This window comes from Mus caroli, unplaced genomic scaffold, assembly GCF_978045245.1.
Source record: "Mus caroli unplaced genomic scaffold, Mus_caroli_1 scaffold_3, whole genome shotgun sequence".
NCBI classification, from domain to species: Eukaryota; Metazoa; Chordata; class Mammalia; order Rodentia; family Muridae; genus Mus; species Mus caroli.
The window spans coordinates 92,413,838-92,485,926 of NW_028227258.1; the positions used below are offsets into that span (position 1 = coordinate 92,413,838).

At 41.0% G+C, this 72,089-nt stretch overlaps 1 protein-coding gene across 1 annotated transcript; it reads right to left on the minus strand.

Moving 5' to 3' along the window:
* Nucleotides 1-11,615: 11,615 nt before the first annotated feature.
* Nucleotides 11,616-24,291, minus strand: Otol1 (otolin 1). Its single transcript, XM_021159056.2, has 4 exons — nt 23,904-24,291; nt 16,470-16,559; nt 13,098-13,169; nt 11,616-12,514 (listed from the first exon to the last, which is right to left on the minus strand). Exons 1-4 carry the CDS (start codon nt 24,289-24,291, stop codon nt 11,616-11,618), a joined length of 1,449 nt encoding a protein of 482 aa, XP_021014715.1.
* Nucleotides 24,292-72,089: the final 47,798 nt, after the last annotated feature.

Here is a 72,089-nt window from a genome sequence, read left to right on the forward strand (position 1 = left end):
TTTAATTCAGCACCTGGGAGGCAGTGACAGGTGGATTTCTACTAGTTCCAGGCCAACCTGGTCTTCTTCACACAGTGAGGTTTAAGCCAGTTAAGGACTGCATAGCAAAACATTTTCTGAAAGAAAGAAAGAAAGAAAGAAAGAAAGAAAGAAAGAAAGAAAGAAAGAAAGAAAGAAAGAAAGAAAGAAAGAAAGAAAGAAGAGAGGAAGGAAGGAAGGAAGGAAGGAAGGAAGGAAGGAAGGAAGGAAGGAAGGAAGGAAGGAAGGAAGGAAAGAGAGAGAGAGAGAGAGAGAGGAAGAAAGGAAGGAAGGAAGGAAGGAAGGAAGGAAGGAAGGAAGGAAGGAAGGAAGGAAGGAAAGAAAGAAAGAAAGAAAGAAAGAAAGAAAGAAAGAAAGAAAGAAAGAAAGAAAGGAAGGAAGGAAGGAAGGAAGGAAAAGAGGAAGTAATAGATGATATAGTAAAATTGAGCAAAACAACCAACCAACCAAATAGCATCAACAGGCATGTCACAGAGATAGATATGCAAAAGGAAAATCACCAAAGCCAATCAGATGCTCTGAGCTGAAAGACAACCAATTCAAACAGAAGGAATGGTTTCCTAGGTAAAACATCAAGGAAAGAAAACAGACAGGAAAGAGTTCACAGCTTCATGAACCTATTTACAATAAGCTTCAGTCCATATGAAATAAATCTGTGGCAACAAATGAGGATCAAACGGAGAGTGATCTGATCTGATGAAGACACAAGGAAGCTCTCTGAGTACTAAATGTTCCATGTAAACTGACAGGCATCAGGACCTGTCTTAGATCCCCAGCACCCACATTAAAAATATTTAAGTAATGAGAGAGAGAGAGAGAGAGAGAGAGAGAGAGAGAGAGAGAGAGAGAGAGAGAGAGGGGGGGGAAAGGAAAAAGGAAAGGAAAGGAAAGGAAAGGAAAGGAAAGGAAAGGAAAGGAAAGGAAAGGAAAGGAAAGGAAAGGAAAGGAAAGGAAAGGAAAGGAAAGGAAAGGAAAGGAAAGGAAAGAAAGAAAAGAAAAGAAAAGAAAAGAAAAGAAAAGAAAAGAAAAGAAAAGAAAAGAAAAGAAAAGAAAAGAAAAGAAAAGAAAAGAAAAGAAAAGAAAAGAAAGCCAGAGTGTGCTTGTAACTCAAGCACTAGAGAGGAAAAGACAGGCAGTGGCTTGGAGCTCAGTGGTCAGCCGGCTCAACCTGCTTGTTGAATTGCAAACAAATGAAACACATGCAGAAGAGAATCTGAGTTGAAACTCTGGCCTCCACATGCACACACGCTCACACACAGAGTACACATACAGACACCAAAAGAAAACATTTAAAAGCTCTATATGGAATACCTGTGCACTTTTCCTATCAGTACATCACATTCCAATATATTTTCTCTTTAGCTCCATTACCGTGGCTAGGCTGTGAGTATGCTAGGATGACCATGGGGGACTACATACCACACATTGGTGATCATGGGGCTTGAATTCATCTCTCTCAAGAGGATCTGGTGAGATGATTACCAACATCTTTCCAGGCTCAGATGAGAGCAATGATAATGGTTCCTCTCTTTGCCCTTGATTCACTCCGGGCTCATCTTCTGATTTCCCTCTAGAGTTCCCTAGTCTTCTCTCCCACATCAATCCATGGTCTCAGAAACAAGATTTAGGGTCCCACAAGGTAATACTCAATTGTAAAAATGTTGTTCTTGGGTTTTTTTATTTAATATTTTTTTCTCTTTCTGGTGCTGAACCTTTTAAAATAAATTGCTCACCTAGTACTCTTTGGGGTAGTTAATAAGAACATCAATCAACCAGCTTTCTGAATTAAGTGCTTTCTCAATTCCTCCAATAATAGCCATGGTGTTTAGGTCTTTGGCAACCCCAGAGACATCGACAGAAAGAGTGGAACAACCATTGCTTTCACTTAGCTGATTCTCCAATTCGACTGTGACTTCCTTGAAGACAAGAAATTATCTCATTCATCTTGGTGTCCCTGGCATCAGGCCTGGTGCCTGGTACATAGTAGGTGCTCGTTAATTTCTCTTGAATTAAAATAAATGAGTAAGTCCTTCGAAAAACCTTTTGCCAGAAGCAATTTTAACTTGCATTCAACATCCAAGGAGAGTGGGCATGCTGCTTTGGTGAGATCTGTGACATTGAATAATCTGGATGTTCCAACTTTCTTGGTGCTCATTTATCCTCAGGGGAGAAACGGGGAATCAGGAAAGGACTGTGTTTGCAGGGGAGGCAGACACATCTCCTAGTCATCATCCAGAAAGACCGATCAGATGAGGCAGCAACAGGACCAAGGCCACCTGCTCTGCTCCTGTCTTCCAACTGCTGATGTTGCCTTAATCACTGAGCCGAGGCAATTTCCTACTGCTAACCCTCGCTATGGTCCACTGGGAGGTCCCATTTGTCACTGTCATTACCTTTCAGATCAGCAAAACATCCATCTTGAGGTGGGCCCTCGTTCAGTGTTTTGTTCAGGTCTATAAGTAACACACTGTCAGTGTGGCAATCTAAGACAGTGGCCCTGGGGGGCTACATAAGAAGGTGAAGTCATGCACTTTGATATATTCACTCTATTTTAGAGATATTGAAGGGTGAATCACAGCCTCGTTTCGGAATAGTAACACTTCTGTATCCTCTATAAGTCACAGTGTACTATATTTACATGTTCAGTGGGGAAGCCTTGATTAAAACACAGCTCCTGTTCCCCCAACACCACCATCTCTGATCCAATACTGAGCTCAAGCCAGCCCTGGCCTTACCCCTGCATCTCCACAGAAACCCAACAGCTGAAAATATCATGTATGCCTGCTAGTAAAATTGAGTCTCATCCACATACAAAATACAATCTCTGTCATATTTGGATCAATACAGACAGCTTTCTTGTTTATCAAAAACACACCTATTTAGCATATGTTATGTGTCAAACACAGTCCTAAGGTTTGCAAAGGTAAACTCATTTAAAGTACTAAAACTATTTCACAGATGAAGATCCTGAGGCAAAGACAGACACCAAGAGATCTCACCCTTACTACATAATATCTAAGTAAATGAAATTTTAACCTAGAACTTCAGGTTCCTGACTCTGTGCTCTGATGGATCACAGTCAGATAAGGACAGTTCCTTGGAACTATCAGGCCAAAGTTCCCAGTGGTGTACTGATCTTAGTTTTCTCATGTATTTATTCTTTGGGCACCATCTGAGAACAAGGAGAAAGCCAAGAATGGCAGTGTAAGTGAGCAGTCCACCAAACACTTCCATCGACTACTCTCTCATGTTTGTATCTCGTTGCTTTCTGTTGGGTCTCCAGAAGCAGACATGAGAACAAATAAATCACGGTGAGAGAACAGTGCCAAGTGTTGAGTGTTGAGCATCTGAATGGCCTCCAAAGACCATAATGGCCAGACCTGTATGCTGAGATTGCTGAGCTGCTGGGTTTAGCCTTTTCTTGGAAGGACATAGCCTCAAGAGAGGCAGCATTACAGCTGTGGTAGGCACTACTCAAAGAACAAACAAGTGGAGCCTGTCTGTCAAGAACAATCCTGCTATAGGATATCTACTTTCTCCTTGAAGAGATGAGGAAGCACATTGCATATCTGCAAACTCGGGGTAAAATCTCAAGTCACATGAGCCTAAAAGTCCTACACAGTCTGGACCCTGGTTGCCTCTTAGACCTTACCCCACTTCCCATGACCTTGCCCAGGTTGCCACCATAGACTACCTGGCCTCTGTGCTAGACAGGCTTCTCCATCAGGAATACTGTCTTAATGTTCATCGTGTTTTCCCAAGCAGACTTGTTCTTCTGCCATCTCCACAGTTTGACCCAAACATTACTCTCTCACTGACGCCTCTTCTAAGCCCCTTTTTACCACCTTCCACTCTCAGACCCTCTCACTGCTTCATTTTTTTCCCCAAAAGCATTTGTCATCCTCTAAGGATGGATGCTATGTAACCAAAAGCTTAGCTGTTTCATTTCTTTTCTTGTGCTCTATGAAAATAGAGGGGTTTTTCTTCATCTGTGTTGCTTGGCGGTTCATCCTCCATACCGAATACAGAACCTAGGATGCCTTAACCCCGAACAAATCAATAAATATGCAAGGAGCAAAGAACTGAGAGTCCAAGATCCTCAGCATCTTCCTCAAGCTCAAGAGAAGTGAGATGCTATGGAGTACATTTCTTACCTCAGGGGAAGATCATGAAATGCTAATTTCCTATGTGATCTCTACTAGACTTGGTGTAAGTCTTTTTTTTTTTTTTTTAGATACCTTCTTTATTTACATTTCAAATATTATCCCCTTTCTTATCCCCTTTCCTAGTTTCCCCTCTGAAAGTCCCCTATCCTCTCACCCCTCCCTCTCCTCCCCAACCCACGCACTCCTGCTTCCTGGCCCTGGCATTCCCCTATACTTAGGCACAGAACCTTCGTCTCAGTGTAATTCTTATATATCAAACAACGATAAATAGGTTTTTATCCTGGCTAGTTCCCTTTCCATTCTGCTAACTTTTAAACAGCCAGACTTAATAATCATGTGCCACTCTGCCACCTAAGAGTGTGTGTGATTTCTGGATTCAATAAGCAAAGTCTATGGTTCCCCACACACCATGGCCTGTGTCTGTTCACATACTGCTTGACCACTCTACCCTTCAATCCACCTAAGTGACAAGTATCCCTCAAGATGCCTCACATCCACAAAGCCCTACACAAGGCACAAGTGAATACCCAAGGAACAGTAGTCAGACTTCATCATGCCCAGCATCCTTCATTCCCACTTTTATTGTACACAGTGCATTGCTCTCAGGTTTACCCTCTACAAATATCCTTTCAAGCTTTACAACATTTTTAACCTCTAGTCTACTTATCCCTCTTTAAAAGCTTTTTGTAAGCGGGTTTACACTACAGTGGGTATTATATTCCAGGACTCAGAATGACCTATTTGGTACAAGAGTGGGAGACAAGCACATGCAGAACCTTCTCCCAGAACAGCAGCTTCTTTTCTTTAGTTATAAATTTCTCACTGCAACTCGAGATCTGTCCAAGCCTTATGTCTCAGCAGAGGGAGAAAAACATGTGGCGTTCTGAAACGCAACAAAATATAAAACAGGTCCTTGGTAGTAAAGCCTTTGTCGTTTTATCTGCCTTGCAAAATGTGTGTTTAGGGCTTGTGAGATTTGAGTTTCTCCTCACAAGAGAAAAATGGACACTGAGAGGCAGTCTTTGAGCCCCACCTTGTGGTGAGATCTCCTACTGCCTTGCTGGTTTGGACTTTATCAACCTTCTTTAATCGGGTTTTAATATGTTGACACTATATATAGAACAGTAAACAGGAAAAGAAAACACATACACACACACACACACACACACAACACACACACACACACAAACAGAATTGAAAACTACTATAGATCAGCAAAAGGCAAGCAAGGTAGAAAATGCGCAAACAAAGCATTATGAGACAAAATGATCTCCCAAATTACCATTGAGTTCACTTCATGTAGGCTGTCTACTATAGGTCATGGGGTCTGCCCTTAAGTGTGGTCTGTGTACCCGCTGAGACTTCATTGGAGAAAACTAGTTTTTCCTTTGCCAGCAGTTGACACTTGAAGACAGGTTATAGGTTAGGAATAGAAACACGTGTCCCTGCCCACCCACTCAGTGTTGGGACCTAGCTCAACAAGAAAACAGGCTACCATTCACAGTCCCACAGGTTCCTATAGGGCCCCTTTAGCTAATACCTCAATTAGGTTTTACTTGGAGGTAAAAGACGTCTAGGTGCAGCTTTGTCTCTCCCATGATTTGGTGACTCTCTTTCATATATGTATGTATTTTAAGATTTCTTTCATCTATGTATTTATTTTAAAAAGCTTCTTCTATAGTAGGTTTTCATGTGACCCCCAAATGTCTTCTAGAGTTAGCTGCCCATTTTCAAATTCTCTCTCTTACAGCCCTTTTCAGACCCCCCTCCAGGTAGCCCCCACTTCCAACAACACCATGCCACTATATAGCCCCTTACTCTGTACATTGTGATTATATGGATAGTAGCATGCCTATAAAAGGCTTAAAAGCTAAAACCCACATATAAGAGAATGCAATGCATGCTATATTTGGTTTTTTAGATCTGGAATACTTAATATGATTTGTTTTAGTTTCATCCATTTACCTTTGAATTTCATAATTCGATTTTTTTAACAGATGAATAATATTTCATGGTGTATATGTACCACATTTTCTTTATCCACTCATTTACTGGTAGAAATCTAGGTTGTTTCCAATCTCTGGTTATTATGAATAAAGCAGCAATGAACATGGATGAGCAAGTGTCTCTGTAGAAGGGTGGAGTCTTTTGGGCATTAGTGCATCTTGAGGTAGATCAATTCCCAGCCTCCTGGGGAACCACCACACTGATTTCCATGTCTGCTGTATGATTATGCACTCTCACCAGACATACATGACTATTCCTTTTACCTTATATTCTTGCCAGCATGTGCTGTCTTTGTTTTATTGATCTTGGCCATTCTGACTGGTGTGAAATGAAATCTCAAAGTAGTTTTCATCTGCATTTCCCTGATGACTAAGGTTATTGGACATTTCCTTAAGTGTATCTCAGCCGTTTGAATTTCAGTTCTTGAGAATTCTGTGTTTCCTTCTGGGCCTCATTTTTTAATTGAGTTATTTGTTTTCTTGATGGACATTTTTTTTCATTCTTAATATATTTTATGTATTAGTCCTCTATCGACGGTGTAATTGATAAAGGTCTTTTCCCATTCTGTAGAATTTGCTTGGTTCAGAAGCTTCTCAGATTCATCGGGTCCCAGTTATTAATCGTTGTTCTTAGTGCCTGTGTTCTGATCAGAAAGTCTTTTACTGTACCATTTTCTCTTCTATCAGATTCAGTGTAACTGGCCTTATGTTGAGGTCGTGGGTCCATTTGTGCAGGGTAATGAGTATAAATCTTCTACCTGCAGCCATCCAGTTTAACCAGCACCATTTGTTGAAGATATAATCTTTTTTCCAGTATGTGTTTCTGAATTCTTTCTCAAAAATAAGGTGTTCATAGGTGTGTGGTTTTATGTCTGGGTCTTCAGTTTGATTCTATTGATCCATGTGCCTATTTTTATGCCAAGACCATGGTGTTTTTATTATTACAGCTCTGTAGTACAATTTAAGTTTGGAGATGATGATACCAATAGCATTTATTTTGTTATTCAGGATTGTTTTAGGTATCCTGGTGGGTGTGCATGTGTGTGTTTCCAGATGAAACTAAAAACTGTCCTTTCAATTTCTGTGTTGAATTGTGTTGGAATTTTTATGGCGTTTACATTGAAAATGCAGGGTTTTTTTTTTTCAGTCATTTCTCATGAACATGGGAGATCCTTCCCATCTTCTGATATCCTCAGTTTCTTTCTTTACTGTTTTAAATTTTTTATTATTCATTTTTTTCCATTTGCTTGGCTAGAGTTACCCTCAAAGATACTACTTTTGAGGCGGTTGTGAAAGTTGTTGTTTCCCTAAGTTTTTTTCTCAGTCATGTGTATATGTGAAGGCTACTAATTTTTGTGTTAGTTTTTAATCTTACTACTTGGCCGAAAGTGTTTATTGACTGTAGAAGTTTCTTCCAGGGTATTTAGGGGGTTTTATTTATTTATATTTATAAAATTATATCATTGCATAGGTCTAATGAAAATCCACAATGGAACTAGATTCTAAAATATCACTTTAAGAGATAGTGGAATGATAATATGAGTAAACATGGGTTTATATGATGGAATTTAAATATTTTGCAACTTGTATATAACAGAGATAATGTCTTTATCAGCCCCGATTACAATATTTGAATGTAATTCATAAATTCCCAGTTCATTTTTAAATTTTATTACAAATTCAACTAAGTGAAATTTTTCCAAGTTGATATATGTTTTTTAATTGCTATGAAATACAATGATACAAGGAAAGTGATTAACTTGACAAAATTATCAATAGAAATTAAGCTTTGCAAAATGACATCTATGGAGAAATATATAATTCTTGAATTAATATCTTTATCTTATTATTCATCCAATCTTAGCATGCCTGTATATTAATTCACTCATTTTACCTATCTTGTTTACATTAAATCATGTTAATAAAACCATAGCTTTCCATAGATTTTTCAATAAAACGGCACATACTCCAAAGTAGAGAAATAAGCCGTACTTTAAAGAACAATTTATTACCTTCATTTATATTTTAAATAATAGTGTGTAGTCTGCCGGGCCCATTTTCTTTAGATGTTAGGGGAATCCAGTTAGAAGGTTATTTTGATATAGTAGGCTATAAACTATGATAACTTGACAGGAGTTGTGGCAGAGAACATGAGAGAAAGTCATCCAACTGGATAAACCCTGAAGTATTAAGTGTACTTAAGTGAAAATAAAAACAAGCGATACAAGGTTTCTATTCTGGACGAATGGTAGCAGTAGTCACTATTTAAGTTGGAAGGGATGAGAATCCCAGAAACTTGATGTGACTGTGTTAATTTAAGTTTCATTCACAGCAATCTAAGTAGTTTGGTGTTCAGGATTGACATTCAGGTATGGCTATTGGTAGTCCTTAAGTTAGGAATAGGCAGATATTGAACCTAAATCCTTAGGATAGAAGGCGATCCATGTTTGTGTCTGTTTAATAAGATAGCACACATGGTGTATTGAAAGAAGGGACCATCTGTACCATTTTTCTACCCTCATAGTACGAGATATCACAAACATTCTTCCAAAGCAATCCCCATCAGCCAGAAACTGCTTTGGTTTTGATACCTTGTAAAATGTTCATAGTTACCATCAGTCCTATATTGTAACCCTGAGTATTTTAGACTTCCTATAAAATGTCCAACACACAGTTGTTAAGACACTGTCAGGTACCATAAAACTTACATGTTTACTGCTTCCTTTCTGGTTGTCTTCATATCTAGTAACCTGGTGTGCGTGTGTGTGTGTGTGTGTGTGTGTCTGTCTGTCTGTCTGTCTGTCTGTCTGTCTCTGTGTGTGTGTCTGTGTGTCTGATACTATTATTCTATGATCCTCTGCTAGTTGGTTCACAACTTTCTCAAACTCAGTGTTAGACGTGATATAAAGAAAAGGAAAAGAGGCTAGAGAGATGGTTAGTAGTACTCAGTGCCCTTCCAGAGGACCCAAGTTTGATTTCCACAATCAACATGTAACTCCTGTTCCAGGGAATCTAATGGATTCTTCTGTCTTCCTCGGGTACCAAACACATACATAGTACATAAACATAAGCTCAGGTGAAACACTCATACACACAAAATAAAATAACATAAATTTAAAAAAAAAACATGGGAATCAAAATACAAGAGAAAAAACTCTTTCCTGAATCATGTCACTATCTAATACCCGAATTAGGAAAGAAAGATTTCAAAGGAGGTGTAGCTTATTTGCCAGCTATCTCATTCTTCCTCTAAAAACTACAGGCACAGCCATAACTAAAGTCATATTCTGGTCTACACAAAAGAAAAATCAATGGATAAGAAACTAATGCAACATTTCCAAAATTAACATCCTGTCTTATTCAGGGTTTCTATTGCTGCAATGAAACACCATGACTGAGAAGCAAGTTGAAGAGGAAAGGTTTATTCAGCTTACACTTCCACATTGCTGTTCATAACCAAAGGAAGTCAGGACAGGAATTTAAACAGGGCAGGATCCTGAAGACAGGAGCTGACGCAGAGGCCTTGAAGGGGTGCTGCTTACTGGACTGCTTCCCCTGGTCTGTTCACCATGCCTTCTTATAAAACACAGGACCAGCAGCCCAGGGATGGCACCGCCCACAATGAGCCCTCCCTGCCTGATCACTAAATCAGAAAATGCCTTACAGCTGGATCTCATAGAGGCAGTTCCTCAACTAAGGCTCCTTTCTCTATGATAACTCCAGCTCATGTCAACTTGACACACAAAACCAGCCTGCACATATCCTAAAGAATATTGTTCATGGAATTAATTCAAAACTAACTGTAAACATGATCATGGAGTAAAATAAAATTAGGCCTATTTATTTTCTATGCAAATGTGAGGGAATACATTAATGGCCTTTATGGACCTTTACTGTATATAGATATATCATACCACTTCCAACATTTGTTTAACATGGAAAGCTGCTTTTCTCTAGTGATTCACAATAACATCTAGAAATGGCACTACTCTGAACTGTTGGGGAAACGCTCTGTTCATATACATATGGATGAGACTCTCAAAAGCTAATGCCTGCCCAAGTTGGCAGAACAAGACCAGAAAATTCCCCGGCACCCATTTCCTGACTTGGCATTCGAAGATGTGAAAATCTGTATAACTATACCTCTGTAAAAACCAAATTCCATTTGGATTCAATAAATTTCACTTTTTAAAAAGAGCGAAACTGCTGAACTATCCAATATTCACAGTTATTAAACATTCACTGTGCAAATGAATTTTACCCCACCTGCTCCCAAAACATTAACTGAATAACTGGAATTAATATTATAGAGATGATGATAATGATGCCAAAGAATGTATCAGAATTAAATGTTCTATCATGAAGAAAGGGCAGAAATTTTGATCAATTCTAATTTAATCTTGTTCTTGAGTGTCTTGGGGACATTCAGTTCTATGCACAGAAGTTGGATGAACTGTTAATTGAGTGACATCTTCATCAACTTTCCTTTTTACATTTAATCTTAGTCTACATGATATAAGCTTATGTGAAAATCCCTACTCATGGATAAATTTTGAGGATATTTTGCCAACTCTTTGTCATGCTGCCTGTGTATTTTTATGAATTAAAGTGAAAGGAGAATGCCTGTGTTATATTGAAAAGCAACCCTTCCAAGAGAATCAGGGACTTTGAGAAAGAGCTGTCATCATGATCTGTCAGTTGTTGGCCTCATAGTCACACAGAATGGAGTGACATGTCATTATGTGAGACAAAGTATTTAGAAGGATATTGTCTTAGTTGCTGTTCTGTTACTGTAAAGAGGCACCATGACCAACATAACCCTTAGCAAGTATTTAATTTGGGGATCATGGTTCCAGAGAATAGTAGAGTACATGACCACCATGGTGGGAAGCTCTATATCCAAATCAAGAAGGAAGGCCTGATATATAAGCTTTGAAACCTCAAAGCCCACCCCTAGAGACACACTTCCTCCAACAAAGCCACTCCTATTCCTACAAGGCCACACCTCCTAATCCTTTCAAACAGTTCAACTCCCTGCAACCAAATATTAAAATATATTTGAACCTCTGGGTGCCATTTTTATTCAAACCACCACACAATTACTTATTAATCATAAGTCTCATTCATAGCTTTGAATGTTGTCATTATTAATTCCTTAAATGGAATCAGTAATGCCATTAAATGCTCAATGAAAAATGTTAGCTACAAACTTAATATACGGATTCTCAAATACATATAAATATTTCAATGGAGATGGTTTGAAATAGGAATAGTTGACTCTATGTTGTATCTTTTTTAAAATGTTTCAGTATTGTATCTATAATCATGAAAAAAATCAAAGTTTTTAAGAGCATTACTCCAGGTTAATAGAATAAATCAGAAGTGCAGTGTCCAAAACCCAAATTTATGGTGACTTTCTAAAAGTTTCCTCTGGGTACAGAAGGAACCCACTAAAGATGCTGTCATCCTCAGGGCCGACATACAGCCCATTCCAGTCCTTTGACACTTCCAGCCACACTTGATCTCCTGCACTCAATTTCAGAATGAGGAGGAGGGAGGCCTGATCTACTTGCTGACCATAGAGCGTCTCTCTGGATTTGAACTGCTTCCTGTTGCGGGCCACAAGGCTGATTCGAGCAGGTCGACCCCTGACAGTGACATGATAGGAAAATATGTATGTCCCAGGAACACTACAGTTAAATTTCCCAGTGACGGGGCTATAATCCCCTTGGTCATTGGAGAGAATCTTGTCAAACTTGATGGGAATGTTGGGGGGAGGGAAGGGCTTGGATAACAGGGCACTGAAAGCCGACTGTGGGACTTGAGTGGCCTCGCCTTTGGAACCCTTGACACCCCGAGAGCCCTTCTTCCCTGTTGGCCCTCGAACACCTTTGCTTCCAAGCTCACCCTTTGGTCCCGCAGGTCCGGTGAAACCAGGAGAACCTATCTCTCCTTTTTCTCCTTTAGGGCCGGAATCGCCTCTGAGCCCTGGTAGACCATCTGAACCCCTTTTGCCTTCTGACCCAACATCTCCTCTGCTACCTTTCTCTCCCTCCATCCCTTTCTCGCCTTTCTGCCCCTTTTCCCCCCTTTCCCCCAAATCTCCTCGGTAGCCTTTCTCCCCAACACCACCCTTGTCGCCCTTGGCCCCAGGCTCTCCAATGAAGCCATGGGCCCCAGAGGCCCCAGGGTCCCCTTTCTCTCCTTTAGTGCCATTCCCACACAGTTCTCCCTTGGAGCCTTTTTGTCCTTTCGTTCCTGCTGGGCCGATGGTTCCTTTATCTCCCTTGGGACCAAGTGCACCTGAAATAAAAAAAGTAAAATAATGCTTAAGAATCATATAAGCTATGACATGTGCTTTTACCACAGACCTAAAATATTAAAACAATGCCAAGTAATGGGACTTTGTAAACCTGGTTCATGCCTCGGCAAAGTCTTTCTCTGGTAGTCATTAAACACAGTGAGCAATATTTCCATATCGTGTTCTCAGAATAACTAAGCCTTCCAAGAAACAATAATGCTTCTTTTTTTTTTTTTTTTTTACTTTTAAGACAACACAGAATTGTTTTATTCCACTCGCTTTTGCATTTGACCCAACCCACGCAACCACCTCAATCTCCGTCATCATGCTCAAAGTCTCACAGGCACAGAAACAGAAATGCAGAGATTCCCTTCTTCTGATGACAGCTCAAGAAAAGGAGCAGAACACAGGCATATTTGCCTAGCGTCTCAGTTCCTAGACTGACCTCACCCAGTGACCACACTGTGCTATGTAAATATTGAGAGTCTGAGTATCAAGCCTTGCAAGCTCCTGCTTTTACAAACGGAGAGAGACAGGGAGGGGCTTTCCGGGAGTAGGGTCCTCCCTCGGCCGATTGGACTTTACCTTGCTCTCCTGGTTTTCCTGGGTACCCCGGACTGCCACCTGCTCCTTGGTCCCCCCGGTCTCCCTTTAGTCCTAAAGTGGAACAAGGATTAATACTGACACAACTATGTCTTTGAGGGTAAAGTTAACACGGGGTTCAGAGCTGCACCTCATTCCGATGTTTCTTAGCAAAATAAACTGCTTAAAGGTAAAACAGTACGAGAAGACAGGGTTGAAGGACATTAAGAGTGTTGCTCTCTGGTTAATGGTAAGCCACTTATACGGGATTAAGAGCTTATCCCTTCAAGCAGAACTCCTCTTTCTCGTGGTATTCACAGGTTTCTTCAAACTCCTCATGAAATTCCTAATACCCTCCAAATACTGTGGATAAATGTGCTGCCGTTATCCCTATTGCAGATTTTGAATAGCAGTCAAAATGTCTTCTTTGTTGGCCACCCACCGTAAGTTTAAACAGAGAAAGAGCACAATAGAACCAAATATGGAAATTTAAACCATAGGCTACAAGGAAACTATCTGGATGGATTCTGACAGGTTCTGAGGTTGAATAGAAAGGATGGACTGAGCCTACTCCCCTCCTTCACCTCAGGAATAGACACTAACCACATTCATCCACCATTACTGGTGTTGTTGTTGTTGCTGCTGCTGCTGCTGCTGCTGGTGGTGGTGGTGGTGGTGGTGGTGGTGGTGGTGGTGGTGGTGGTGGTGGTGGTGGTTTTGACCCAGTTTCACTATATAGCCCTGGCTGGCCTGGAGTTCATTCAGAGAGTTCTGCCTACCTCTGCCTCCCAAGTACTTGGATTAAAGATGCTTGCCACCATGCCCAGCCTTACTGGCAGTCTTGAGTTTATTAAAAAAGATTGGTTAATTGCCTACATTGAAATTATTTAGTTAGATAGTGATTGATCAGCATGCAGCCTTTCAAGCAAGGTTTTGGATTTTTTTTTTTTTTAACTTTCAGTCTTAACCAGGAGTCCCCACTAAGTCTGGAAGTAAAAGAAAAGTGGAGTTGCCACAGTATAGAGTCTGGTTGAATGGAATTCTGCTTTGATCATTCATCAAAGCATCTTCTTAAGAAGCAAATCTTACAGTACCTCCCTAGATAGTCCTCCACTTCCAGAAGTCTAGCTTCCAACATGTGTGAAGTGTAAGGAGGTTTGTGGCTCATTCACAGGTGCCCTGCTAATATAATTCAGCCACAAAAGGATTAAATGTTTCCAAGAATGAAAATCACATAACTGACAAGTGTGAAGGAGCGCTCTCTTACCTTAGCATATTTTTTGAGTAATTACCTCACTGACTGTTCTAATAGGAATGAATCAGGCAGCTCCCAGGCCATGCGGAGGGTGATGTATATATGACATTAGGCCTCCTGACATGTGACACTGACGCTGAACCACTAAGCCGGATGGATAGGTGGTATTTCTACAGGGTACCAGTATTCACTAAGGAATTTCTAAATATCCTAGTGAATCTGTAACTTTATAGTACTTTAAAGTACCCAAGAACCAGGCATTTCTGGGACAGAAAGCTTTCTATGCTGATGCATTCATAGAATTAAGACTTGTTGGGCGGGAAGATATCAATGAAAGTGCTCATAACTACAAATCTTGATAAACAGGTTGTAAGAAGATAGACGTCAGCTCATTTCGGTCAGGTTCCAGGCACTGTAAAAGCATTACTATATTTTAATTATTTCTTCTGTTTTTTGATATTATAATATTTAATGTATTCAGCTTCCCGTCATTGACACCGCCTCTGATTTCAGAATAAGCCAAGGATAGTTTCAAGTTCTCCTTAACAGCCAGTTTTCTACCTGAGCTGAATATTTTACAGGATTGCTGAGTAGGCTGCTATTTAGTGTTAAATTAGTTGTATCATTTTTAAAAATATCCACAATGAACTTGTGTGTGTGTGTGTGTGTGTGTGTGTGTGTGTGTGTGTGTGTGTGTGTGTAGATGAATGAAAGAGCCCTTACTAGCATGTACAGTCTCACTACTCAGTACTAGAGGTGGGGGGGGGGGAGAGGGAAGAAAAAAATTGAAAGATCTCACACACACCAAGACAGGACCCTTCCCCCACAGACTATACTATGTGACTTCTAGTCTCTGGTCATATTGGTGACCAGTAACCTATGGAAAGGTTGTTTAAGAGTCTCTCTTGGCATCGTCTTATGATTTGTTGTCCAACTAACGCTGTTGGTTGATTTTGCTTTTTGTTCTTTGTTTTGGTTTAGGGACACATATTGAGGGGCAGGAAGAACATGAAGTTGGGGAGGTGGGGAGGCGGTGGGATCTGAGAGGAGTTGGGAGAGGGAAAAACATAATCAAAGCATATTGTCTGAATAACTTTTTAAAAGAATAACTAAAAAAAAAAAAAAGTTCCTGTCTGAAAGAATTACAGGGATGGAAATGGAGAGGAGCCTGAGGAAAAGAAGGTCCAGTGACAGGCCCAAAGTGGGATCCATCTCAAGGGGAGGTCCAAGGCCTGACACTGTTACTGAGGCTATGGAATGCTCCCAAAAGGGACCTACCATGACTGCACTCCGGAAGACCCAACAAACAGCTGAAAGAGATATCATCTGCAGATGTTTGCACCCAACCAATGGACAGAAGCAGCTGACCCCTGTTTTTGAACTAGGAAAAAGATGGAAGAAGCTGAGGAGAAGGGCAATACTGTAGGAGGACCAACAGTCTCAATTAATCTGGACCCCTGAGATCTCTCATACACTGGACCACCAAACAGGCAGCTGATATGAGGCCCCCAACACACATTCAGCAGAGGATTGCCTGGTCTGTGCTCATTCAGAGATGATGCACCTAACCCTCAAGAGACTGGAGGCCCCAGGGAGTTTAGAGGTCATGAGACATGGGGGGGTGGATATCCATGTGGAGACAGGGGGGTGGGAAGGAGGTATGGGACATGGAGCAGTAGAAGGCTGGATGGGGGGGAATAAAGTATGGAGTGTAAAATAAATAAATAAATAAATAAATTTATTTTAAGGATAATAATTAATAAAAAGACTATATCAAAAAAGAATAACTAAAAAAAGCCTCCCCCTCTATTTCCTATATATAGAGAATATATTATATTGTGTATATATACACAATATATGTATATGTATATATATATACATATAGAGAGAGAGAGAGAGAGAGTTACTCTGTGTATGCATGATATTCTCATATACTTAAAGTTTTTCAGTTAGCCACGTATAAAGTTAATATTTTATGTCAGATATGTACATGAGATGATTTATCAAGTGTTTACACTTTAAAAAGTCCACTTTCAATAATCTAGCTTTCTTTTCTAGCAAACTGCTTTTCTTAAAATGGTGCAGAGTCTTCCTCGGTTGGGTGAGAATGGGAAAGTTACCTTTCTCTCCTTTCTGGCCTTTGGGGCCTTGAGGTCCAGTGGTTCCTGGGTGTCCTGGGCTGCCAGTGTCACCAGTCTCTCCTTTAGGGCCTAGAAATGACGTTTTTGAATCATCACATTAGAAAAACTATATTTTGGGGTGAAGAGATGGCTCAGCCATTAAAGGCTAGGCTCACAACTAAAAATATAAGAAAAATTATATTTGAAATTCATTAGTTCAGGGGAAAGGGCAGTTATTTTATTGAAACCCAAAACTGTCAATGTCCTAATGATAAAATCTGGTGAGAATAAGCCATTTCAGAGCTCTAAGGGCAATATTTTTGCCTGATTTGCAATTTTGTACTACCTGAATAGATAAATTGAGCCCATTAGTCCTTGTCACTAGATTCATGGCAGTGACCAAATGATTCAGGGAAGCCGCAGTACATCAAATGGCAAAAACAAAATGATTATCTGACACTTAACCTCAATCAGACCACACTTTTAAATTGGAAGTAAAAACACAATACAAAATACTCTGAGATTCCCACTCATCCACAGACATTGATTAGCAACCATATGTAAGGTTTCCTATACACTAAAGTGTCTTGCCAAATGCTATTAATGTGGCGGATTTTTACACACACACACACATACAGAGAGAGAGAGAGTGAGAAGTGAATCTGTGCAAGGTAAACACTAAACAGATGAGCATAAAGAGACTGAAAATGTCCCCACTATAGTTAATACAAAGCAAAAAAGGAAGGCTGAATTGCAAGTTACAGTTAAAAATAAAATGAGTTATATTTATGAGGTCAGAAGAGAATTCTCTGAGAAAATAACATTAAGCAAAAACTCCATGAAGGAATTAAAGTTTCCTGAAGTACATTTTTAAAAGACAGTGTCTTTAAACAACAAAGAAAAAACATCACAGTGCTTCCAGGTAGTGGCCAAGGATGGAGCCTGGGGGCTGAGAGGCAGGGAGGGGGGGATCATGCAAGTCTGACATCAGTGTCTGTCTGATTGCTGAGAAGAGTCGCCATGAGCAAGACAATCCTCACATAACTCATGATTCTAGAGGATAGTAAAGAACAGGACCATCATGGTAGGAAGCAAACAGGCATAGTACTGAAGCGATACCTGAGAGCTTTACACCCTGATCCCCAGGCAGTAGGCAGAGAGGGAGACAGACTGGGACTGGTTTGGGCTTTTTAAACCTCAAAGCCCCTGATACACCTCCCCCAATATGACTACCCTTCTTAATCCTTCCTATATAGTTCACCAACTGGGAACTAAGCATGCAAATATAACAGCTGGGGGGTGGGGCTTTCTCATTCAAACCACCACAGATACACCTATTCATCCAAGCAGACCACTTACATAGAACTCACCTAAATCTAAATTAATTATTCTTTCTGAAATTCATTTTTATTTGCAGAGTAAAAAAAAATGCCTTTTACTTGGAATAACTCAAGGCTAATTTCTTCAAAAGTTTACCATTCAGATAATCACACTCAATGAAATCACAAAATTATATTTAAATTATAATTAAAGCTAATGGGATATAATGAAATAGAAATGAAAAGACACCCAAAAAAATTGGTGGAATGAAAAATCATGTTCAGTAGAATTCCTCTTTGAAAGAAAACTGTAAATGTTTAGAAGAAACCCTTTAATAAATCACCTGCCATAGAGATGAGGGCTGAAGGCAGGCTCCTCCATTTGAAGAAGAGTCTCATAACGGAGAGGAATAGGGACAGATTGGGCAGAGGAAGTGAGAGCACACAAGAAAGCCAAGCTCAGTTCGCCCTTAGCCATGTGTCTCCTCCAAAGGTGTGGTTCTACTGTTGAAAGAAACAACCAAGCACATGCCTGAGATAGCCCAGAAGCACCGTGCAACTGCACACAGGGTCAGGAGAGTGACTGTCACAGGAGCACCCTGCAACTGCACACAGGGTCAGGAGAGTGACTGTCACAGGAGCACCCTGCAACTGCACACAGGATCAGGAGAGTGACTGTCACAGGAGCACCCTGCAACTACACACAGGGTCAGGAGAGTGACTGTCACAGGAGCACCCTGCAACTGCACACAGGGTCAGGAGAGTGACTGTCACAGGAGCACCCTGCAACTGCACACAGGGCCCAGAGGGGCAGTGACTGCTCTCCCCTCTCCATGGGATGTACTCTTAAGATCACCATGGCCTAAGGCTGATCTTCAATAACAAAATAAATAATAGAAAGCCAACCTTCACGTGGAAACTGAACAACACTCTTCTCAATGATACCTTGGTCAAGGAAGGAATAAAGAAAGAAATTAAGGACTTTTTAGAGTTCAATGAAAATGAAGCCACAACATACCCAAACTTATGGGACGCAATGAAAGCATTTCTAAGAGGAAAACTCATAGCTCTGAGTGCCTCCAAAAGGAAACTAGAGAGAGCACACATTAGCAGCTTGACAACACACCTAAAAGCACTAGAACAAAAGGAAGCAAATTCACCCAAGAGGAGTAGACGGCAGGAAATAATCAAACTCAGGGGTGAAATCAACCAAGTGGAAACAAGAAAAACTATTCAAAGAATCAACCAATCAAGGAGCTGGTTCTTTGAGAAAATCAACAAGATAGATAAACCCTTAGCCAGACTCACTAGAGGGCACAGGGAAAGCATCCTAATTAACAAAATCAGAAATGAAAAAGGAGACATAACAACAGATCCTGAAGACATCCAAAACACCATCAGATCCTTCTACCAAAGGCTATACTCAACAAAACTCGAGAACCTGGATGAAATGGAGAAGTTCCTAGACAGATACCAGGTACCAAAGTTGAATCAAGATCAGGTTAATGATCTAAACAGCCCTATATCCCCCAAAGAAATAGAAGCAGTCATTAATAGTCTCCCAAATAAGAAGGAAAGCTGGGGTATCCCAAGAACCAGTTGATTTTGCCTCCACTTTCTGCACAGACGGGTGCTGCAGCTTCTAAGTTGACCAAATGGTCACCGTACCAGGAGTACATCACCAGGTGCAATGTAAAAATATCTTCAGTATTTTTTGTAGACATTGAGAAATGATATAAAATTCCCCATTCTTAACATGGGATACCCATAGTAACTGAACTAAAAACATAAAGAGACGAAGTGTCGCCTTCTGTCCATTAAATATATCTGAATATTTTCATGATTTCTTTCATCCATAAATTGAATCAAACTAGACTTTTACAGGTAGACAATTCGCCATGTGATGCCTGCAATGTGTGTGTTCCCACGACCAAGAATTAAGGAAGAAAAGTTGAAATGCTTGGGTTTGAGTAGGTTTGTATTGGCTAGTTTTGTGTCACCTTGACACAGCTGGAGTTATCACAGAGAAAGCTTCAGTTGAGGAAATGCCTCCATGAGATACAACTGTCAGGCATTTTCTCAATTAGTGATCAAGGGGGAAAGGCCCCTTGTGGGTGGGACCATCTCTGGGCTGGTAGTCTTGGTTCTATAAGAGAGCAGGCTGAGCAAGCCAGGCAAGGCAAGCTAGTAAGGAACATCCCTCCATGGCCTCTGCATCAGCTCCTGCTTCCTGACCTGCTTGAGTTCCAGTCCTGCATCCTTTGGTGATGAACAGCAGTATGGAAATGTAAGCTGAATAAACCCTTTCTTCCCCAACTTGCTTCTTGGTCATGATGTTTGTGCAGGAATAGAAACCCTGACTAAGACAAATTGATACCAGCAGAGTGGGGTACTCCTGTGACAACCTGACCATGTTTTGGGGAGGACTGTGGAACTTTGGGCCAGAAGATCCATTCTGTATTAAGAGCTCTGTCGAATGTTGTGAATGAGCTTGGAAGATAATGTTGAGAACAGTGCAGAAGATGGAGGTCTGGTTTGTGAAATTTCAGAGGGAAGATTAAAGACTCTTTTCAGGGCCATTGCTATTTTTGATTGTGAAGATTCTGTGGTTCTGGTTAGCTGGGGCTGAAGAATCAGCTGTGATTAACAAGATACCAGAACTACTAAAGCAAAAACTTGGCATTACTGGGACTATTGATGCTGGTTAGCTGGAGCTAAGAAATTAGCGGTGATTAAGAAGAGACCAGCATCATTGAGGTGACATCTTCTGAAAAGTGTTTTCTGAAAGCACAAAGAGGCTGTGTTCCAGAGATAGCCAAGGTTGTACTCCTGCTGCAGTGGGACTTGGTAATATGTAAGGGTCACCGAGGTGGTACTGGTTTTGAAGGCATGAAGGGGTCACGAAGAGCAGCTGAGGCTTGATACTGTTAGAGGCCATGGAAGGCCATTGGTGAAGGTGCAGCCGCAGTTGCAATTGAAGGCCCAGGACTGAAGGGGTCATGCAGTGTTTTGGAGATGCCAGTACCATGAGATGACCACCAAGAGCAGCAGCAGCAGTGGAGTACAGGCATCTGGAGCCTAGAGGACTATGCGTATTCTACAAAGGTCATGAATGGAGAAGTGACCTAAGCCCTTGGAGAAGCCCAGAAGATTGTGAGTTGGATCCCAGACATTGGAAGGTTGGACATTGATTTTTGCTTTTGATTGTGGCTGTGCCCTGATATTTTCCCTCTTGAAGGAAGAAACTATTTTAGTGGACCCCACAGTTAAGAGACTTTTAATTGTAAAAAGACTTTGGACTTTTAAAAGAGATTGATATTTTAAAGAGATTGAATTTTTAAGAATATGTAAAGACTGTGGGACATTTAAAGTTATTTAGACCTTGGGGATGAATAAGAATGTAAGGGTTGAGGCTTACTAGTGATGTGTTTGTGTGTCAAGTTGACAAGGGGTCAATTGTATTGGCTAGTTTTGTGTCACCTTGACACAGCTGGAGTTATCACAGAGAAAGCTTCAGTTGAGGAAATGCCTCCATGAGATACAACTGTCAGGCATTTTCTCAATTAGTGATCAAGGGGGAAAGGCCCCTTGTGGGTGGGACCATCTCTGGGCTGGTAGTCTTGGTTCTATAAGAGAGCAGGCTGAGCAAGCCAGGCAAGGCAAGCTAGTAAGGAACATCCCTCCATGGCCTCTGCATCAGCTCCTGCTTCCTGACCTGCTTGAGTTCCAGTCCTGCATCCTTTGGTGATGAACAGCAGTATGGAAATGTAAGCTGAATAAACCCTTTCTTCCCCAACTTGCTTCTTGGTCATGATGTTTGTGCAGGAATAGAAACCCTGACTAAGACAAGGTTTATTCTTTTCCTTCACATTTGTTCAGCGCTGCTCTTAGATCAGATTTCTAATGGAGGAAACACAGCAAAGGCAGGAAGAATCACAGAGCAGGCATACTTATACATGTAGGAACACGTATGTATATATAAACACATAAGCACACACACACATACATGACGATCAAAGATGAAAGAGACCATGAATAAAGAGAACAAAGCATGGGAAAGAGAGCATGAGAACGGGAACATGGGAAGGGTTGGAGGGAGAAAGGGGGAGGGGGAAATGATGGATTTATCATCTCAAAAAAATAAAAACTGATTCTAAGAAACTGGTAAAGCTAGGATAAACTGCCTGAATCTGAAAATTCAGGGTGCAGTCGTATCAGGGACAGAGAATTGTTAAGATAGAACCTCACTCCCTCTACATTAACTGAGTCATAAAAGTCGTCTATTGAGCATTTATTCCATGTCAGGCTGCACATCATATTGATTACAGTATCATTTAACCCTATTTCCCATAGCTGAACTTGAGGCTTAAGGACATAATGAAACCTTCGTAGGAGAAGGGCTGTGATGGATTCAACCTCCCAAGCTTGAGGCCAACTTGTTAACTTGGGTCTGTAATTGCAGCTACTTGGAAGGCTGAGGTAAGAGCTGGTCACATTCATAATCTGCCTGGGCTTCAGAGTGATCAGCAGGCCAACATGGGGCAACTTTGTGGAACAACTAAAAATTGAAAGTGGTAGAGCAGTAGCCTAGCATGCACCAAGCCACACAGCATAAACACATATAGCATTCTGATCCAGATGACATAATCAGTAAATTTATGAGATATGAGCTACCCAGACAGCCTAGAAACTTGGCACATCTGCAAAATATATGTCACAAAGATGAGAAGAGAGGCTAAAGTCTAAGCATAGCCCAGTCCAATCCACCACCAGGTGAAACAAAGCATTCATACTACGGATCTCCTCATGTTCTTCTTACAAGACAGTCATGACCTGCTGTGTCTTGCTGGCCCTGACTTTGGACCTTCCATCCTTAAGCAGCTTGCCAGCCAAATAAGTCACGAAGCATTCTCATAATTATGACTTCCTTGCCCTCACTCCATTTCCAAGAGTGTGTCATCAGTCAGGAGACCGTGGGGTCTAATCGCATCCTCTTTACCCCTTAATCTAGGTCAGCATAAGCAGCCCATCTCTCTAAAACCCCCTACCCAATAGGAAATCAATCAAAAGCCCCATGGGAATGCATAATTACTGATTTAACAGCTTTCTGGTCTTCAGGCTAGATGCAGCACACATTACATGAATTGTTTTTTTCAAGAAATAGTGAATTTAAATTTGACATTCTGATCTTAATGTTATCTTAAGTTCTCTATACTGCATAGCACACAAAGGGCAGCATGCATTGCAGTAAGACTGGGAGCATATTCATTACGTGTGTATTGAAGACATCTGAGAATTTGAAATAGGAACCACAGTGTTTGACGGAGAAAATGACTGGGCAATGCCAGTGTGGCTTCCAGATTTCAGTGAGGACCAAAGTGAATTCTGTGCTTTATTCTCCACTCACGGCCCTTCCACTTCTAATCCTGACTACAAAAATGGCACCCAGAAAGTTCTTCAGTCACCACACTTTCTTGATGTGCAATAAAATTTTTACTTTACCATTTTAAAAATTCAACTACTAAAAGTTCCACTGGATATGACCTGAGCTTCCTAGCAAACCTCAGCCTCGGGGCTGGAGTTGGAATTCCCTGACCCTGTTCGAACCAGGACTATTAAGATGGTAGTAGGCCTTACCCAGTACAGTCGGCACTGGCCATGCGTGGTTAAGGAGAAGAGCTCTTGAAATGTGGCTCTCATTGGGGTTCAGTGGGTAACAGTAGAGGTTGCTCTTCCAGAGCGCCTGGATTCAATTCCCAACACCCACAAGGTAGCTCACAGTCATCAATCACTCCAGTGCCAGAAGACATGACACGGTCTTCCGACTTCTGAGGGCACCAGACACACACGTGACCCACAGACCTGCCTGTAGGCAAGATACCCATAGTCACACAGTAAAAATAAACAAATCTTTTTTAAAAACAGAAATGTGGCTGTGGTTACTGAACTGCATTTTTATCTTAAGTGTGTATCAATGACCACGCTTCAATTTTCATTTGTCACATTCTTAATACTAGCCCATCGCTGCTGTTTGCTGGCAGCGCAGAAACCCTCAGAACAACGGTACACCCCAGCCCTTCCTCTCTGGGGATGTTCGGTGGGCATTTTCGAGTACCTTGTTTTCCCATCTTTCCGGGCTCTCCTTTCTGCCCAGTGACAAATGAACAACAATGGCAGCAATTCAAAACGAAACCAGTTGTGTCCAGAGAGAAGCTCTCGAAGGGAAGGAGACGGGTTGTGGCAGAGGCCGAGGGGCCTGCGGTGGACTCTGCCATTGCCAAGGCAGGGGAGCCGGTGGTGGGCTCTGCCATGGCAGCCGTTTCCGTATGGACGGTTTCTTCTCCATCCAGAAAGAAGCCACTGGACGGCTTTAAGCCCTTCAGCATCTCTTTTCCTTCAGATTTCTTCGTGAATTTGGTGTATGGTGTGGTCTTTGCTTCTGTGCCCACATCATCCATAGCCAAAATAGTTAAAACAGCACAAAGCGAAGAAAATATCCACATATTCGAGGCTAGAGGAAAACATTAAAAAAAATACACAAATTATATGTGTCCAAATAAAAGCACTAAGTAATACCATCTATCCTTGTATGGGAAGAATAAATGCATCTCTGGGGCATGAGAATAATCAGCATGCGTGATTTAGAATCGTATATTGCTGGTCTATTTTCTATGTAAGTGTATGTGTGAGTCACCATGGGGCATTTTATTTAAAGCATTTATTGTAAGGAGCACTCTGCTTTCAGTTCTTCCTTCTAGTTGTTTCTTGGTGTTACATGTTCTCAAACGCTGTTCTCAATCATTCAAATTATCTTGCCAAAGAGCAAGCATGATCTATAATAAATGCAGCATGCCTTAATAGCTCATATACCCTGTGGAAAACAAATATGTGTGATTTCCTCCCTGACCTCACTCAGATTTATAGGAATCAAATACGTTTGCATTAGAGGGAGATGAAAAATATTGAGCTGAATAGTTTATTCCAGCAAACTCAATTATTTCAGGAAAAAAATACTGGTAAAATAGTCTTTAAATCTACTAGGGATAATGGCCCTGTTGTGAGAGCACTCTTTTGGAATCTATTATAATAAATGGAGAGGGAGACAGTAAAAACAATCATAACTTTGAATATATGCTATGCCCTAGGATTTTTCACATGCCTTTTAACTCTCAGACTCTTTGTTGTATAAGTTGGGGAGTTTTTTGAAAACTCACATTTATCTTTGGGTTCTTTTAATTAGGTAAGTGTGGTTAGTAGGGTTTTTTTTTTCATTGTCCAAAGAAACATGATCTAATGTTCCCAGAGAAGTGAAATTGTGATAGCTCACCCTTCCATCCCCCATCACCCAACTGATAATAGAGAGAATAGGACACACACATGTGTTGTCTGATACAAGGTGTGAAAGAAACAAAACAATAGAGACAAATGGTAAGAAGATTGAAATAAGGAGGGTGAAAGAAGAACCTACTATGTGTAGGGTCCTCTATACATAGCTCTACACTATCAATGCAATGAGCTCTCAAGCTACCTATGCCAGGCAGATGATACATAATAGCTCACCATCGCAAATGAGAAAAACAGGCAGGAAGAAGTTACATTCCTTGTCCAAAGCCATAAAACCAGTAGATTTTGGATTTAGGGCTCAAGTGCAGTTCTGTTTAATTTCAAACCCTAAACTTGCTTCCACAAATCATGTGGAATTTATAAGGATGGGATTAAAGAACAGTAAATCCAAGTGAAGTAAATAAATCCGAGGTTAGCTCAGTGAAGTAAAGCTATGAAGAGACAGATATAAAGTCAACACAGAAGAAAGGAGATAAAGATGGAATGCTTCATTTTTCAAAACTGTATGAATTTCCAAAAATGCTAACTTTCCTTCTAGCTGTCTTTGCTGCTGTGTGCGTTGGCTCAGCTACTGCTGGCTGACATCAGTAACGCCACAGGGACTGAGGTATTATTTTTAATGACATCAGATATAAGTCACAGTCCTGTCCTAAGGGAGCTATGTTCAGTAAGAAGAGATGAAAGACAACAGAAGTAAAGGAAATGTGAAAGGCAGTTAGCTCATCACGAACAACTGTCATTACAAATGCATACACCGCGTCTCTAATCACATCTCCCACCCACAAGATGGACATACACACATGGCATACATAGTATACATCAGCCAGTCATACCCATCCCCTCCCCCATCCCCAGCATCTTAAACTGTGGCTCAGCGGGCCCAGTATGAAGCTACAAGTGATGAACGTCATTGAAAGTCTGGTAGCAGTAATAAGTTTTTTGAACACACAAGAACCAAAAATTGATTCCAAATCAAATCTGAAGTGGCTCTGGCCCTGCTCCTCCGTGTCGTGTCACATGACTTCACTGAAGCCTTGGTTCTACCACACAACACATAAACTTCGCACTGTCTATGCCATCATACCACACAACGCCCATTGAAGCTGCCTGAGACAGGCCAGTCCCAGTTCCAAATGGCTATGTGTTATGAATTGCATTGTTTTTCCTGTGCACATGGCACTTACAGAGACATAATTGCTTAATTATGGAAAATAAAGACAATTGTTTCCTACTGTCATGGTAATCATCGAATTAGTTTTTGGATTGGATTGTGTTCAAATGCTTTTTTTGTTTTGTTCTGTTTTTTGTTCTTTTAAGCCATTTGAGTTGCTGTCTTGAGTTTCACTTAAAAAAAAAGTCAATAAAATTTGGCTTGGAGGTAGGACAGAATCTCCACCAATTTCTATACTGGCCTTAAACATACTTTGTCTTTTGTACTTTGTATTTAAATAAAATAGCATTCTTCAAACTGATGATTATAATATTGGAGTGTCACTCAACTCTGAAAAATGTTCAAGATCCTCTACATGCAGCAATAGCAAACATTCAGCTGAGATTTAGCTCTCAATGTTTATGTAAAAATAAATATACCATACTCATTATTTTGTTTATCATAAATGTTTAAAAACATCTACAAAACAAGTAATTATTTTAAAAGAAATTTTGTGATGATTTATTACCAGTGGATGTTTGATCTGAATACCTGTTATACACTCCCATATGCTAAGCACACTAAGAATGTATCAGGCCAAAAAGATGTCAAAAGTGGAAAAAGTTTAAGTCCCTGTATTTAACAAGATTTCTTCTTTAAGACAGAGTTTCTTGTTAAATACAGAGACTTCTTAAACTGGGGAAGCTGAGGCAGGAAAATTGTAAGTCTGAGGCTAGCCTGGGCTACATAACAAGATTCTGTCTCAAAAAGAAAAGAAGGGAAAGGAGGAGGTGGAAAGGGAGGGAGAAGAGAAAGGGAGAGACCAAGAAGGGGGAAGAAAAAGAAAGACCAAAAAGAAATTTACAGAATGCTGAGTGGATCTAGGGCATTTCATATTATCTTTTAAAAAATGAAGTCATGAGGCTGGAAAGATGGCTCAGAGGTTAAGAGTGCTTTCTGCTTTTGCAGAGGACCTGAGTTCAGTTTCCAACACCCACATCAGGAGATTCACAACCACCTCTAACTCCAGCTACAGGACCTCTGATGTCCTCCTTCAGCCTCCACAGACACCCATACATAAGTAGCACATATTCACAAAGACACATAACACACATACATTTAAAAAATAAATTAATCTGTTTTAAAATGAAATTGTGAGGAAATAGCCTTTCTTTTTCCTTACTGTTATTTCACATCTGTTATTCTTCCATATGTACATGATATTTGTTTTTTATCCTGTAACTATTTTGTAATGGGTCTTAGGGAACCAGTCATGAGGGGACAAAGAAGAGATAGCCGGAAGGTCCCATACAGAAGAAGGGAACCAGCAATGATCAGCTATTGGCACCACTCAAGTCACTTTATAACTGTTATGTCAGCTATACCACATAAGAGCCATATGAAGAAAGATCCATTGTGTCTACCTAATAAGTTATAAAATGGAGACACAGAAAGGCCTCATGGAAGGGGGAGGGGGAACTGATGTAATTTTATTTCAACTAAAAACAAAGCTTAAAAACCAAATTAATAAAAGCACCCCCTCCCCAAACAAAGTGATTCAAGTTATGGACACAATGATTGAAACCTGTGAAGCCTTTAGACACAATGTGCAGTCACTGAGACAATTAAAGAACAGAACAGAAGTTTTGAGTATAAAGCTTGATGTAGGTTAAATCACATGCACATACAACACAGACAGACAGGCAGGCAGGCAGACAGACAGACAGGCAGGCAGGCAGACAGACAGACAGACAGGCAGGCAGGCAGGCATATAGACATATAGACAGGCAGGCAGGCAGGCAGACAGACAGACAGACAGACAGACAGGCAGGCAGACCATAAAGACTGAGACAGAGATGGGGAGAGGTTGAAATTTCTGAATAGAAATACCCTGATCCTTTTTTTCTTATCCTGGATGCTATCTCAGTAAAAACGTATGAGTATAAAGTTAGATCTCTGCTTTTGTGATCCAGGGCCAAGCACAATGACTGACAAGTAATAACTGTCCCACAGATGTCTTCTCAACTGCAAGGAGAAACAAGAAAGGACAGGGGAGTAAATATGATATGATAAGGTACAATCGAATACACATATGAAAATGTCATACTGGAACTCCATGGTTTATGTGCTGGCTTATGTACTAATGGAAATGTTTGCAGAGCTTGAAACAAGTAGGCATCGTAGTAAATACAAGTATTGCATTGCTGCTCTGGGTTCCCCCACCCCTGTACCCACAGCCTTTGCAGTGTGAGTTCTGCACTTATGAAGAAGTAGCATCTTCTCCTGTCCCTCAGTCTGGCTTCCATCATGTAACCAGTAAAATGGCCAATAAAATGAGGTATGGGTGAAAGGTACCCAAGAGGTGAGCTGCCCCAGACAAGCCGCCTTGCCAAACACAGCCTAGACTGAAGTCCTCAGCTAACCTGAGTGCATGTGAATGATCTCAGTTAGCACCAGCTGAAAGCAACCAGAGCTCTTGACTACCTGCGGTCCTACTCATCCCAGCTAGCTCGTGCTGCGTAACAAAGTAACCCGCCCTGGCATATTAAAACAACAGCTGTCTCAGTATCAGAAGGCTGTCCAGCAAGACTCTGAACCTTCAGATACACCACCCACACGAGTATTATATTCCAGCTGTGCTCTTGGTGATGACAACTATAAAGAAAGAAAATAACTTCAGTTGCAAGGATATGTGTGCGTACGCTTCATGAGTTGCACCCATGGCACTCATGGTTTTGACCTTATATAGGCATTCTTCCCCTTCTGACCCTAGATAACTATACAAAATTATGAGATGAACTTGTATGTCTAGGACATTATCTTTCTATTTGAATTTTAATTTCTTACAATGTTTCATTTAGGCCAGTATCTTAGCACCTTTATTTTCATGGTTTTTCTCTCTGTGCCTCCCTTCCTCCCTTCCTCCCTTCCTCCCTTCCTCCCTGCCCCCTCCACCCTCCTCTCCTCCTTTATTCTTTCCTTCTTTCTTTGATTCAGTCCACATAGTCACAAAAGATCTCCTCTTTCAGGTACTATATCACACACAGGAGTCACAGGACAAAACCTTTCTTTGTAGAGATTCTATGAGAGTAGGCATAACAAATATCAGACGGTGAGCATTTCAGACTGTCATGGATACTATCTATGTAGGGGTACTCGGCAAAAAGTGGTGAGGATAGCCTGCCTGAGGAAGTAGCACTTAGCTTATAGGAAAGACCTGAGGAAGGTCGTTGATAGACCAGCATCAGGAAGAGCAGAGAAAGGAGCCTGGAACTTTTCAAACAGCAGGAGCCAGATTGTATTCTGAAGAGAAGAAAATGAATCCAGCACACTCTGCCTGTATGGGGTGGGAAGAAATGAAACCAGTGTGTGGCCACCCAGGTCACATCACATTAGTGACCATGATAGGTTTGACATTCATTCCACAAGCAATAAGAAGTCACTAAAATCAAAGTCAGAAGAAACTTGGTATGACACCTAGCTTTAACCCCACCTATGAAAACTTGACAAGCCCAGACTCATGTGAAAGCAAAAAAAAAAAAAAAAAAAAAAAATGCAAAGTGATGGGAAGGCCCCTGTGCTAGGCCAGGTGAGGGGCGTGGTGTCTTGTGTTTGCTAGGCCAGGCAAGAGGGAATGGTGGCTTAGAACAACTGTCGACATGGCAGTGTAGATTAAAAGGCCAAGTCATTCTCAAAACATATCAAGTCATTTTATCCTCCTTCTGAAGAAGTATGGCTGGCTTCACGAAGTTTAACTTTATATTTCCTTTCTAGGAGAATTCCAAGAACTGTGGTTTTACTTGCTATCATCTTCAGTAACTGAGGATGGCAGGAAAACTCCCAATCTAATAAGTCTGTGTGTGGTGAATTTCCTGGGGAGAATGGCCTTTTTTTTTTCTTTTGAGAATGAAAGAAGTTTAGGCAGTGGTTGAGTTTCAGTTTAAAGCACAGAATGGACCAGAGATAACTGTAATAAGTAGGGCAGTATAGGCATGGCAGCATTTGCTTAGAAACTATGCTAAAAGCATCCAACACCAGAGACTGCAAAGTCTCTGTGTGAACTTTGGGAGTTCAGCAAAACCTGCTAAGGCAGCTGGATGGAGAAGAGCCTAGCTGGACTGAAGAGCTTGCCTCTGTGTTAACAAATGGAAGGGAAGGGAAGGCAGTGGAAGATGCCTGAGCCCCAGTGGAGAAATGGGATGGCGTGGCGCTTGTGCTGAGGATGCTAGCAGGCTTCTGTGATTTCCTCATTCAGATAAGTAATCAACAGTGATGTGAGCACTAGGATCATTAAATCATTAACCTCACATTCATTTCAGGCATGTGCACCCCCCGGGAGAAGGCCCCACAAGAACATAGGCCACAAGTGTGTGTGTGTGTGTGTGTGTGTGTGTGTGTGTGTGTGTGTGTGTGTACATGGATGTGGACTTACACAGGGCAGAAGAGGGCAGCAGATTCACAGGAGCTGCAGTCTGCAGTTGTGAACCGCCCATGTGCTCACAACAGGAGCTAGAAACTGAACCAGCTCGGGTCCTCTGAAAGAGCAGCAAACACTCTTATCTGCTGAGCTATGTCTCCAGACCCTGCCACCTTCATCTCCTGCCTCCTAAGAGCTATGATCATCACACAATTCTCTTTGCTTCTTGGGATACCTGGCACTGTACATTCAGGTCTTTGAAATGTAAGAGACAATGTCTGATATGCTGTTTCCTCTTGCTTCAATTCTTTTAGTACAGGGAGGCTTTTAAGCCTCAGATCTCGAGTTCATTCTCAAAGGCATGGTGTGTCCAAAGGGAGACAACATCAGCACAGATTTCCATTTCAAATTTTACTTTTTTAAGGGCAATTCCAGAGTGATCGCAGTCCCTTTCTGCACATCCCTTTGCGCTGTTGACTGCGACCTCCGAAGCACTATAATTTCCGTTGTCCAGTGGGAGCCTGTTTCTTCCAGTGTCTAAATAAATGAATCCATTACAAATTTACTAAGCACACTGAATGTAGCATTGCATTCTACCAAGTTAAATGCTTTTTGTGCCTCATAAGTATGCAGTAATACAGAAACATCTTCTCAGCATTTTCCTGTAAGATGGGAAGAGATTGGCTTTGGTTCAGAATATGACGTCACGTAGAATCCAGGTGGATACTTCTCTCTGTGCACGCCGCTGTCTCGGGTCCTCCTCTTCTCCTCCTACCCTGCTATAAATCAAAGTAGATGTTCTGGACCAGAACATTACACATGGAAGCTAAGACACACAAACCAGGACTATATAGAGAAAGAGCTGCCAAGTTAGGGTAGGACCAAGAGTTGGCTGATTGAGGGAGAAATGAAATTGCCTGTATAGATGGTGCAGTGATAAAAATGTAGAATAAGTTCAGGCAGAAAAAAAAAAATAAGCCCTGGCTCCAGATCTCCAAAACTGAAAAATACAAACTTTTCAAAAGAAAAACTTTTCAAAATTATTACTACTTGGTTTCCTGCTTTTCACTCCCAGTGATCCTGGCCGTGTCTGCTGTAGCTGTTTTATTTTTCTATTAGTTCAAGCAGAAAGAGGTTTGGGAAAGGGACAGTATGAACGTGTGATTGTACAACTAGATAATGAGACAGAAGTAAAATTTCCTGGCAGATAATTCCTGGGTTGTAAAAGCTAAGGGTGAGGGTGGAGGATACGTGGGAACTCTTTGTTCTTCCTGAGTCTTCTGTAGACTTAAGGCTGTTCTAAAACACAAGGCTCGGTGATTTCAAAGATGGCAAAGTGACAGAACTGGAACACACCAGCTGCTGTGTTCCTTTGTTTGTCTATCAGTGGATCCAAGTATCTGTTAGTAATCTGTCAAAGTCGTTATAGCACCCTTAAATTTATCATCCATAATATGTTTGTATTGAGTTTGGCATACTAAGAGAAAATCCATGATAATGTAAGACAGCACTCCACAGGGGGAACTTTCAGCATGAAGTCGGTTTCATTCTTTTCATGTGTGAAGTTGACACGTTCTTTTCTGTGTCTTTGATCAGAACTATTCAAGTACTCATTAAAGTGAGTCTGGCCACATCTGAGCAGATGACATCCTTTTCTGGAGACCCAACAGAATGCCTGTTGTGCTGTCCTCCTCACTGGGGATATTATGGGAGAGGCTGAAGGTTCGCTAGTTGTGGATGCTTGAGGATGCAAAACTTAGAAAATGAATATGCTTTCTTTGTTAGCTTTATCTCTGAAGCAGATGATGATGCTGGGACATGGTGCTAGGCTTGGCTTTTGACCACTAGCAGCCTGCTAGCCTAGCTTCTGAGTGTGAGAAGGCCCATGTGGATTTCTTCTATACACTTACCAAAAGCCCATGTGTAAGTAACTCAAAGGTGAAGTGTTTAGAGATCAGATAGGGTGGGGGGTGGGGGCATCCACGTAGAGACAGGATGGGGTGTGGAGGAGGTGTGGAATGTGGAGTAGTCTGAGGGTGGATGGGGGGGTGTGGGGAATGGAATATGGAGTGTAAAAAATAAATTAAAAATAAAAGTTTAAAAAGAAAAATAAAACAAAATAAATACTAATTAAAAGATAAGTAATTCAGAGAGAGAAAAAGAGAGAGAGAGATGACATGCAATAAATGCTTTATTCTTCAATATTCCAGTTACAAAACTTCTTTTTACAAGAGGGGGAGAGGGAGAGAGAAGACACATATAGAGAAAGATAAACATGTACTTTTATATATATTTTAGTCCAGAGTGATTTAAAACAAGTCTAGACCTCAGAAACAAACACTAGTCAGAAGTTTATTACCGGGAGTATATCAGTGTGCATAATATGTAAAAATACATATACTGTATATCTCAAACTCTATAAGCTTCCTCTTTACCCATTGGTGTCTGGTGGACACTTCAGGGCCACTTGCTAAGGTGGGAGGAAGCGTATAAAAACACACGACTAAGACGTTGAGAGGTTCGTCTAGGCTTGGAAGCTGCAGAGTGGTGCTTCCTGGCTCTGGGTCCCAAAGCGCTCTTTCAAAGCCTCTCATAGGCACTGCAAGTCACAAAGCTATTCATGTCCCTGACCCATGTCATTGTGTAGGTTGAAATCTTGGAAGACCCACACAGCAATGCCCTGCACTGTCCTGCCACACTTGTCCTCACACTTGGCACTTTGCTCTACTCCATGACTGCTGATTATAAGACCTCAGAGTGAATACGGATTCTTCATGGAGCCTGAACCTGGGTCGCCATGTGACTCATGAACCTGGCATTCATTCCGACCCTCCAAGTCTAACGACTTACTAGAAACTAGGAACTAGATGATCTAGTTCAGTGCCTTTTCTAGTTCTAGAGAACTAAGGTACTTTCCCCAGTAAGTTCGGGCTAATCTCACTTGGTGCTAGGGAATTAAATAGTCTCAATACTCTAATTTTATCACTTCACCCAGGGCTTGTTCCAGGACCTCAGAATTAACTCACAGGAAACTTTGCTTGTGGCACTGGCTTGAGAAGTCCTTTAGAGGTCAAGGGCTCTCCTGGAGGAGTTGACAATTCCGGACTAGCAGATACCTGATAAGTATCAAATTTGGTATCAGCCCAGAGGAGAACAGAAGGGAGCCTGTCCCTGAAAAGCCACCAAGAGGCTAATGCATCACATGAAAAACAGCATCCAGTCCTCTTCAGGACAGCTGTGCTATTTAATACCCCCAAAGACCAAGGACAAAGGATGGCATTGTATAAGCACTGTAACTCAAGCAATTAGACAGGTAATGGTCTGTGGGGTTCATTATAGCAGAATGTCAATTAAAACACTTGGAAGGAGATTATCTGCAGCACTTAGATTTCAAATCTTATAAGCTACCCTGGTAGGCCTAAATTATTATAAATGTCATAGCGCTACGATAGGTAAATGAAAATAAAATTTCTTCTCTAATATGGACCTCTGCCTAATGTTTCATAAATCCCAGAAATTGAAAAGAGCAGCCAACTGTCTAGGCTTTATTCCACAATAAAAGAAAATGGGATGAACTGTGTTGAGTATCTTCTTCTTCCCTCCCTTTAGCCTAATTAATTAATACCTGTTTATTTCTAGCTAATTGTTTTTTAAACATTCTAAAATATACATGTTAGTTTTATCTTGGACTTCTGTCAAGAGACTTGAAGAATAAGGGATATCTATGGATAAAATATGAATTTTAGGGAAAAATTTTTTCTTAGGAAAGCTTTTAGGCGAGGGTTCTTCTGTAAGCAGCTTTCTGGGTTTATTCTCAGGGATGTGGATTGTGTCCTTTGTCAGTGCAGACCCTATTAGAAAAACTTACCTTGTCAAACTACAAAATAAATGACAGTGTCTTTTATGATCTTTCAAAAAGCAAAGAGATGTGAGTATCCAAAGAAAGACCCTAACAATCTTCCCTGAATAATGAAAGGTAGGAAGAACATGATATATAAAGATTTGTTTCTGTCTTATCAATATTCAAATAAAGTTACTGCACAGTTAATTCTTATTCATGAAGTATAAACTTTTTGCAAGATAGAATGAAAATAAATGACCAATATATCTAAAAGTATAACATCCCACTAATTCTATCATAGATAACAATGCATATTGAGGTTTTGGAATTATTCATAAGTTTTCTGTAAAACACCACAAGCATAACACACTTTGAAGCAAAGTATTTTTTCCTCAGCAGATAATTGTTATGAAGGAAACCTCACTTAGAACACAACTACATATCAATCTAAGTCACTTTAAATGAAGCTGATCTGAACTATTATGACTTAACAAAAGTTGACTCTTAAGATCTTCATTGCACACCGTCTCTGAAGGAGAATTAGGCATTGCATGCTATCATGGCCACTTGGCTCCATTGTTTTTCCTTTAGAATTTTCTTTGTCCCCTTCCCCTCACAGACATTTACAGATTCAGTAACTTTATAATTACGAATGATTCTATACTCTAATGCACAGACTTCTTCATTTCAAAAATCAATACAAAAAATAGACTTAATACCAGAGAGGAAAGATACCTTTTATTAATTGCATACTTTTTACCATTTCTATTCATAGTTTTATTTCCTTGAGGCAAATAATATTAATGGGAACCTTTAAAACCTGAGATCTTATTGCAGAGGGCCTGATGAAAGATAAAATAAATCAATATTTGTCATCATCCCATACCTTATGGGTGTTCCCTTATCGCCAATCCTTCTCCTGGACAGCACTGACAGTTTCAATTTCATTTGTCATTAGACAAGGGTCTGATTTCTTTCTTCTGAGGTTTGCCCTTACCCAATGAGAGGTGAGTGCCTGGGTGATAAGGGGGGTGGTAACTTCCTCTGAATCTAGACAAAGACTCTGAAATCTGATACCATGCAAATATCCTGAGACTATTCAAATCTTATTTGTTGGCCATTCTTCTTGACTTACTATATGCTGTCTTCCATCCAAGAAACTCCATTTGTATGGAGTGTGCTTGTTGTATGTTATAACTTGTTACTTATGTACTTGTGTGGCATATGGGTATCCTGAGGAGGCATCCTCTTCCACTGTTCAAGGGGATTCTATTTCAGCAGAGCAGCCTCGTAGGAGACATTCCCTTGTGCTTGGTCAGCCTGTCACCCTCTGAAAATCAGCAATCCTTGGCCAAGTTCATTTCATTTTTTATTAATGCATTTTCAACAATTTCATACATGTACTTAATATATTCTGGTTACACTCTTACCCTGCCATCCCTAATAAGCCACCCACTCCTCCCACCGTGTCACTGTCTGAGTGCTATATCCTTTTGGTTTTGGTTTTGTTTTGTGATCCACCCTGGGCTTTGGCAGGACTGCCCTTATAAGCATCAGGGTAACTCGGGAATGGCTACATCATTAAAACTCAATGCCTTCTCCCTCAGTAGACTAAGAGTTCTAGTAGCTTCCCTCGGCCCCATCTAACCCTCCCTAATCTCTGGCTGAATGTTTGCTGGCTTAGTTTTGTGTAGACCCTATCCCAGCAACTGCAGCTTCTGTAGTTCATAATGCCACACCCATGCCATACCCGTAAGAGAGTTCAACAACCATCTTCTCCATTGTCCAACACTAGCAGTCTTTCCATTCCTTCTTCCACAGTGTTCCCTGAGTCTTCAAAGGGTGGTACATTTAAGGCTGAGTACTCAACTGTCACTTGTTTTCAGTACTTGGATCAATCATAAGTCTCTGTATTAACAGCCATTACTGCAAAACGAAGCATCTTTGTTAAAGGCTATAGACGACACCAGTCTATAAGAATAGTTGCTGGCTGACAACAGGCCAGTTTACCAAAACAAATAGTGCTAGTCCACCATTTGTTTTACAGAAGTGAAACCCTAACTAAGACGATACTGTTATAGTCTAAATTAACAAAGAATCACGGGGGGGGGGGGGGGTGTAAATGGACTGAGGGAGTATCCCAACTGCAGAGATCCGGAAATGGCAATAAGCATTGGGTTGTAAGAGAGACACAGCATGGATCAAAGCAGAGATGTCAGGAAAAAGTAAAACCCTTAAAATGATATATGGTTAGCTATATTAACACATCTAACATTTGAACAAAAGAAGAGGGTGAGGCAGTAATCAAAACACACAGAAAGAGGTACAATGCACCAACCGACCAAGGGACGAACCATCCAGACAGTCCTACGGAGCCTGAGCCAATGGGATTCAAACTCTGGCCCCACAGGGATGTGGACTCCTGATTACGAGATGCCTGCTGCCAGCTAGTTTAACCAGACGCCATGATCCATTTGCTTTATGTAAATTCTCTCCCTCTCCTTCTCTACTCAAGAACACTTTCCAATTATGTCCTTTGAGAAATTGTGCCTGTAAGACTTTCACTAATTTGATAGACTGATTACTAGCAGTGAGTTACGAAGTGGGTTCCTAATTATCATTTGGCTTCCCTGACAGCTTATCCACTTGGAGGGAACTCTGAGACTATGCAGATCGAACTGCAGCATAGTCATTGGGTTATAATATATTAATGAGGATTGGGAGCGCTATCTATCTCCTTCCTGTGGTATTGTTGAGTTGAGCATTCACGCCTAAGCAGACAAGCTCAAGATTAATCAAGCTACCGAGAATAGACTTGCCTAGCCCAGCTGGCTTCTTGTTTTCCTTTAGCACCCACTACCTTCTGGTGATGAAGGTAGGAGCAAGGCTACTGCAACTTCATTTTAAAATGCCTGATCAGGTGTCTGGGACAAGCAGTCAGGTCACCACTGAGTCTGAGACTCCTGCAGGCAAACGTCTTCACCTGTAAATAGGGTGGACTTGAGCTAGGTCTTTCTCATTTTATATAGGTAATATACATTTATTTTCTCTGTAAACATATAAATATTACAAGTGTCTCAATCACCCTTCCCTTCCCCCACTCTGAATGAACACTGTTATCACATGTGAGTCGTTCCAACCCCTTTTCACGTATTTATACTCTGTCTTCATACCCACATCTACCCATTAGAAATAGGTACTGATGCTCGCCAGGTGTTTTATAAATAATGCACTGGCCATCTTGTTCTGCAACTTGCTTTCACTAAGCTGCATGTCTTAGAGACTTCTCCACAGCAGAACATTAAGCCTTAGAAAATGCAAATAGAACATCTGCCTTCATCTTTTTAATTGTTGCATAGAATTCTATTAAATGAATGTGTTATACTTTTATTGGCTGTCCATCAAGTGAGGGCTATTTAGACTCTTTCCAATTTTTAAACTCAGTAAAGTGTTGACATGACTATTTTCCTGCATTCATTATTGTGCATACAAAGAACTTCCCTGGAACAGCTAGCTCTCTGGATTTAAGCTCACATGTAACCCTGTAGAGAGATCGCTTAAATTAGAATCACAGAAGTGCTTGCTATAAAGGACAAGGGGCTGGAGAGACGGTTCTGCCACCAAGAGTACTCCTTGCTTCCGCAGATGACCTCGGATAGTTCCCAACACCCACACGTAGAAGCACAGCAGTTTGTAATTCCAGTAGCAGGGGTTTTGTTTTCTCATTTCTTTGTTAGTTTGGGGTTTCTGTTTGTTCGTTTGGGTTGATTTGTTTGGTTTTGTTTGGTTTTGTTTCAGATGTTGGAGTTTTTGGTTTTGCCTCCCTAGGGATCAGACACACACTTGGTACAACACATGCGTGCATGCAAGCAAACACTCCTACACATAGAATAAAAATAAGTAAATCTTTTATTTAAGACAAAGAAGAACAGAAGAATAAAAGAAAAGGCAGCGCTGTTGGCCTCACCTTGGAACCTGAGCCAGAATCCACAGATGTGGCTGCTCAAAGCTCCGAAAGTGTTCTCCAAACGTAGTTATAGAATCATTGTGCTGAGTGGTTGGCCCTAGGGTGACATCATCTCTTAGAAAAGGCAGTGGTGGTGCATGCCTTTAATCCCAGCACTGGGGAGACAGAGGCAGGCGGATTTCTGAGTTAGAGGCCAGTCTAGCCTACAGAGTGAGTTCCAGGACAGCCAGGGCTATACAGAGAAACCTTGTTTCGAAAAACCAAAAAGGAAAAAAGAAAAGGGAAGAGAGAGAGAGAGAGAGAGAGAGAGAGAGAGAGAGAGAGAGAGAGAGAAAGGAAGGAAGGAAGGAAGGGAGAGAGAGAGAGAGAGAGAGAGAGAGAGAGAGAGAAAGAAAGAAAGAAAGAAAGAAAGAAAGAAAGAAAGAAAGAAAGAAAGAAAGAAAGAAAGAAAGAAAGAAAGAAAGAAAGAAAGAAAGAAAGAAAAAAGAAATATACTAATGTTCAAGGCACTGCCCTGAGACCTCACAGGTGTTGCCTATGGGACTGTCGCTTCCATAGTGCAGAGCCAGAACCTGAGCAGGCCTGTGATTCAACCTGGATTCCAGCTTACGCTTCTCAAGAGGTCAGCCCTCACTACCAGAAGATTCCTCTATTACCCCACCCTCCCCACCCTCTCACCCTCACCAGCTCTCTGCTGGGAACCTGCTTCTGCTGAGTTGTCTGCCTAGAGCATGCCGCCCCCTGCTGGAAATCGACCAGCTGCTCCGACCAGTCTTTACCTTCTCTCGCTGTATCTGCCTGGAACAGCCTTGGAGCTCAAAGAGAGAAAAAGAGAAACCAAATGAGCAAAGGTCCACTTCTACTGTAGACCTGAAAGGCTACATGAGACTATTAAATATAAACGTGGTAATAACCACGTTCTATTAGTTGTGGCCTTGTTAATGAATCCTTGTGAGGCAAGTTCTCACTTTATAAGCTAGCAGAACAAATGTGGTTCATTTTCTTTTCTATTTTTTTTTCTCAAGCTAACCTGTCAGGGAGGATTAGATCCAGCATCTAACAACTCGAATGCGGCTGGTACAAAGCTGAGCACCCATGGCTCCCTTCTGATTTCCCAAGTATCTGTGGGTTTTTGGTTTTGGGGTTTTTTTTCCCCCTTTTCCTTCTTTCCAAGTCCCCAGACTTGCGGTACGGTTGTATTTAGAGAGAGCTTCTAGGCGTTATCTACATAACGAGGATGCAGTTCCTGTGGGTGGGAGTGATGCCCTAAAAGAATTCATAAGAGATGGCGCGCTCTCGTGCTCTCTCTCTCTCTCTCTCTCTCTCTCGCTCGCTCGCTCGTTCGCTCTCTCTCGCTCTCTCTTGCTCTCTTGCTCTTCTCTCTCCCTCCCTCTCTCTGTGTGTCTCTGTCTCTCCTTTTAGTACAAGTAGCAACCTTGAGCAGATGTTTAACATGTGTGTAGCCCACAGAACTCTTCATCAATTCGCTTGAGAGCACTCAGCAAGTGCCACACGCTAGGCTGAGTCACATTAGGAATTCATGCCGGCCTATGATTCTTCACACTCCTTGGCATGCTGGCACTGGATGGATTTATGTACCACTAAACTTAGATAGCTTAAAACACCTCATTGCCTGAGCCCTTGGTAATGCTGATAAAATATATGTGGCTGTAGTTATAAATCATTATCTTTACTTACATTTAGTGAAATTGAAAATAATGTTTTCCAAGAAGTTGCTGGACAATTTCAACTCACTGTACACTGGCAGCGTTTGGCAGTGCTTGGCGATGCTTGGCAGTGCTTGTGTTTTACACCATGTATCTTCACATCGGGATCACCCTTGGTGAAATAGATAGCTTTGTTTAGGTCGTTTTTTTTATGTATTTCTTTTAAAGTGAAATTTTTAACACTTATAAACCTGTTCAAATTTAGTTTGATAAGGAATGTCCTTCCTGTGGATTGGCTGTGTTCCCAGCCGTTCATACACTGAAAGTTTCATTCCGGGTGTGGTTGTATTTAGAGAGAGCTTCTACATAATGAGGATGCAGTTCCTGTGGGTGGGAATAATGCCCCCAAAAGAAGGAATAATCAATAATCAGATGTCTCTCTCTCTCTCTCCTCTCTCTCTCTCTCTCTCTCTCTCTCTCTCTCTCTCTCTCTCTCTCTCTCTCTCTCTCTCCCCCTTCCTCCCAGCTCTCTCTTGGTAAGTGGCTTCAGTAAGAAGCTGTTTGATTCAATATCACCAGCTTTCCAAGCCACTCGTGGTCTCAGACACTTTAGCCCACCATCCCCACACTGGGATTTGTATCAGGGACTCCAGAGCAAAAGTCAGCCTTAATCTGTGCCTCTAGCTGACTTACATTGTCCTTGTGATAAGCTATACTCTCTCTATGATGGAAAATCTTAACCTAAAAGCTGGCATCTTTGCAGTAATAATTTCTATGTAGTATATTTTCTTTAAAGGTCATGACCATGATAACTTAAGAGTCTTCCACGTTTGGGACTTTGTTTCATTGGAGGAATTTGGTTTATCTGGGGGGGGGGGTGTTGTTTTCCTAGTGAGTAAGGGGAACAAGAGCCAGGTGCATGCTAAGCAAGAGCAGAATCTCTAAACCACTCCTCCAGGCCTAAAGGATAAAAAATTTTAAACAGAAAATGTATCGGGAGCTGAAGTGATGGCACATGGTCAAGAACACATGTGCAGATTCAGTTCTCAGCAGTCAGAAGAAATGGCTCACAGCGCCTTCAACTCCAGCTCCAGAGGATCTCAGATCCTCTTCTGGTCTCCTCGGGCACCCAGGGACACGTGCACATACTCACGCTCACACAAGACACACATACACATCTAAACAAAAATAAAATTACTCTTTACAGAAAAGAAAATGTGTCCAGGCAGAATTTAAATTTTTGAGCAGAAGAAGATCATACATATAATATATACATCTATTTCCAGATGATCTTGTACATTGCCTTTCATTCGTTCCTCTTTGGAGTAGTATTTGTGTCCTGTTTGACATAATTAGAAAGGAAACAATGACAGCCTAAAAGAAAGCTCTTTCAGAAATGGCTACAGCCCCAGGCAGATCAGATTCCTGACCCTGAACCAAAGGAGCCTGTCTGCTTTCTTTCCTTCCGAGCAACTCAGTCCTGCAGGCTGCGGTCCAGACAGTCTTTCAGCTCTGGCTCGCTTTGTCTTTCCTTGACCTCCCCCCACGCCTGGAAGTGTATCTCATGTCACAGGTCTGTATGCCCGACCCTGGGTACTTTGATCAAACTCAAAAGAGAAAGGAATTAGAGGAGGGACCTTCCCTGCTCGGTGTCTAACAGGCGATCTTTTGTCTTGAAGAACGTGATTCTCTGTTATAATTACCTATTTAAAAGTTGGTAACATGGAGTTCTGGAACTGTTTGAAACTAATTTTACTCTGGATCAGATTTTAATTGCTACGAAATTGTTTTATTCTCCCTCTTATTAGGAGTCATATTGCAGAAATACTCATGTGTTTCCAACTCTGAGAAAACAGTAAGGCATATCGTAAAAAATGTAGATGGTAACAGCTTCCTCCTTATACTTTACAACTTAATGTGTAAATAAAGTCAGCGTGCAACAACTAGCCACGTCTGTGTACCTGTTCATCATTCAAGCTAACTGCCCAAAGAGAAGAAAGAGTGTCTTTTCGGTTGCTTCAGGCCTTTTCTTAAAACCATTTAGCTCTATTCCCATTGATCCAAGCAATAAGAGACCCAATGTTCCTTGAACCACTTATATTTGAAAATGCTTTTTGCTTCCTGAAAATATTCAACTTTTATAACAGCAAGGGTTTTATTTTCAATAAAGTGGAGTTCCAGAATATAGGCAAATCTCCCACCAGGGACCTTTGAAATATTGTGATATGGCAGTGACTCAATTTAAACACTAAAAATAGTTTCTAAAGTCTAATAGATTTATATAAATATCTATCTATATAAATATAGATTTCTATAAAATCAATTAATGCTTGCTAATGTGTATCCATTACTGATATACATTAATATCTAAGTGTTTAAAATATATGGTAAAAATCTTAATTAAATCTGAAGCCTTTTTCGGTTATTCAAGCAGAGACTGACATTGTATGAATGGAAATAGTCTTATGTTACTTTTGTTTAATCTGGCTCCAAAAAAAAAAATTGTATTTGGTCTGGGGAGATGACTCTGTGGTTAAGAGCACTGACATCTCTCCTAGAGGACCAGGAGTTCAGATCCCAGCACCCACACTGGGCAGTTCAAAGGCATATATGTTATAACTGCAGCTCCAGGAGATCTGACAGCCTCTCCTGGGCAATGAGGGGATCTGTACACACATGAGCTACACTCATAAAAATAGAATAAATCTTTAAATAACATGGGATGGATCCATAGACTGATTTGATTTTTTTCTGATTCTGGATACCCTTATGAGAAATCACTTAAATCATGGTGGCTTTTTACATCCCTCCAGGCTCTGTGTGGCCTACTCTGCTCCACAGTGCTCCATCCCTGCCCCCTACCCAAGCCTCTGCCTTTACTTCTCTAGCAATAGAGAGAGGAAGAGGTGTGTCACAAATGGTGAAGATGCATCTGTCCCTTGTTATTGGATTATCTGAAGAAATTTAAGTATAAAATGCTCATGGTTTTGTGTTGTAACGAAATTTAAGCAAAAAAAAAAAAAGTTATTTTGATTTCTCCTGTTCTGTGCAGACTCAAACATGAGATGAAAATAGCCAGGAGCCTGTGGGATACATTAAACAATGCATCAATGGGAACAAGTTATATTAGAGGTGGTAGCCTTTCTAGTAACCAGCTGAGAGGCTGAAGATGAATCCTTCTTGGAGACTATTCCCAGTACTTATGCTTCACAGTTTCATTTTCCTTAAGGCCATGTACTGGGGTTTAGGACACAGCACCCAAAGATATAACAGCAGCGTGCAAAGCATGCCATTCCAGAATAGACCTGTCCTGTATAAATTATTTTAGGCTCATTATTTTGAAAAAAAAAAAAAAGCTATGGTTTGAAAGTATCTCAGTTTGATGGTGACATATATATTCAGGGGAAATCACTGAGCCAGTAAAGTGCTCCTCACACAAGTACAAGGGATGTAGGTCAACCCCCAGAATTTCTGTAAATATGCCAGGCATAGTGGTACACACCTACCGTTACTGTGGAGATGGAGACAGGAAGACACCTGGGCTTTGGTGGCTTGCCAGCCTTGCTTGATGGACAAGTTCCAGGCCAATGAGAGACACTGCCTCCAAAACCAAACAAACAAACAAAAAAAAGAGATGATATTGTTGTTCCTTCTATGACGCTGCAAAGCCATTCAGCTCCTTCAGTCCTTTCTTTAACTCCTTCCCTGGGAAGCCCATGCTCAGTCCAATGGATGGCTGTGAGCATCCACCTCTGTATTTGTCAGGCTCTGGCAGAGCCTCTCAGGATACAGCCATATCAGGCTCCTGTCAGCAAGCACTTGTTGGTATCCACAATAGTGTCTGGGTTTGGTGACTGTATATGAGATGAGATCTCCAGGTGGGGCAGTCTCTTGATGGTCATTCCTTCAGTCTCTGCTCCACACTTTGTCTCTGTAGCTCCTCCCTTGGGTATTTTCTTCCCCCATCTAAGAAGGACCAAAGCATCCACATTTTGGTCTTCCTTCTTCTTGAGCTTCATATGATGTGTTAAGAAAAAAACAAAACAAAACAAAACAAAAAAAGATGAGCTACTTCTAAGAAAGGATAGAGTAGCAATAAAGAACCACTAGGAGAAAATTTCTGGTAAGAGAATAGAATCACTGGCCTCTCTAGAGACCTGACATTCCAACTGGGCCAGGTCAATTCTTAGATTCTTTCATTAATGAGACCAAGAACCTCTACAGAGGCTAGAGAGTCTATTCTCTTACCTAGAAGAGTTTCTTCCCTGATTTCCCATGCATCACTCTAACCTCCACCTGCATACACAAACACAAGTGTCCCCAGACACAACCACACATGTGCATAGTGTGTGTGTGTGTGTGTGTGTGTGTGTGTGTGTCCCTGTTCCGTATATGCTCTTCTGCCTTGCTCATGATATAACACAGCAATAGGTCCTTACCAGATGTGAACCCCTAGACATTATACTTCTAGAACTGTGAGAAATATTAATGAATGTCTACAATTTATAACTTACACAGCCTGTGCTATTCTGTTATGACAATACATAGGCTAAGGCGAAAACTGGTACCAAGAAATGGGGCTGTTTGTATTGCAAATGCCTGAGGATGCATTAGAACTTGGTCACAAGTAGAGACTAGAAGAATTTGGTGGTGGAGAAGAGAGAGAGAGAAAGAAAGAAAGAAAGAAAGAAAGAAAGAAAGAAAGAAAGAAAGAAAGGAAGGAAGGAAGGAAGGAAGGAAGGAAGGAAGGAAGGAAGGAAGGAAGGAAGGAAGGAAGGAAGGAAGGAAGGAAGAAAGGGGAAAGAAGGGAGGGAGGGAGGAAGGAAGGAAGGGAGGAAGGGAGGAAAGAGAGAAGGAAAGATGGAAGGCAGGTAGAAGGCAGGAAGAAGGAATAAAGAAGGAAAGGGGGAAGGAAGGGAGGTAGATTGCTTAGAATCAAAGGTTAAGAACAATTCTCATAAGGAGTAAAAATTACAGAACTGTGGGAAAATTGTGAAGCATTTGAAGTGGTTATGACAAGAATGTTGGTGAAAATATGGATAGAAAGGTGAGTTTGATTAGATTTCACACAGAACTGAGGAACAAACTGTTGTAAAGTAGAGTAAGGGTCATCTGATATAAAGTGTAGTTAGTTGTTTTTAATTTATTTTGTGTGTGTGGATTGAAAGGAGTGGTATCAGCACAAGACACCTCAAGACTAAGTTCTCCGCACAAAGGAAATTTATTTGTCCTGGTGAGGAAAAGGCAGAAAATAAGAGACAAAGACAAATTTAAAGCAGGCTTAAAATAAAGACTGGCCAGGAAGAATGGACTCTGGTCAGGTCTGCCTCTGGCTTCCAGAAAATGACCATGAGTCACATTTTTCAGGGGTTAAAAAGCCAAAACCCACAATTCACCATGTTTCCCCATCAGGTTCAATCAGGGCAAACATAGACCCTGATATATTTCCTGCCCACATACCTCTCACCTACATCCTATCAGGGGCAAGCATAGATCCTGCTGCAGTTCCTGCCCACATACCTCCTGCTCCCAAGTGATCAGGCACATGATGTGCAGGTAGGTCAAGCAAACATAGGACAAACAGGACCTTAATTTTTTTAATGGTTTTTTATTGGATATTTTCTTTCTTTACATTTCAAATGTTTTCCTCTTTCCAGGTCTTCCCTTTGGAAACTCCTATCCCATCTCCCCTCCCCCTACCTCTATGACTGTGCTCCCCCACCCACCCATCCACTCATCTTCCTACCCTGGCATTTCCCTACACTGGGGCATTGAGCACCCTCAGGCCCAAGGACCTCTCCTCCCACTGATGTCCGACAAGGCCATCCTCTGCCACATATGCAGCCGGAGCCATGGGTCCCTCCATGTGTACTCTTTGGTTAGTGGTCCAGGCCCCGGGAGCTCCTGGGAGTCTGGCCAGTTGACACTGTTGCTCCTCCCATGGGGCTGCAAACCCCCTCAGCTCCTTCAGTCCTTTATCCAACTCCTCCATCGGGGACCCTGTGCTCAGTCCAATGGTTGACTGCAAGCATCTGCCTCTGTATTTGTCAGGCTCTGACAGAGCCTCTCAGGAGACAGCCATATCAGGCTCCTGTCAGCAAGCACTTCCTGGCATCCCCAATAGCGTCCAGGTTTGGTGACTGTTATGGGATGAGATCCCCAGGTGGGGCAGTCACTAGATGGCCTTTCCTTCAGTCTCTGCTCCACACTTTGTCTCCATATTTTCTCCTGTGAGTGTTTTCTTCCCCCTTCTAAGAAGGACCAAAGCTTCCACACTTTGGTCTTCCTTCTTATGGTCTGTGAATTGAATCTTGGGTATTCTGAACTTTTGGGCTAATAACCACTTTTCAGTGGATACATACATACCGTTGTGTGTTCTTTTGTGACTGAGTACCTCACTCAGGATGATATTTTCAAATTTCATCCATTTGCCTGCAAATTTCATGAAGTCATTGTTTTTAATTTCCATTGTGGAAACGTACCACATTTTCTGTATCCACTTACTCTTAACTGTCTTACCTGCAAACAGAACCCTTAGCCTACAAGGTCCATTTTTCCTGTTCTGGTCTCCCACTAACTTACAAGGTGTAGTATTCTTGTTCCTGTTTTGGTCTCACAGTACCCCAGACCCAGAAAGACAAATAGAGTAGCTATTTACTTATATGTGGATATTAGCTGTTAAGTCAATGATAACCAAACTACAATCTACAGACCTACAGAAGTATAGACTAGAGGGTGAGGTGGGGCAGATGGATCTCCCTAGTAAAGAAAAAAAAAAAAGAATAAATAATCATGAATCAACACGAGAAGGGGACTGCAACAGGAGGAACATTTCTGAAATCTTATAAATTGAAGAATGGTCCTTCTGTGTTATGAACTACATTTTCAAGAATGTTTATGTAAGCAACATTGGAAGACAAATAGTGTTTCCCTCCAGACTAACAGGCAAACTTGCCAGCATCCAGTGTAATAAAGAGGTTCCCTTCAGGAAAACTCCATGTAAGTTTACTCCCCGGCATAGAAGCCTGGGAATCCTTCGCTGCAGGTCCCTGCACACTAAACCACCTAAGAAGTATCATTTACCCTTTGATGTCACACTGTAGGAACCAGGGCTTGGGAAAGTGGCACAAACGCTGACGCCCTGATTACTGCTGCTGCTCTGAGCAATAAATTGTGCTTTGTCTTTGACCCAGGAGTCTCATTTCTTCTACCAGAACCCATTAGACTGTGGGAGGCTAATGTCTTGCTTTGCAAGTAGGTTAAGATCTCGGACCCTTTACGGTTCTTGATTCTCTATACGAGCTTTTTTTGTATAAAGTGCATAATCTCAGCAAAACTTTAAAACTCAGAATAAACGAGCAGCTATACCGAAAAGGGAAAAACCAAATAAAAATCTAGTAAAGATTACATTCTGTAGAACGAAGCTGCAGTTTAGAGGTAAGGTAAATAGCATTTTGCAGAGGAGAAGCTGTGAAGGAAACGTGACTTACAATGAGATTGCAGCAAGCACAGGGCGTGGCAGGTCAGGGAGAATAGAAATCAGAAACCAACAGTTTTAACATCACGGGAGATAACTTTAGTCTTCAGGGGGAGAAGTTGATCTAGAATCTTCTAAAGACAACTGACACTACCTGCTATCTTGGATTCTTCTATAATTCCCTTGGGAGAACAAAAAACAGGCGTAAGAGAGGTTGTTCCTGAGAACAAGATGGGACAGGGATCATCTTGATGCACTTTGAACTCTGAGCAGATAGTGTGTATTTTTAAAGTAAATGTATAAAATTAAAACCTTTAAGTGATTTTTAAAGTAAGGAGATACTTTCTAATGTCTTAATAAAAGATTCAGTGAGGACGTGGTTTCTCTCGAGAGCGGCTGCAGTCTGTATCTTTGGACGTTGGTTTTCTCTGTGTGGGAGATGCTTCCAAATGAGCTCTTTCATGCCAGGTTTGTAAGATACCTTACCCCTGCTTTCAGGTGGAAGAATGAGGTTACCTTGTGTCAGAATGCCTACATTGTGTTCTTCTCAGTAATGTCGATTACATACGCATATTTTACTGCGGGAAGAGCAGACAGAAATCTTTCTACAAGACATTCAATCAGGATAATTAGCATTCTCTACTTGAGTTTGCTTCAAACAGAAGAGTTAAGACTTTGGCATATTTTATTAGGAAAGCGGTTCAGCTGTGCCTCAGGGAAGCTAAAGGGCTTTAGTCAGTCTGCCGTTCTGCAGGAGGCTTGGTGTGGGCAGACTTGAACTCCTGAAGGGAGAGCTGTGGTTGATCTGGATGGTTCCCACTGCAGTGGGCAGAAATTGTAGTACAGATTTTTTCCTGCAGACGAACATGACCATCCCCTGCCTAACCTTACCCCTACAGTCTGAGCAATGAAGAACAGTACAGGTGTCCCTGTGTCTACCACAGTGGTGATGGGGATTTGGCACTCCCCAGTTAAAGGAGGGGAGAGAGAGGGAGCGTTCTTATTAGATATTTTCTTTATACACATTTCAAATGCTATCCTGAAAGTTCCCTATACTATCCCTCTGCCATGCTCCCCTACCCACCCACTCCTGCTTCTTGGCCCTAGCATTCCCCTGTGCATATAAAGTTTGCAATACCAAGGAGCCTCTCTTCCCAGTGATGACCGACTAGGCCATCTGAGAGGGGGTCTTCTTAACTTTGTCTCAGGAAATGCTAGGTTATTTAGGACATAGAAGGTTAGATGAAAGCATGACTCTAAAATGCAGCTTCTAAAAGGTCATCACCCCTGATGGGTGGGACTCTTTAATGATGTAACTGTTTTTGAGCCACCCAGACTCCTATAAGTAAACCAAATAAACTCAGACTTTCACCAACTTAGACTTAGGTGGACTTGTGTCTGTGGAAGGGCTTTCTTGCTATATCACCACATGACCCAGGTTGATGTTGCAAAAGAACACTAGAATACTTGAGGGGAGGGGTCAACTCACCTTGCTTAGCAGCGAGGCCCTCCCTGATAACCATTTCTGTTTCTTACAGTGCATGACCTTATCACTTCTTAAAGGTTGAGTTTTCTTTTCATCTCTGCCGCAATAAGGATTATGGTTCTAACGTGTGATCTGAGGGAGACACATTCAAACTATAGCATTCTGCTGCTGATGCTAAAACTCATGTCTGAGTTGCCTGTCTTGAGTCAGAGTTTGATGTCCCACTATAAAGACAATAGATAAAGGGCAAACAAGCTAAGTTTACTGAAAAACAGAGTGGGCGCTGCCTGCGACAGGGAAGGCTCTTGAAAATAAGTTTGCCATCCAGTACAGCAAGTCAGGGTGAGCCTGGTTGGTTAATTTGAATAACTATAGGAATTCTGATTGGTTGATGAGTCCAAGTGAAAGGACTCACAGGAAAACAGGGAGGGGACAGGGAAGCCCTCTCCTGCCAAAGTAAAGTTCCACCGGAAGGAAGAACAAGAAACTAAAAGGAGCAAAGCCTAATTGTTACATCGCTGAGCCAAGGCCATCTGAGGCTATAGTTCGATATCTCATCGTCGGTGTCTCCCAGTGACTATCAGGACATACTTGTAGACATTCTACGCTAGAATACAAGGAGTTTGCGTGGAAATTTTGCTCTCAAGGCTCCACATTGAGCCTGTCCTGTAAGGGGCAGCTTGAGACCTCTAAACGCCTCATTTCCGTTGCCCCAGAGCAGTCGCCTGTTGTTGTCTGTCAATATTAATCATCTTTCCTTTCCTAAATGGCATTTTCCTCTGCACTTGGCCCAGCTGTAAATTTTCAAATCTTCCTGTCCTTATGCTTCTCTTTGAGTTGTAAATTGTTTTACAAAACCTGCCTTTAATTTAGGAGGCAGAGGCTGCAGATATCTGAGTTTGAGACCAGCCTGGATTACAGAGTAAAACTCTGTCCTGAAACTTCACCCTTGTCACCAGCAAGAAGGTAGATACAGGTAGTTAATATAGCAAAACTTATATTTTATTATGTTGAGAGCCATCACACAAGGTTCACACTCTAAATTCCTAACTTATCTCCCCCAAGGCTGCTCGCCTACGCAATGTATTTTAGCTAAAGGTCAGGTCCAGACTCTAACAAAAGTCTCTGTCTAAGATCGGGATCCTGGGAGAGACTCAGCAGCTTCAGGGCAGATCAAGGTTCTGTGCCTCCAGATGTGCAGAGCAGAGCATTGCTCTTGGTCTCTGCTTATATACTATCCAGTGGGTGTCATCGGGTTCTAAGACTGTGTCTGGTTATCTTGGGGGAATGATGTCACTGAGTTCTGGTTATCAGGTGCAGCTTTGGGGGTAGTGGGGACCCTGACTAAGCTATTTTTATGTCTAAAGGGCATTTTTTTGTGTGTGGTGCTCACACACACACACACACACACTACAAAAAAAATTTTACATTGCTCACATGATACCACTGCACTCCATGGAATCTATACCTGGACATTGCTTGGGCAACCAAGAGCCTGAAAATAGATATAGCCCAGGAATCCAGGGTAAATCCAAGTAACACTGTGTACTGGCTAGTTTTGTGTCAACTTGACACAGCTGGAGTTATCACAGAGAAAGGAGCTTCAGTTAGGGAAATGCCTCTACGAGATCCAGCTGTAAGGCATTTTCTCAATTAATGACCATGGGGCAGATCCCCTTGTCGGTGATGCCATCTCTGGGCTGGTAGTCTTGGGTTCCGTAAGAGAGCAGGCTGTGCAAGCCAAAGGGAGCAAGCCAGTAAAGAACATCCCTCCATGGCCTCTGCATCAGCTCCTGCTTCCTGACCTGCTTGAGTTCCAGTCTCGACTTCCTTGGTGATGAACAACAGTATGGAAGTGTAAGCTGAATAAACCCTTTCCTCCCCAGCTTGCTTCTTAGTCATGATGTTTGTGCAGGAATAGAAACCCTGACTAATACACACTAAAAAAAATTTTTTAATATAGCAATAATATGACTCCTAAAGTCATTCTGCCATACTCATAGATCTGGGCCTTGCTCAGCCATCATCAGAGAAACTTCTTCCTATAGCAAATATATACATATGTATTTTTAACATATGTATGAATACATATATATTTTGTGTATATATACATATGTGTATATATACATGTATGCATCTGAATATGTATATGATATGTATATATATATACATATATGTGAATATATTTACACATGTGCGTGTGTGTATGTATGTGTTTATGTGCATTTCTTCTTTCCTTTTACCGTACAGGCTTTTATTACAGCCTCTAGTTTAGTGTTTTTATGGAATTCCTGAGTGTGCAAACAAGTAGGTCTCTGTTTCTTGTGCAGACACTTGGGTTCTTTTCTGTCTGTTTGTTTTGTCTTATTCCAATGTTAGTTTTTATTATACGTACTAGGTTTTATTATTATCTCTTAGAACCCTGTTTGTTTTGTAATGAGAAAAAGGGAGGGATGGGTCCAGATGGGAGTCAGTGGAAGGAACTGGGAGGAGTAGAGAGAAAGAGGAAAATATAATCACAATACATTGAGAAAATGAAATCTATTTTCAAAAAATTAAAAATAGAAGATTTCAGAAATGTGAACTATCAATGCAGAGTTGTTTCCAAACAAAGTGTTTACAATGTGCTAAATTCTGTTCAGAATTCCAAAAATCTTCCTGCAACCAGTTTTATCTGAGTACCTATTTTACTCCAGAGGTCATAGCAGATGCCTACTTGCTAAGGAAAATGACATAGACGGAGAAATATGTGTATCGAGGAAAGACAAGCACTGGCTATTTCCTACTACAATTGCTGACCTGTGTGCTGGACAGTTTTATTCCAACTTTACACAAACTAGAGTCATCTGAGAGAAGGAACCCTCAGTTAAGAAAATGCCTCTGTAAGATCAGGCTGTACGAGTAGAACATTTTCTTAATTAGTAATTGATGTGGGAGGGTCTAGTCCACTGTGGTGGTCCTAGGTTCTATAAGAAGGCAAGCTGAGCAAACAATGGGGAGCAAGCCAGAAAGCAGCACCCACCCATGGCCTCTGCATCAGACCCTGCCTCCTGCTCTGTTTGAGTTCCTGTCCTCCAATGATGGAGTGTGATGTGAAAGTATAAGTCAAATAAGTCCTTTCCTCCTCAACTTGTTTTTGTCCTCGTGTCTCATCACAGCAACAGAAACCATAACTAACACCGCCCGCCTTGTTAATTTTTACTACTAGCAGATGCTGTGTCAGTTTCCAGTAACGGGAATATTCTCATACTATTCATCTTCTAATAACTGTGTTCATCTTTTACTGGTGTAACTGTGTAGTTGAAGATTCAGTGCACTAAAGATTCAGGCTCTGGTTTACTTCACACAGAACAGACTAATTCTCTGCCTATAGCCAGCTTCCTGAGGCTCTCTTTTTATTATAGGAAAAAGGAGAATCTGGCTGAGCTGAAGTTCAAAAACGAAAAAAAAGACAACCCTCTTCCGGTCAGAAAAGCACCGGGGCAGCTGGGGCGCAGGGTCTGCTGACACTCACCAGCTACCCACAACACCCGCCACAGGATCTTAAGACTTCTGGAGAGTGGAGCACAGCTTCTGCTCCAATCCAATTGCGCGGGACCTGAGACTGCATTAGTTAGGGAAGCAGAAACCGGCCTGAGTAGGACCACAGGCCTCATCCGGCCGGATCAGCGCCGGGGTAGCGGAAGCACAGGGTTGCCTGACACCCGCCAGCTACCCACGACCCCCGCCACAGGATTTTGGGACTGCTGGTGAGTGGAACACAGCTTCTGCTCCAATCCAATTGCGTGGGACCTGAGACTGCATTAGTTAGGGAAGCAGAAACCGGCCTGAGTAGGGCCACAGGCCTCATCCGGCCGGATCAGCGCCGGGGTAGCGGGAGCGCAGGGTTGCCTGACACCCGCCAGCTACCCACGACCCAGCTACCCACGACCCCCGCCGCAGGATTTTGGGACTGCTGGTGAGTGGAACACAGCTTCTGTTCCAGTCCAATCACGCGGGACCTGAGACTGCTCTGGTTGGGGAGAGAGAAATCCGGCCTACATAGGGCCACAACCCTCTTCCGGTCAGAAAAGCACCGGGGCAGCTGGGGCGCAGGGTCGGCTGACACTCACCAGCTACCCACAACACCCACCACAGGATCTTAAGACTTCTGGAGAGTGGAACACAGCTTCTGCTCCAATCCAATTGCACGCGGGACCAGAGACTGCATTAGTTAGGGAAGCAGAAAAACGGCCTGTGTAGGACCACAGGCCTCTTCCGGCTGGACCAGCACCGGGGTACCGTCAGCAACCCACGACCCCCACCGCAGGATTTAGAGACTGGTGAGTGGAACACAGCTTCTGCTCCAATCTTTAAACAGTGACAACGATAACAACTAACCCCAGAGATTACCAGATGGCGAAAGGTAAACGTAATAATCTTACTAACAGAAACCAAGACCACTCACCATCATCAGAACCCAGCACCCCCACTTCGCCCAGTCCAGGGCACCCCAACACACCGGAAAAGCTAGACACGGATTTAAAAGCATATCTCCTGATGATGATAGAGAACTTCAAGAAGGACTTTAATAACACACTTAAAGAAATGCAGGAGAACACTGCTAAACAGGCAGAAGACAATAAAGAGAAAGCACAAAAATCCCTTAAAGAATTGCAGGAGAACACTGCTAAAGAGTTACAAATCCTTAAAGAAAAACACGATAACATAATCAAACAGGTAGAAGTCCTTACAGAAAAACAGGAAAACACATCCAAACAGATGATGGAAATGAACAAAACCATACTAGACCTAAAAAGGGAAGTAGACACAATAAAGAAAACCCAAAATGAGGCAACACTGGAGATAGAAACCCTAGGAAAGAAATCTGGAACCATAGATACGAGCATCAGCAACAGAATACAAGAGATGGAAGAGAGAATCTCAGGTGCAGAAGATTCCATAGAGAACATCGGCACAACAATCAAGGAAAATGTAAAATGCAAAAAGATCCTAACTCAAAACATCCAAGAAATACAGGACGCAATGAGAAGAACAAACCTACGGATAATAGGAGTGGATGAGAATGAAGATTTTCAACTCAAAGGACCAGCAAACATCTTCAACAAAATTATAGAAGAAAACTTCCCAAATCTAAAGAAAGAGATGCCCATGAACATACAAGAAGCCTACAGAACTCCAAATAGACTGGACCAGAAAAGAAATACCTCCCGACACATAATAATCAGAGCAACAAATGCTCTAAATAAAGATAGAATACTAAAAGCAGTAAGAGAAAAAGGCCAAGTAACATATAAAGGCAAGCCTATCAGAATTACACCAGATTTTTCACCAGAGACTATGAAAGCCAGAAGATCCTGGACGGATGTTATACAGACACTAAAAGAACACAAATTCCAGCCCAGGCTACTATACCCAGCCAAACTCTCAATTAACATAGATGGAGAAACCAAAGTATTCCACGACAAAACCAAATTCACACATTATCTCTCCACGAATCCAGCCCTTCAAAGGATAATAACAGAAAAAAAACCAATACAAGGACAGGAACCACGCCCTAGAAACAACAAGAAGGTAATCCCTCAACAAACCTAAAAGAAGACAGCCACAAGAACAAAATGCCAACTTTAACAACAAAAATAACAGGAAACAATAATTACTTTTCCTTAATATCTCTTAATATCAATGGACTCAACTCCCCGATAAAAAGACATAGACTAACAAACTGGCTACACAAACAAGACCCAACATTTTGCTGCTTACAGGAAACTCATCTCAGAGAAAAGGATAGACACTACCTCAGAATGAAAGGCTGGAAAACAATTTTCCAAGCAAATGGCATGAAGAAACAAGCTGGAGTAGCCATTCTAATATCTGATAAGATTGACTTCCAACCTAAAGTCATTAAAAAAGACAGGGAGGGACACTTCATACTCATCAAAGGTAAAATCCTCCAAGAGGAACTATCAATCCTGAATATCTATGCTCCAAATACAAAGGCAGCCACATTCATTAAAGAAACTCTAGTAAAGCTCAAAGCACACATTGCACCTCATACAATAATAGTGGGAGACTTCAACACACCACTTTCACCAATGGACAGATCATGGAAACAGAAACTAAACAGGGACACAGTGAAGCTAAGAGAAATTATGAATCAAATGGATCTGGCAGATATCTACAGAACATTCTATCCTAAAACAAAAGGATATACCTTCTTCTCAGCACCTCATGGTACCTTCTCCAAAATTGACCACATAATTGGTCACAAAGCAGGCCTCAACAGATATAAAAATATTGAAATTGTCCCATGCATCCTATCAGATCACCATGGACTAAGGCTGATCTTCAATAACAAAATAAATAATAGAAAGCCAACCTTCACGTGGAAACTGAACAACACTCTTCTCAATGATACCTTGGTCAAGGAAGGAATAAAGAAAGAAATTAAGGACTTTTTAGAGTTCAATGAAAATGAAGCCACAACATACCCAAACTTATGGGACGCAATGAAAGCATTTCTAAGAGGAAAACTCATAGCTATGAGTGCCTCCAAAAGGAAACTAGAGAGAGCACACATTAGCAGCTTGACAACACACCTAAAAGCACTAGAACAAAAGGAAGCAAATTCACCCAAGAGGAGTAGACGGCAGGAAATAATCAAACTCAGGGGTGAAATCAACCAAGTGGAAACAAGAAAAACTATTCAAAGAATCAACCAATCAAGGAGCTGGTTCTTTGAGAAAATCAACAAGATAGATAAACCCTTAGCCAGACTCACTAGAGGGCACAGGGAAAGCATCCTAATTAACAAAATCAGAAATGAAAAAGGAGACATAACAACAGATCCTGAAGACATCCAAAACACCATCAGATCCTTCTACCAAAGGCTATACTCAACAAAATTGGAGAACCTGGATGAAATGGAGAAGTTCCTAGACAGATACCAGGTACCAAAGTTGAATCAAGATCAGGTTAATGATCTAAACAGCCCTATATCCCCCAAAGAAATAGAAGCAGTCATTAATAGTCTCCCAACTAAAAAAAGCCCAGGACCAGATGGGTTTAGTGCAGAGTTCTATCAGACCTTCAAAGAAGATCTAATCCCAGTTCTTCACAAACTATTCCACAAAATAGAAACAGAAGGTACTCTACCCAACTCATTCTATGAAGCCACAATTACTCTGATACCTAAACCACAAAAAGACCCAACAAAGATAGAAAACTTCAGACCAATATCCCTTATGAATATTGATGCAAAAATCCTCAATAAAGTTCTTGCTAACCGAATCCAAGAACACATCAAAACAATCATCCATCCTGACCAAGTAGGTTTCATCCCAGGGATGCAGGGATGGTTCAATATACGGAAATCCATCAACGTAATCCAGTATATAAACAAACTCAAAGACAAAAACCACATGGTCATCTCCTTAGATGCGGAAAAAGCATTTGACAAGATCCAACACCCATTCATGATAAAAGTCTTGGAAAGATCAGGAATTCAAGGCCCATACCTAAACATGATAAAAAGCAATCTACAGCAAACCAGTAGCCAACATCAAAGTAAATGGTGAGAAGCTTGAAGCAATCCCTCTAAAATCAGGGACTAGACAAGGCTGTCCACTTTCTCCATACCTATTCAACATTGTACTTGAAGTCCTAGCCAGAGCAATTCGACAACAAAAGGAGATCAAAGGGATACAAATTGGAAAAGATGAAGTCAAAATATCACTTTTTGCAGATGATATGATAGTATATATAAGTGACCCTAAAAATTCCACCAGAGAACTCCTAAGCCTGAGAAACAGCTTCGGTGAAGTAGCTGGATATAAAATTAACTCAAACAAATCAATGGCCTTTCTCTACACAAAGAATAAACAGGCTGAGAAAGAAATTAGGGAAACAACACCCTTCTCAATAGTCACAAATAATATAAAATATCTTGGCGTGACTCTAACTAAGGAAGTGAAAGATCTGTATAATAAAAACTTCAAGTCTCTGAAGAAAGAAATTATAGAAGATCTCAGAAGATGGAAAGATCTCCCATGCTCATGGATTGGCAGGATCAACATTGTAAAAATGGCTATCTTGCCAAAAGCAATCTACAGATTCAATGCAATCCCCATCAAAATTCCAAATCAATTCTTCAACGAATTAGAAAGTGCAATCTGCAAATTCATCTGGAATAACAAAAAAACTAGGATAGCAAAAACTCTTCTCAAGGATAAAAGAACCTCTGGTGGAATCACCATGCCGGACCTAAAGCTCTACTACAGAGCAATTGTGATAAAAACTGCATGGTACTGGTATAGTGACAGACAAATAGACCAATGGAATAGAATTGAAGACCCAGAAATGAACCCACACACCTATGGTCACTTGATCTTCGACAAGGGAGCTAAAAACATCCAGTGGAAGAAAGACAGCATTTTCAACAAATGGTGCTGGCACAACTGGTTGTTAACATGTAGAAGAATGCGAATCGATCCATTCCTATCTCCTTGTACTAAGGTCAAGTCTAAGTGGATCAAGGAACTTCACATAAAACCAGAGACACTGAAACTTATAGAGGAGAAAGTGGGGAAAAGCCTTGAAGATATGGGCACAGGGGAAAAATTCCTGAATAGAACAGTAATGGCTTGTGCTGTAAGATCGAGAATTGACAAGTGGGACCTCATGAAACTACAAAGCTTCTGCAAGGCTAAAGACACCATCAATAAGACAAAAAAACCACCAACAGATTGGGAAAGGATCTTCACCTATCCTAAATCAGATAAGGGACTAATATCCAATATATATAAAGAACTCAAGAAGGTGGACTCCAGAAAATCAAATAACCCCATTAAAAAATGGGGCTCAGAACTGAACAAAGAATTCTCACCTGAGGAATACCGAATGGCAGAGAAGCACCTGAAAAAATGTTCAACATCCTTAATCATCAGGGAAATGCAAATCAAAACAACCCTGAGATTCCACCTCACACCAGTCAGAATGGCTAAGATCAAAAATTCAGGTGACAGCAGATGCTGGCGAGGATGTGGAGAAAGAGGAACACTCCTCCATTGTTGGTGGGATTGCAAGCTTGTACAACCACTCTGGAAATCAGTCTGGCGGTTCCTCAGAAAATTGGACATAGTACTACCGGAGGATCCAGCAATACCTCTCCTGGGCATATATCCAGAAGATGTCCCAACCGGTAAAAAGGACACATGCTCCACTATGTTCATAGCAGCCCTATTTATAATAGCCAGAAGCTGGAAAGAACCCAGATGTCCCTCAACAGAGGAATGGACACAGAAATTATGGTACATTTACACAATGGAGTACTACTCAGCTATTAAAAAGAATGAATTTATGAAATTCCTAGCCAAATGGATGGACCTGGAGGGCATCATCTTGAGTGAAGTAACACAATCACAAAAGAACTCACACAATATGTATTCATTGATAAGTGGATATTAGCCCAAAACTTAGGATACCCAAGATATAAGATACAATTTGATAAACGCATGAAACTCAAGAAGAATGAAGACCAAAGTGTGGACACTGTGCACCTTCTTAGAATTGGGAACAAAACACCCAGGGAAGGAGTTACAGAGACAAAGTTCGTAGCTGTGATGAAAGGATGGACCATTTAGAGACTGCTGTATCCAGGGATCCGTCCCATAATCAGCTTCTAAACGCTGACACCATTGCATACACTAGCAAGATTTTGCTGAAAGGACCCAAATATAGCTGTCTCTTGTGAGACGATGCCGGGGCCTAGCAAACACAGGAGTGGATGTTCACAGTCAGCTATTGGATGTATCACAGGGCTCCCAATGGAGAAGCTAGAGAAAGTACCCAAGGAGCTAAAGGGATCTGCAACCCTATTGTTGGAACAACATGATGTACTAACCAGAACCCTGGAGCTCTTGTCTCTAGCTGCATATGTATTGAAAGATGGCCTAGTCGGCCATCAATGGAAAGAGAGGCCCATTGGACTTGCAAACTTTATATGCCCCAATATAGGGGAATGCCAGGGCCAAAAGAATGGGAATGGGTGGGTAGGGAAGTGGGGGGCGCTATGGGGGACTTTTGGGATAGTATTGGAAATGTAATTGAGGAAAATATGTAATAAAAAAAAAAAGACTAAAAAAAAAAAAACAAAAAAAAAAAAAAAAAAAAACAAAAACGAAAAAAAAATTAAGCCTCAGCTGTGAAATACTGCTTAATGACATTAAGAAATGATAAACTAAAGATTTCCCCATTTGATTGCTTTCTAATTTAAAGTAAACCATTTTGCTTGTGCAGATTTTGATATGGTATGTTGTATAATAAACTACTGGTAGGTAAATATTTTTTTTTTACCACTGTGCAATAAAAATTTCAGGATGAAGAAAACAACTACTCTGCAAATTCATATATAATGCATAAACACTTTATATAATACCAAGTTTTTAAAAGTACTTGAGGCAAGAGAATATACATTTTTAATTCTCATTGTTTATTTTCTCTTGTTTTACACCTTTTGAAATATGTATTAGCTGTACACATCTAAAGCATAGTATTTGAGGTGTTTTAATATGCAGATGTATTCATAAAGCCAGCACCACCAACAAGAGGATGGATGCTCACCTCCAAAAGCTTTCAAGTACCTACCTGTAACCATTTCTTCCTTTCCGCCACATTAGAGCCATGTCAACCTACTTTCATTTTATAAAGATAATTAACTGAATCACACAGGATGTATTATTTCTAATTTCGCTTCTTTCAGTAGTATAACATTTCTTATGTGTTTAGGTTGATACCTGCATCAATAATGTATTACTATTTGGGCTGACTGGTATCCAACTGCATATATTCCACAGCTTATTTCTCTTTTAGTTGCTTGGATTTTAGCGAACAAGTCACAGCTCCAGGAGCCCCCACAGAGTACGCTGAGCCACCCATCCACAATATACCAATTAAAAAGAGCACAGTGGTAAAAGGCAGACAAAAGGGATTTAATGAACATAGCCATGTGAGAAAGAACTTATTAAAGAGTTCAGTGATGCCAAGACCTTCTGTGGAGTGTTAACATATGCTTTAAATTAAAATAGAAAAAGAATTAGGGCATAGGGCCACAGGTAAGCATAGTTAAGCAATCATGTTCAAAATGTGATCTTGTTACCTGAGCTTTTATTACAAAATCCTGGGCTCCAGCAGCCCCAAGAAGCTAAGCTCAGCCACTGATCCCCGTAGGCCAATTAAAGGGGTGAATATTAGTATTAAAAATAGAGAACAGAGATGTGTTCAGTATGGATACCTATCAAAGCGAAAGAAAGAAAGGAGCCCAGTGACGGTGAGTCCATCCTTGGGGTACAGACATGGATGGGGTTAAATTTAAACAAAGCCAATAGATACTTATAGCTAGGCAGCTCCATCAGGGTGTCATCTCACCCATCAACAAGCCACAGCTGCCTCAGATCAAGTCCTGCAAGACAGTCCTGCAAGGTGGCCTATAAGGTCTTAATCTGATGATCACTCTCATCAGTACACAGGATCAGTCTCATTTCCATGATTACCTATGACCCAGAGTTCAGTCACATCTTCAAAGATAATTGTCTTCTTCTGAGGGGGGTGGGGGGGAGTCTATCTTGAAAGGATCTGTTCTCCCTGGAATCCAAGGGAATTCAAGGAAGAAAAGTTAGGAGAGAAGATGTTGGATGACAGACTCTCTGGATACTAAATTGGATAGGGTTGGGGAAAACAGTTCTAAGGAGTGAGTGCATAAAACCTTTAGTTTCAGTAACACAAAAAGAGCCCAAGCCAGGTCCAGTAACTATCTCTTCCTGCTGCCTATGGATCTAGATGTAGAACTCTCACCTACTTCCCCAGAACCACGTCTAGTTCCCCAGCATGCCACCATGCTCCCAGCCATGACGATGAACTAAACCTCTGAAACTAAGTCATCCCCGATTGAATTCTCTCCTTTATAAAAGTTGCCATGGAATCACCATGCCAGACCTAAAGCTTTACTACAGAGCAATTGTGATAAAAACTGCGTGGATCTGGTATAGTGACAGACAAGTAGACCAATGGAATAGAATTGAAGACCCAGAAATGAAGCCACACACCTACGGTCACTTGATCTTCGACAAGGGAGCTAAAAACATCCAGTGGAAGAAAGACAGCATTTTCAACAAATGGTGCTGGCACAACTGGTTGTTAACATGTAGAAGAATGTGAATCGATCCATTCCTATCTCCTTGTACAAGGTCAAGTCTAAGTGGATCAAGGAACTTCACATAAAACCAGAGACACTGAAACTTATAGAGGAGAAAGTGGGGAAAAGCCTTGAAGATATGGGCACAGGGGAAAAATTCTTGAATAGAACAGCAATGGCTTGTGCTGTAAGATCGAGAATTGACAAGTGGGACCTCATGAAACTGCAAAGCTTCTGCAAGGCTAAAGACACCATCAATAAGACAAAAAAACCACCAACAGATTGGGAAAGGATCTTTACCTATCCTAAATCAGATAAGGGACTAATATCCAATATATATAAAGAACTCAAGAAGGTGGACTCCAGAAAATCAAATAACCCCATTAAAAAATGGGGCTCAGAACTGAACAAAGAATTCTCACCTGAGGAATACCGAATGGCAGAGAAGCACCTGAAAAAATGTTCAACATCCTTAATCATCAGGGAAATGCAAATCAAAACAACCCTGAGATTCCACCTCACACCAGTCAGAATGGCTAAGATCAAAAATTCAGGTGACAGCAGATGCTGGTGAGGATGTGGAGAAAGAGGAACACTCCTCCATTGTTGGTGGGATTGCAAGCTTGTACAACCACTCTGGAAATCAGTCTGGCGGTTCCTCAGAAAATTGGACATAGTACTACCGGAGGATCCAGCAATACCTCTCCTGGGCATATATCCAGAAGATGTCCCAACCGGTAAGAAGGACACATGCTCCACTATGTTCATAGCAGCCCTATTTATAATAGCCAGAAGCTGGAAAGAACCCAGATGTCCCTCAACAGAGGAATGGATACAGAAATTATGGTACATTTACACAATGGAGTACTACTCAGCTATTAAAAAGAATGAATTTATGAAATTCCTAGCCAAATGGATGGACCTGGAGGGCATCATCTTGAGTGAGGTAACACAATCACAAAGGAACTCACACAATATGTATTCACTGATAAGTGGATATTAGCCCAAAACTTAGGATACCCAAGATATAAGATACAATTTGCTAAATGCATGAAACTCAAGAAGAATGAAGACCAAAGTGTGGACAATATGCCCCTTCTTAGAATTGGGAACAAAACACCCATGGAAGGAGTTACAGAGACAAAGTTTGGAGCTGAGACAAAAGGATGGACCATCTAGAGGCTGCCATATCCAGGGATCCATCCCATAATCAGCTTCCAAACGCTGACACCATTGCATACACTAGCAAGATTTTGCTGAAAGGACCCAAATATAGCTGTCTCTTGTGAGACTCTGCCGGGGCCTAGCAAACACAGAAGTGGATGTTCACAGTCAGCTATTGGATGTATCACAGGGCTCCCAATGGAGAAGCTAGAGAAAGTACCCAAGGAGCTAAAGGGATCTGCAACCCTATAAGTGGAACAACATGATGCACTAACCAGTACCCCGGAGCTCTTGTCTCTAGCTGCATATGTATCAAAAGATGGCCTAGTCGGCCATCACTGGAAAGAGAGGCCCATTGGACTTCCAAACTTTATATGCCCCAGTACAAGGGAATGCCAGGGCCAAAAGAATGGGAATGGGTGGGTAGGGAAGTTGGGGGGGGGCGGGTATGGGGGACTTTTGGGATAGCATTGGAAATGTAATTGAGGAAAATATGTAATAAAAAATATTAAAAATTAAAAAATAAATAAATAAAAGTTGCCATGGTCCTGGTGCCTCTTCACAGCAATAGCACACTGACTAAGACAACCTGCCCTTGTGCCCCACCTTTATGGAGAGTGCACAGGAGCAAGGGATATCTACACTAGACCTATACCCACACCCACACCCTTAAGAGCCTGTAAGAGCCCACACAAGAGCAGCACACGTTACAAAGGCTGTTCTTTTCCTCAGTTGATTATTTGCTTCGATGTGCAGAAACACTTTTTATTTAAGTATGATCTCATTTAGGAAGTCTTACAATTTTGAGTTGAGTTTTATGTCCTGAGAAATATAACGGTCTGGTTTCTTTATTCTCCATAGAAAATTATTACCCACATTTCTCAGCACCAGTTATTGAAGGCACTCTCAATCTCTGTTCTATATTGTTTCTGCCTTTATGGAAAACTGGTTAGCTATAAATATGAGGATTTATTTCTTAACTTATTCCATATTCCAGGGTGTTTTATACCAGCACCTGTTGCCATAAAAATCACAGTATATTTTAAATCGGATATTCTAATGTCTCCGAATTTGTCCTTTTTATTCAAGAGTGTTTTGACTAATTGGAGTCTAAACAATGTTCCTAATTTTTCATAGGAATTATATGATTCTATATAGTTAACATTAATTCTTCCAATCCATAAACATAGGTTGTCTTCTTCCTTTTCTTGAAATTAATGTTTTTATAATTTTTCATGGTATAAGCTTTTTACATCCCTGATTCAATTTGTTAGAAATTTTTCTACTTTCTTTCTTTGTTTTTTAACTGCTACTGAGAATGAGATTGCATTCTTAGCAATTTCATTACTGGTGCATAAAAAAAAAAAAAAACTATTGAGTTTTGTAAGTTTGGTTTTGTAATCTGCAATTAATATGAATTTGTCAGTTCAGGCCATTCTTATCAAGTTCTTTTGTTCCTCTCTTTAAGAAGTCATGTCATCTGTAAATGGAGCATGTGGCTTCCATCTTCCTAGCTGAGTGGCCTTTACTTTTCCTGGCTCTGGAGACTTCCAGGGCTATTCTGAAAAAGGCTGGTGAGAGGAGAAAACTTCTCTTCTTTGTGTGGTAGCTGCAGATGTCCTACACTCAGTGTCAATGTATATGCTCCACAACCCTTTTTAAGTTTCTTTCATCAAAAATTGTTGAACTTTATTGAACTCTGTTCAATAGCTATTGACATGATCATATGTCTATGTCTTTCATTCTTTTGGTGTGAGGTTTTATGTTTATCGATTTATGTAGGATGAACCATTGTTTCATCCCTGGGATAAATTATACTTGGCCATGATGGGTTATCTTTTTGATGTATTGTTAGATTTGTTCTATGAATATTTTGTTGAGAAATTTTGCATTTGTATGTATCAGGGATACTGGCCTGTAGCTTTGCCTGTTGTATGTCAGGGATGCTGGTCTGTCCTTTTGCCTGTTGGATGTCATCAGGGTAAACACATCCTCATAAAAAAATTTGGAATAATTCACTCTCTTCCTTTTCTTTGAAATAATTTTTAAACTTAGCATTAGTTTTTCCCTAAAATCTTGGTAAAGATTTAACAGTGAAACCACCCAGTTCTAGACTTTTTTTTTTGAAAGAAAATTTTGTTACTGGTTCAATTTGATAGCTTGTTATTGGTATCATTTATCCATGAAATAGTTTATAATAGTTTTTAATGATTCTTAGTATTTTTGTTATATCAGCTTTAATTTCCTCCCTTTATCTATGATTTTTTTTCTTCTGATAAGGGTCTCAGGATGATCTAAAAATTGATATTTTTTAGAAGAAAAACACATAGAACTGTTGGGAATCATTAAAGCACAGTGGAATATAGAATCAAATGACAGAAACTGAGGAATACAGGACAAGACTGATGAAGGTCTGCATTCAAACAACAAGAAATATAATAAATGAATACGACCAAAATTTCTAAGAACTCTAGAATATGATTTTAAAAAACTAAAATTCTACAGATATAACCTGAGATTAAAATAATAAGCTAATATGTGATAAGAGAATCTATTACAGATGTCCCTCAACAGAGAAATGGATACAGAAAATGTGGTACATTTACACAATGGAGTACTACTCAGCTACTAAAAACAATGAATTTATGAAATTCTTGGGCAAATGGATGTATCTGGAGGATATCATCCTGAGTGAGGTAACCCAATCACAAAAGAAGTCACTTGATATGCACTCACTGATAAGTGGATATTAGCCCAGAAACCTAGAATACCCAAGAAACAACTTCCAAAACACAAGAAAATCAAGAAGGAAGACCAACTCGTGGATACTTCATTCCTCCCTAGAATAGGGAATAAAATATCCATAGAAGGAGTTGCAGAGACAAAGTTTAGAGCTAAGACGAAAGGATGGACCATCCAGAGACTGCTCTACCCAGGGATCCATCCCATAATCAGCCACCAAGCGCAGACACTATTGCATACACCAGCAAGATTTTGCTGAAAGGACCATGATATAGCTTTCTCTTGTGAGGCTTTTCTAGTGCAGAAGTGGATGCTCACAGTCATCTATAGGACGGAACATGGGGTCCCCAATGTAGGAGCTAGAAAAAGTACCCAAGAGCTGAAGGGGTCTGCAACCCTATAGGACGAACAACAATATGAACTAATCAGTACCCCCAGAACTTGTGTCTCTAGCTGCATATGTAGCAGAAGATGGCCTACTTGGCCATCATTGGGAATAGAGGCCCCTTGGTCTAGCAAACTTTATATGCCCCAGTACAGGGGAAAGCCAGGGCTAAGAAGTGAGAAGTGGAAGTGAGTGGGTAGGGGAGCAGGGTGAGGGGAGGGTATAGGGGACTTTTGGGATAGCATTTGAAATGTAAATGAAGAAAAATATCTACTTAAAGAAAAGGAGAATCTAGTCTATGAAATTATAACATAAAGTTTCCCTAATCTGGAGAAAGAAACAGACATCCAAGCATAAGAGGCATTTCGAGTCCTAAATAGATATGGCCAGAGCAGAACTTCTCCTTGACACAGTATAGTCATGTCAAAATACAGAGCAAACAATGTAAAACTTAACTCACAAAAGCAGAAATATGAGGATAATATTATGTGTCATGCTAGCAAGACTCAAAGTTTAGATTGATATATTTCAAGTCCTGAAGATTGATAATTTTCTTTTTTTATTTTTTTAATACTTCTGTGGTAAATTTTTTTTAGGTTGTGAGCCACCATGTGGTTGCTGGGAATTTGAACTCAGACCTTCGAGAAGAGCAGTCAGTGCTCTTAAATGCTGAGCCATCTCTCACTGCTATATCTAGCTAGTCTGCTTTGAAATAGACAATAAGAATATTTTTTATTTTCTTTTTTTTATTAGGTATTTTCCTCACTTACACTTCCAATGCTATCCCAAAAGTCCCCCATACCCTCCCCCCTACCTCCCTACCCACCCACTCCCACTTTTTGGCCCTGGTGTTCCCCTGTACTGGGGCATATAAAGTTTGCAAGTCCAATGGGCCTCTCTTTCCAGTGATGGCCGACTAGGCCATCTTTTCATACATATGCAGCTAGAGTCAAGAGCTCCGGGGTACTGGTTAGTTCATAATGTTGTTCTACCTATAGGGTTGCAGATCCCTTTAGTTCCTTGGGTGCTTTCTCTAGCTCCTCCATTGGGGGCCCTGTGATCCATCCAATAGCTGACTGTGAGCATCCACTTATGTGTTTGCTAGGCCCCGGCTTAGTCTCACTAGAGACAGCTATATCAGGGTCCTTTCAGTACAATCTTGCTAGTGTATGCAATGGTGTCAGCATTTGGAGGCTGATTATGGGATGGATACCTGGATATGGCAGTCTCTAGATGTTCCATCCTTTTGTCTCAGCTCCAAACTTTGTCTCTGTAACTCCTTCCATTGGGTGTTTTGTTTCCAATTCTAAGAAGGGGCACAGTGTCCACACTTTGGTCTTCGTTCTTCTTGAGTTTCATGTGTTTTGCAAATTGAAACTTATATCTTGGGTATTCTAAGTTTCTGGGCTAATATCCACTTATCAGTGAGTACATATCATTTGAGTTCTTTTGTGATTGGGTTACCTCACTCAGGATGATGCCCTCCAGGTCCAACCATTTGCCTAGGAATTTCATAAATTCACTCTTTTTAATAGCTGAGTAGTACTCCATTGTGTAAATGTACCACATTTTTTGTATCCATTCCTCTGTTGAGGGGCATCTGGGTTCTTTCCAGCTTCTGGCTATTATAAATAAGGCTGCTATGAACATAGTGGAGCATGTTTCTTTCTTACTAGTTGGAACATCTTCTGGATATATGCCCAGGAGAGGTATTTCGGGATCCTCTGGTAGTACCATGTCCAATTTTCTGAGAAACCACCAGACTGATTTCCAGAGTGGTTGTACAAGCTTGCAATCCCACCAACAGTGGAGGAGTGTTCCTCTTTCTCCACATCCTCGCCAGCATCTGCTGTCACCTGAATTTTTGATCTTAGCCATTCTGACTGGTGTGAGATGGAATCTCAGGGTTGTTTTGATTTGCATTTCCCTGATGATTAAGGATGCTGAACATTTTTTCAGGTTTTTCTCAGCCATTTGGTCTTCCTCAGGTGAGAATTCTTTGTTTAGCTCTGAGCCCCATTTTTTAATGGAGTTATTTGATTTTCTGGAGTCCACCTTCTTGAGTTCTTTATATATATTGGGTATTAGTCCCCTATCTGATTTAGGATAGGTAAAGATCCTTTGGAACTATAGATGCAAGCATCAGCAACAGAATACAAGAGATGGAAGAGAGAATCTCAGGTGCAGAAGATTCCATAGAGAACAACGGCACAACAATCAAAGAAAATACAAAATGTAAAAAGATCCTAACTCAAAACATCCAGGAAATCCAGGACACAATGAGAAGACCAAACCTACGGATAATAGGAGTAGATGAGAATGAAGATTTTCAACTTAAAGGGCCAGCAAATATCTTCAACAAAATTATAGAAGAAGACTTCCCAAACCTAAAGAAAGAGATGCCCATGAACATACAAGAAGCCTACAGAACTCCAAATAGACTGAACCAGAAAAGAAATTCCTCCGACACATAATAATCAGAACAACAAATGCACTAAATAAAGATAGAATATTAAAAGCAGTAAGGAAAAAAGGTCAAGTAACATATAAAGGCAGGCCTATCAGAATTACACCAGACTTTTCACCAGAATATTTCAAAGGAAGTAAAAACTAAGTCAGTTTGTGACTACCAAACCAACATTGCAGAAGATGCTTAAAGGAATACTATACGCAGAGAAGGAAGAAAGATAGTCTTAATGACAAAAGCAAAGGAAATAATAAATCACTTGAGAGGAATAGATAAACAAAGGGGATCTACTAGGAAATCCTTCAGATCCAAGATGGTAAACCACTGTATTCAAATATATTGTTCTATGAGAACCTTTTTCATTCGGTTTACTGTGGGGGGATTTTGATGTAGCTACAAGCTTATAAGGGAGAGTGTCCTAGTTAGCATTTCACTGCTATGAACAGACACCATGACACAGGCAACTCTTATAAGGACAACACTTAATTGGGTCCAGCTTACAGGAACTTACAGGTTCAGAAGTTCAGTCCATTGTCATCAAGGTAGGAGCATAGCAGCATCCAGGCAGACATGGTGCAGGAGGAGCTGAGAGTTCTGCATCTTCATCTGAAGGCTGCTAGAAGACTGGCACTCAGGTTGCTAGGAGGAGGGTTTCGATGCCCACCCTGACAGTGACACACTTCTCCAAACAAGGCCACAACTAGTCTGACAAGGCCACACCTCCTAATAGTGCCATTTCCTGAGTCAAAACCTTCAAACCACCAGACAGTGAGTGGAATGTAGTGGTTTGACGGGAATCGCTCATATATTTGCATACTTAGTGCCCAGCTGGTGAACTATTTGGGAAGAATTAGGACATGTTGCCCTGTGAAGGGAAGTATGTCACTGGGGACAGACTTTGGGATTTTAAAAGTCCACTTCATTTCCAATTAGTTCTCTCTGCCTGGTGCTTATGAATCAGGATACAAATTCTCAGCTACTACTCCATGATTGTCCGTGTGGTGCTGTGCTTCATGCTATAATACCCATAGACTCTAGCCTTCTGGAACCATGAGACCCAAATTAAACTTTATTTTGTAAGTTATCTTGGTCATGGAGTCTTCACACAGTAACAGAAAAGTAACTAAGACAACGAGTAAACTTTGAATATTAATAGTGAGAAAGTGAAGAACAAGCAATACTCCAAACAACCAGAAAAAATAACAAAATATCAGAAATTAATAAGCATATCTCAATATTAATCTTAAATGTAACTATAAGTGTACTCAATTCACCAGTAAGGAGAATTAACCTTACTGAATAGATTGAAAAACTATATCTATCTGTTCTTTCCATAAAACATACTTCACTGGCAAGGAAACACACAAATAGTGGACAACAACTTATCAAGAGAATGAAAACCAAACAAACTCTACTGATATCTGACAAAGTGAACTTGACAGCAAAATCAATGAGAAGATAAAGAAAACCACTACCTATTAATAAAAGCATCAATTGATCAAGAAGATAAAACTATTGTAAATATTTATACACCAAATTATGGGGTACCCAATCTCATAAAACAGATACTAATAGACATAAGATGTCAGGCAGTTGATTTTTTTAAAGTGGAACTCTGAAATCTTTTTCTGTTATAGCAGCTTGTGGCGCTTTGAGAGAGAATGGCTCCCAAAGACTCATATGTTTAAAAAAAAAAAAACTCAATCGGCAGAACTGTTTGGGACAGATTAGGAGGTTCAGGGTCTTGATGGAGGAGGTGTGTCACTAGGAACAGGTGTGGGAGTTTCAAAAGACTCTGCCATTCTCTCTCTCTCTCTCTCTCTCTCTCTCTCTCTCTCTCTCTCTCTCTGTGTGTGTGTGTGTGTGTGTGTGTGTGTGTGTGTGTGTGTGTGTGTGGTCTGTTGTAAAAGTATATTATATTCACCTGATGTAATTGTTGACCTCGAGGCTTACTGCTGAATAAATTCACCCTTTCTAGTTCTTTCTGAACTCTGGCTAGCTGGTTCAACTTAGCTGTTCTGGCTCAAAATATGGCTTCTCTCAGTTCCTCACTGAATTGCTCTGCATGGCTTCAAACTAACTCTGGAAATTTGTTCTGATCTTCTGATGCCCTCTTATTCTGTGGATTCAACTGTCCCTGCCAACCTGCATAAACTCATGAACAAACTCATCCTCACTACACTACACTCACTGCACTGACTTCCAAATTACTGACTTTCTTTCTGCACTATTCTTAAATAGCGTCTCTTTCCTATGCTGTTCTCATGAAAGTTGGGCATTTTCTATCTCTAACTATCTCTGACTTTTTCTGTCAAATCTTTGTCTGGTTTGTCACTTGGTCTGCCCCCACAATTAGATGTCATTGTCAAGCATGGCAATTTTACCTTAAAGGTATGTTCTAAGGGTGTATCAATATTCCAGCCATAGGGATTAAAGGTGTGTGACTCCAGCCAGATCACACAGATCTAGAAGGTCTTTGGAGGTGATCCTTTGCCAGAGCAGACATGTTGCCAAATTAAAATTCCTCTACAGCTGGTCTCCTCTCTCTCTCTCTCCTCTCTCTCCTCTCTCTCTCTCTCTCTCTCTCTCTCTCTCTCTCTCTCTCTCTCTCTCTCTCTCTCTCCTTCTTTCCCTCTCCTTCTCTCCCTCCCCTTCTTCCTCTCCCTCTGCTTTTATTGTGTTTTGATCATCTATTAGAATGGCTGTGTCCTCCATTTTTGTCTGCCAAACTATTTCTGTTTGACAAAAGTTTTCCTCTTAACTCATCTTTACTTGTACTTATGTTCCTGGATGCCCTTTGGGTGGGAAGACAATACTAACTACAGAAACCGATAAATAATGGTTGACCACAATCTTACAGTCTTAGAATAACTTCCAGTAGGAGGCACTTGAGCACTTAATTTGTGTCCTTGTTAAGATTTCAAGATAATGGCTTTAGGGTACTGATGGGGGAGAATTGTGTTTTTAGAGTTCAAAGTTTAGTAGATAAATAAAGAGGAAATGGAAGAGAAAGGGTATAAAGTAAGAGTGAGAAGGAACACATATGGAATACAAGCATGAGAAGTAGTAGAGAAAATGTAGAGGTCTAAAGACATGACAGTCATAAAAGCCTATTACAACACGATGCAAAAGAAAATACAACCAAATGACTGAAGCTTGAAATTGTCAATAGAGAAAATTGTTAAATTTGAAATTAATCAATAAAATAGAGCAGAACGTGTTATGACCTTAGTGTGGCTTCTCCCTCTCTTTGAACTGTCTTTTATAGCAGTCTCCTCAGGTGTGGGGCAGAGGCAATGAGTATGTTCTTCACAATTACAGGGATTGTTATTACTTTAGTCTACTTTTTACCAGAATTCCCTATTAAGAATTTGGGAATTCTTAATCCCCTTCTCAACCTGTCTGTTATTATTTCATATCTGCTACATTGGGGATCATTCTTCCTGTACTTGGGTCTTTCTGTGGCTGCAAATCTGATGAAGTATAAAAAGCCCACCCTCTATTATTGTGATCTGCAGAGTTCTTCTGCAGCTTTATCCAACAGCCAACATCTGCAGCCTGCCAACAGTGACCCATGTAGCTCACCCAGGCAATAAAAGAGAAGAGTGCCTTATCTGGTAAATATCTCTGATTGACAATCTCAGTGTCAGGCTATGCTGCCACACCTCTCCTTCTGCATCCATAGCCTGCTCTTTTCAAGATGTCTCTGCATCCAGCCATTAATTATCTATCCACACCCCCATGTGGTCTTTCCCTGAATAAACAATCAGAAATTAAAATAAATAAAATTAAAATAGACAATGAAATTAGATTTAAAAGTAAGACAACTTTATGACACCCAGAAGAACACTTCCTTGTTCCTTGGCATGGTTACTACCATGACACATTGCATCAGGAATCAGGAAGTATAGAGAAAAACAAGAAGTGAAACTACAAGACACCTAGAGCACTCCCAGCAATGTCTTCCTCCAATAAGTCTCAATTTCCTAAAGGGTCTACAACCT

Coding starts and splice junctions, on each gene's coding strand:
- Otol1 (XM_021159056.2), bottom strand. CDS start 24,291: ATGTGGATATTTTCTTCGCTTTGTGCTGTTTTAACTATTTTGGCTATG. Junction 16,560..23,903: donor CGGAAAGATGGGAAAACAAG/GTACTCGAAAAT, acceptor CGTCATTTCTAG/GCCCTAAAGGAGAGACTGGT. Junction 12,515..13,097: donor AGGAAAACCAGGAGAGCAAG/GTAAAGTCCAAT, acceptor TTTTTATTTCAG/GTGCACTTGGTCCCAAGGGA.